This window comes from Nilaparvata lugens, chromosome 2 (genome assembly GCF_014356525.2).
Source record: "Nilaparvata lugens isolate BPH chromosome 2, ASM1435652v1, whole genome shotgun sequence".
Lineage (NCBI taxonomy): Eukaryota > Metazoa > Arthropoda > Insecta > Hemiptera > Delphacidae > Nilaparvata > Nilaparvata lugens.
In genome coordinates, this window is record NC_052505.1 from 67,765,077 (window position 1) to 67,837,165 (window position 72,089).

The 72,089-nt window shown below is 35.0% G+C and overlaps 3 protein-coding genes across 4 annotated transcripts; 1 reads left to right on the top strand and 2 right to left on the bottom strand.

The window, feature by feature from the left end:
- Positions 1-794: 794 nt before the first annotated feature.
- On the bottom strand, positions 795-23,228 carry LOC111063158 (insulin-like growth factor-binding protein complex acid labile subunit). 2 transcript variants are annotated; one of them, XM_039422543.1, is made up of 5 exons: positions 22,805-23,228; positions 18,480-18,632; positions 8,935-9,219; positions 4,451-4,707; positions 795-3,764 (listed from the first exon to the last, which is right to left on the bottom strand). In XM_039422543.1, the coding sequence occupies exons 1-5, from the start codon at positions 22,808-22,810 to the stop codon at positions 2,267-2,269; spliced, it is 2,199 nt and encodes a 732-aa protein (XP_039278477.1). In that variant the 5' UTR covers positions 22,811-23,228; the 3' UTR covers positions 795-2,266. The 2 variants fall into 2 exon arrangements, with proteins under 2 accessions (XP_039278477.1, XP_039278478.1); XM_039422544.1 differs by having other exon boundaries at positions 22,800-23,188.
- A 2,268-nt stretch (positions 23,229-25,496) lies between these two features.
- On the top strand, positions 25,497-40,645 carry LOC111063178 (neurogenic locus notch homolog protein 1). Its single transcript, XM_039422545.1, has 7 exons — positions 25,497-25,655; positions 30,900-31,002; positions 33,356-33,437; positions 35,404-35,508; positions 37,712-37,846; positions 39,189-39,302; positions 40,468-40,645. Exons 2-7 carry the CDS (start codon positions 30,904-30,906, stop codon positions 40,572-40,574), a joined length of 642 nt encoding a protein of 213 aa, XP_039278479.1. The 5' UTR covers positions 25,497-25,655; positions 30,900-30,903; the 3' UTR covers positions 40,575-40,645.
- Positions 40,646-49,379: 8,734 nt separating this feature from the next.
- LOC120349669 lies at positions 49,380-52,073 on the bottom strand. The gene is made up of 2 exons (XM_039420166.1): positions 51,412-52,073; positions 49,380-49,513 (listed from the first exon to the last, which is right to left on the bottom strand). The coding sequence occupies exon 1, from the start codon at positions 52,071-52,073 to the stop codon at positions 51,462-51,464; it is 612 nt and encodes a 203-aa protein (XP_039276100.1). The 3' UTR covers positions 49,380-49,513; positions 51,412-51,461.
- Positions 52,074-72,089: the final 20,016 nt, after the last annotated feature.

A 72,089-nucleotide genomic window follows, 5' to 3' on the forward strand; every position in this document is an offset into this window, starting at 1 on the left:
AAGAGAATTTGATGCTGTATTAGCTAATGATCAGAATGGATTTTTCCCATCGATATTCGAAAAGTTATAAGAGCGAAAATAGCAAAAAGTTGAAGGAGAATGTGTTTTTTTCAAAAATGTCACATCTTTTAGAGCGGATATATCAAAAATTGAAAGAGATATAGAAAAAAATGTTAGATCAATATTGTAGGAAAATTATGTAATCTTTAATTTCTTATGGAATAGTCTTGTCTGTAAAATGCATAATGTTCTAGTTATATGCGAGAAACCAAAAAATGGCACCTACCTTTGAACCACCCCAACCCCCTTAGCACAGGAAGAGGGGTGGGGACTTTTGATATGTTTATCTCCTCACGACGCTAACAGAACTGCGGAGTCAAAAATTGTCTTCCAAACTTCTCCCTATACCCTTTCTTGAGCATTGCCTGGACTATATATCTATTTTTTATTCAACACTTTACTCACTTTACTGATAGATATTACTACCAATTGATTGAGAAGAATATTTTTTCGGAATAATAAATGCAGCATGACTAAGCACATATGAAGTCCGTATTGAGATGTAAATGAAAATATTGATTGTCAGATAAATTTCATGATTCACCAAATAAAGTCAAGTATGACATGAGATACATTGACTTTTTGGCGGTACGAAGTTCGCCGGGCCAGCTAGTAGTTTATAATAAAAGAGTACAGTGTCTCTCCTCATCCTCCATGAGAGTTGAGTGGAGTAGCTTTTATTGTAACAATGGAATGAATCATTATTGACTGAGAAACTATCACATATATTTGAATCAAATCAACTAATTATTTATTTTATTTTCCTAAAATATCACAAGAAATCATTATCGTTACCGTACAGTCACAAAGGTTGAAATATTCAAATACTCTCTCAATATGATAGAAATATTGACTGGTCCACATACTATTATCATCAGTCTACAATAGATCACATAATATATCTTATTACTGTACCAGAAACTCTCTCATTACAAGCGGATATTGATAAATTTCATGCAATCTGATCAATTACAAAATCGTCTAATTGAACAAGGTAATCTTTAATATTAGGCTAGTTCAGGAAAAATAGAAGACGTTACTAATTTTAAACAGAAGATCCTCCATTAAATCACAATCTATTAAAACAACAATTCCGGGTAGGCCTATCTTTCTTGGTTCAACTGGTTCATTCTGGTTATATCAAATAACAAATATACTATTGTATCAGTATTATGATTCACGACAAACAAAGATTACCGTAATTATTTTCATGATCACACTGAATAGATGCTGCGATTTCCAAAATCAATTATTCCTCCTACAGTATTTTCAAATTAAAGCTATCCACATTTATCAGGATTTCTCTCAATCTGGACTCTCTACAGTTTGTTGAGGTGTTACTGAAATAGACTCGAATTCAATTTTGACATAAAATTACAATGAAATTGACAAAATGCAGTAGAGCATAAATAAATGCTTGAACGTATTAATGCTTAATCATAATTTCTTAGTATAATGTTTAATATGAAATAATAATGTAGGCTACAACGATTTGCAAGATGTCAAATGTAAATAAAAGTATGGTCTATTCATTTTGGCTCGACTAGCATAATAAAAACTTCTGCGCAAGCCGCTTTACTGAACTGTCACTTAATAAAGTAGGCTACTGTGGCTACTGATGTTTAATTTCATTAATACATTTGAATGTAATAATTACGACGAACTAGTATATTATCATCTTGCTACTTCACATTTTTGCATTAAACAAGATGCTGAATTCATAATTCATTCAAACAACAACTCTCATCGTGATGAATGATTAAACTATTTTTGTGTCATCCCATCCATTTACAACATAACTTTTAGGCTGTATATGCAATAAACAGGAAGGCTCCTCTACAAGAATGAAGCATAAATTCATTTTATCATCTTAATAATTATTTAACAACCAATCCTGCTTTAAGAACTTATTTATAGGCTATTCCCATCTCAAACTAATAATTTTTTGGAAGGCAGATTTTTAAGAACTCATTTTCAGTCATCTTGAATATCCGTTTAGAAGAGAGAAATATCATCGTCTCACTGATATGATATACTGTACTACCTAATTATAAATATCATTGAACATAATGGTAATAGGCATTTTCTTATAGAGAGTTGATTCTGTGTGCTGGATTAAGTTTCAAAAAAATATCACTGATTCGCTGATATGATAACACTGATAACATAAATTATTGAACATGATAGTATGGTGATGATAATTTCCTTATAAAGAGGTTGTCGATACTGTGTGCTGATTCAAGTTCGGGCAATGATTCTCATTGCTAGGGTTTTGATCATCATCGTCGTCATCAAGACTATTTTCCTGTGATATCCAAGTGGCAGCCTCTCTTGTGCGGTTGGGTTCAACGCCGAAATCGTCAGGTATTGGTTTTGGTAGGAGTATGGCCTCCTCATAGGTGGGCAGTTGAAGTATGTCAGCGATTGGCGAACGCACCGGTCTCACTGTTAGAGGAGCATCTTCACTGAGAGTAGCTGAGGCGACCATTGCCTCCTCCACATTATTGTTTGTAGCCTCTTCTCGAGCTCTTCTTCTCAGACGACTCTCCTCAACCAGGTTTTGACGCAAAACAAGGAGAACTATGAGAATCGACGAGACAACTGCGAATGTCACTATGAACGCCATCCACTGTCGCTCAGGGTTCCTTCGACGAGGCTTCTCTGTTGTTGATGATGATTGACTACATGCTTGCGACCACAATATCTCCACCTTAGAATTGAAAGGACGACACTTCAAATCCCTTTCAACTTCTATCAACTTGGAAGTGTTGAAATTTCCATTAATAAATTTCAGATTATTATCTTCAATCGTTTTGTCTTTATTGAAAAAATTTCCGTTTTCATTTCGATTTACATATTTATTATTATCTAAATCCGTTTTCAAACTGAGTTCAATAATAAATTTTAAGAAATGTTCTATTTTTGTTGTTCCCACAACAGTTTTATCACAAACACATTGCCAGGGATTATCAGCTACACTTAAAGCATTTAACAATTTTAATGATGCTAGAACTCCCATGTCAAAGGGCATGGTGAGACGATTTCCACGTAGATCCAGTTTTTTCAAAGACAAGAGCCCATAAAATGTTGATTCATTTATCGATGATATCCGACAGTAACTGAGGTCCAACTCCTGTATGTGGAAAGAGAACAGGCTATCTGGTAGTATAGAGATGGGGTTGCTGGAGACATCAAGCCGTAATGTATGAGGTAGATTACTTGGGAGCTCCTCAATCGAACAATGATTAAGGACAAGTCTAGTCAAGGCAGGTGCACTTATATTAGTCAATCGTCTGAGATGATTGTAACTCAGATCCAAGTACAACAAGTCATTCATTTGAAGGAGAGCGGCCGAGTCAATACTGCTGATGAAGTTATGTGAAAGATTGAGCATGGTCAGTGATTCAGCTCCCTGGAAAGTGGAGTCTTCAATCTGTGATAGCAGGTTTCTAGACAGGTCGATGGCTAGCAGATGTCTGGCGCGATGGAATATTCTGGATGGCAGTTCTCTCATCACATTGGCTCTGAGAGAAATTTGCTCCAAGTTGGGGAAAATCGTCACTGGAATATCAGCCATACCGCAATCTGATGCATCGAGGTGTACTAAGGATGTAGACATGTAATTGATGACGGTTGGAGCGTCATTCCCATTTTTCGAGGATGCTAACAGATTAGCTCTCGGGTTCCGTGAAATATCCATGTACCTGTAACCAATGAAAGTAAAATTATCATTGATGATGACCATAATTTGGATAAACAATGAATGTATTGTGTCAATTTGTATGTTGGCTATTGTGGAAAATCAGTATCTAATTGAATATTTTTGGCTCATCCAATAATAATTAATCATGATGTATAGTATAAATCTCGGTATGGTGGAGTCTAATGAGCAGTAAGCCAATAATCCAAGTTTAATTTATATAGATTTAGCTCCATTGTAAACAATAAAAATTTATTGATTATTGGCATCAATGCATGATAGCACCATCACCAAATCAATAAGCAACAACAACAACAACAACAATATTCTGTCTTGGTGAAATAACATTGAAAGTATAAAAGTACTACGGTACCATAGCTCATGTTGTCATTGGCAATACTTTCTTGAGGAGTGTACGTACTACTGTTGTAAAATTACCTATTATGGATTGAATATCTGTTCCCATTCGATTCACATTTTCAAAAATTAGCTGAGACTTATTTAAATGATATTTTACTGGATAAAATTCTCGCTCAGCCATACTGAGGGTGATAATAGTCTTATTAGAAGTCATGGGAATTATATTTTTACTTCACCGGTCACTCACTCCGCTTTAGTAGCGTTACATTTCTGTATTTCTATGGATATATTTTCATAGAGGTACCGTATGGTATTGAATGGGCATCTTACAACAAAGCAGGTGTGTGCAAGAAGGCGTCGCTAGCGACCAGGGTGAGGCGGCAGTTGGAGATGTCGAGTTGTCGCAGAGAGGGCGACACGAGGCCGGTGAAGTGCTCGAGCGGGTTGTCGGCGAGCGTCAGCCGCGTAAGGTTGGTGAGGCCGACGAACGCACATCGCTCGATGCGACTCAGACCGCAGTCGGCCACGTTCAGCTCTGACAGACTCTCACTGCGAAGCACCACGCCGCTGCTCGTCACAACCGATGCCTTCAAACATTCACCATAAAGTACATAAATTAATATAAATCAATAAATTCTTTTATCTATTGTTTCAATATTAAATTGGAAGAAATGCAGTATATGAATCATACGGAGTGGGTGAAAAGTCCGAGAACGGCTTAATATCTCATACACAAAAGTTATTTGACGGTGGGTGTGATTGGGGATCCTACTCAAATTGAAAATACTACTTTACTATGACTTCAAAAATTTGGTCCGCCATATTGAATGCAACTTTATTTTTTTAAATAGGAAGGTGGTCATGCGATACAACATGATTTCAATACGAAATTTCAAGAAAAAAAGAATGGCGGAAACCGCATATCGATATCTCAAACCGTTTAGAAAATATTCGCATTATTAATCAATAAGCCCACCTTTTACAAAACGGTTGATTTCCTAAAAACGGAAGCGTTCAATCGCACTCGACAGTCTGTGGAGGCCGAACGGAAACACCTATGACAAGTAACGGTTAACAGGTTAACGTTGATCAACTATCTAGGTAATTTAGTTGGAATTTCAAGTTACGTTTTGGTAAAGTTGTTGAGAATCAATGTTCAACGTTGATCAACGGTCAACTAGTCAACGTTGATCAACTATTAGAGTTGATTCTATCGGAATTCGAAGTTACTTTTGAGTTGAAGCTGGTTAACTGTTTGATGTTGATCAACCATCTGTAGTCTGTGAAAACTTTAGTTTGCCCGTGCTGCAAGGGACTAAATGGTTAAATTCTATTTCAATATGTCTGAAAATATAACAAAAGCTATTTCTATGTGTAACCTTATCTAAATTTGGGAGAGTAATAGCATAAGGTTATCTTATTTTTCTCTTCCTATCATTTTAATGATTTGATAAAGAATAAAGTATACTATTCAAAGCAGAAAGGAGAGAAAAAAGTCTGAGGACGGCTTAATATCTCATACACAAAGGTTATTTAACGGTGGGTGTGATTGGGGATCCTACTCAAATTGAAAATGCTACTTTACTATGACTTTAAAAATATGGTCCACCATCTTGGATACGCCATATTGAATGTAGCTTTATTTTTTTCGAATAGGAAGGTGGTCATGCGATACATGATTTCGGTACAAAATTTCAAGAAAAAATGAATGGCAAAAACCGCATGTCGATATCTCTAACCGTTCAGAAGATATTCACATTACTAATCAATATCATGCATACCAGAAATGATGAAATACATAATTGATTAATAATGTAAATATCTCCTGAACGGTTTGAGATATCGATTTGCGGTTTTCACCATTCATTTTTTCTTAAAATTTCGTATCAAAATCATGTATCGCATGACAACCTTCCTATTTAAAAAAATAAAGTTGCAATCAATATGGCGGACCAGATATTTGAAGTCATAGTAAAGTAGTGTTTTCAATTTGAGTAGGATCCCCAATCACACCCACCGTCAAATAACCTTTGTGCATGAGATATTAAGCCGTTCTCTGACTTTTTTCTCTCCTTTCTGCTTTGAATAGTATTGATCGCCCACTCTGTATATTATTATTACTAGTAGGTAACCCGTGCTTCGCAAGGGTCTATTTTAAAACTTTACTAAATGAAAACTTGACGTAATAAAAAAATCGAAAATTGAAAATAGGCCTATAATCATCCTCGGTTAATGAAGAATGTTTCTGCAAAATTTCAAATCAATCAGTCCAGTAGTTCAGACGTGATGATGTGTCACGTCAAACATAATTTTCCTACATCACGAACGTGTATGAGCCAGCTCTTTCCATTATTATAGTAAAGATGATGGATAGATGGATGATTTATCAGTATCTTTGAATGAGAATAACTTTTTAACGGTTTGAGAAATCGGTGCGGTTTTGATGCGACAGAAAATCAGTTATTTTTATTCGAATATGATCCCTAATCATACCTATCATCTAATGTCCATTTTAAAAGAAATGTTCAGCTGCTTCTATAATTGAAAACTTGACGTAATGAAATCTTGAAGAACTGAAAATAGGCATATAACCATCCTCGGTTAATTAAGAATCTATATGCAAAATTTCAAATTAATCAGTTGAGTATATTTCAGACGTGATGATGCGTCAAACATAATTCCCTATTCCTTACGTGTATAAGCCAGTCTTTTCCTTTATTATAGTATAGAAAACTGAAGAAGACATAATACTTGAAAACCTCACAGAATCATATTGATTTTTTTCAATACATCAATAAATTTTAGTATCGATTAGATTCTCCTCAATTTGAATCAGGCAGCCTTCTGTTCTCCCAATTCCAACAAAATACCTAAAATACTCGTTTCACTGCGAATTTGTGTCTGATAGTACATTATAACTCAAGAATATAAATTATTACTCATTTTATTGTGATCTATACATGTTTTTCTTATGAAATTCAATGATAGGCCTACAGCACGAAGACTATGTCCATTTCATTTGTACTTGTGGCAAAATTTTACATTAAAAATAATTGTTTGATAGAATCTAAGTTCAAGTGTAATGAAAACAAATTCCTTCAAAAAATAATTGATGATAATAATACTTTTCGAGGGAAAAAATTAAGAACAAAAAAATTGGGAAGCTTCAGGCTTTGAACCAAGGAACCATGGCTCTGTAAGCGAGCGTTTTACCGTTACACGACACGGCCGTTCGAAAATGCTAGTCTTGTAACAGCATTATAACCTTCTCATAAAAAACACACTTCTGGGCTACAACAATGTAGCCTATGGAACTTCATATGTATGGTAGCATAGATAAAATTTGAACATTAATTCTGAAAAATCTAGAAGGAAAATTGAGATTTGGGCCTAGTCCTTGATGGATGATGATGATGATGTATATATAGCATGGTGAATCATTTTAAAGGCCTTTTTTAAAAAAAGAAAGATGACATCAATAAGAATGTTCCATGATACTTTTATTCAAAATGGCGGCTGATTGAAATTTCAGTTTTCAAGAAAATGAGGGGTTGTAACTCAAATATTTTGAATGTTAGCACCCATTTTGTGGTACCGTACATAATTTTAAAGGCCTTTCTAAAACAAGAAAGATGACATCAATAAAAAATTGCATGGTTGCCTGTAAAGTCGGTATACGGGCGAAAGTTTTACGTGACAACGACTTTGAGTGGTAAAATAATTTTAATGTGAATATTCATTCGTATAGTAGGAAGAAGGATGAAATAATAACTCACAATGAGAGTGAGTGAGAGGCACGCGTCCCTTCCACTCGGGCATGGTTAGCCCGCGCCCACCTAAGAGCGAGAGAGACAACCATTGACTTGACATTTTGAATTAGAGGCGCAGTCGCAGCAGATTGCTTGCGGCGCCTGCGCAGGTTGACTGCTCCGTTTCACTCTCTCTCCAGGTGAATGCCTTCGGGTTGGTGCGGCATTGCTCGCCACTGCTCCTATTCGTGCTCTTTCCAGACGACCGTGAACCGAAACGAATGCTCTCACTCGCTCTCATTGTGAGCGCATAACGTGGGAATGTAACGCAGTTTCTTGAAGTGTCTCCCGGCAAACCAATTTATAAGACGTTGTCACGTCAAAATTTTCTATGATACTTTTATTCAAAATGGTGGCTGATTGAAGTTTTAGCTTTTAAAGAATTATTGATAAAGATCAATCAGCTGCCATTTTGGATAAAAATATCATAGAACATTTTTATTGATGTCATCTTTCTCGTTTTGGAAAGGCCTTTAAAATGATGTATCACAAAATGGGTGTTTACATCAAAAATATTTGAGTTACAACCCCCCATCTCCTTAAAGACTAAAACTTCAATCAGCCGCCATTTTGGATACAAGTATCATAGAGCATTTTAATCAATGCCATCTTTCTTGTTTTAAAAATTCCTTTAAAATGATGTACCACACAATGGGTGTTTACATTTAAAATATTCGAGTTACAACCCCTAAGTCACCTCTTTATGTGTGGGATTGAAATTCCGTTTGTACATCAAAAGGTAGAGTATTTTACCAATAACTTATTCTGAAAGTTACATTCCGTTATTATTTATCTACAGCAGTCTCCAACTTATTGAAGGGTTCCCATACATATGACTTATCACTCACTCTGTATATAAATCGTTCCCAGTAATAATTCAATTCTAATTATTACTGAATTGAATTCATAAGGTAAAGTAAGATTCGGGATTCTCCTATTTCAAGTGGAACGGGATTAGCAATTTCCAGCTCATAGATTTGATTTTTTGTTTGCTTAAATACGTACAGAATTGTGATGACAACGACCATCAATGCGTCCCAGAGGATTGGCACGTAAGTGCAGTGCAGCCAGACGGCGGAGTTTGTGGACAGTGGGTGCCAAGTCAGCTATTCTGTGCAATCTGTTCTCGGACAGATCGAGGCGTGTCAGCATCCAAAGGTCGCCAATCGCTTGCTCGGGCAACGTCTGCAGCAAGTTGCGTGACAAGTCCAGGTGTTGCAGCATTTGAGGCACGTACAACTGGTCGGGCAGCTGCTGCAGTCGGTTCTCTGACAGACTTAGCTCCTCTATCTACAAACAACACATTTCATTACTATTTTCAAATACAGCATTTCAATCAGCAACTATAATACGGTAGTGTTAAATTTATAATACAAAGTTTACGTAATATATAGAAGCCGAATCGATTAGTTTTTTTATTGTAAATAATTACAGTTGTTGATACTTTGCTTTTCAGCATGGTAGGCTACTATAAAACTAAATTCAATCAATCCATACTTTCAACAGATCCCAGTTTGAAGAACGTTGTTAAAACTCAATTTGCATCATCCTTGATCTTTGAACTTAGCGCGTTGCCAGTATAGCCAACGTTTGGCAGATTTAGTCTGCATTGTTTTCAATATTTGTATCTTTGTAATAATTTCAATTTGTTGTCTAGTATTATTTGATTAATTTCAAATTTGTCCTTTTTCACTTGCTTTTGAATAATATCTGTGTTTTGTATCTTTATTCTTGCATTTCTCACTTGCGGAAATCGTTGTAGGTAGGTTTTGCTCCACTCGGCTTGTGTGGTGCTGGTGTGCTGCTTCTTTGTTTCAACTCGATTCCGGAATGTGGGAATTGGCCAGCTCTTGTTTTCAATTTTCGAATTTGAATTTATTCCAGCTGAATATTCAGTACTTTCATGTTTCATTGGCATATTTGCGATAAATATTGGCCTAATTCAATCAAACAACTTGTATGTCTTCACGGATTGTGTTTGAATCTCAAACTTCTGGTAGGTGTAACCTCACTTTCCATTTGAACACGCTTTTCTGAACTCAATTTTTAGAATTTAGTTTAAAGCTCTTTCCAATTTTACATTGTTCATCTATTTCAATCTTTTTTAAAAAATGTCAATTTAGCATTTTGATTCCATTGCATTTCTGCAAAATTCCAAGATCATCAAGATTGCTTGATGTTTCTACAAATCTTTATTTCATATTCTTGTTTTCAAACTCTTTGTACTCTGAACTCTGTGTAGTTCAGAGCGCTGTTGCTACAGTCAACATATTTTCTTACCGTAGGGTATTTTCTTTTCCTCTGTCCACAGTTTGGATTTTGGGAAACTCAATCAATCTCTCTCCACATCTCTCGAATCAATCTGCTACCGAATCTGTTCTACAATTCTACCTATGATCGAATCTACCGATAAAGGTCTGCAGTCTCTATTGACAGTCAAAATTTCATCCACTTTGGGGTTCCATATACCCTCCCACTCACTTGGTCGACTGTGCAATTTAGCATTCCACTTTGGGGTTACATATACCCTCCCACTCTCTGGCCGGTATGGTGATGATGATTTCCATTGCCAGAGCATTTCTTACAAATGCCTACAATCTTCGACAGCTTTCGACATCCTCAAGATACTCAGGTTGAGTAATTGTATATTCATCACAAATTTGTAATATCATCCATTCTTATTCATTCATCTGTCTATTTTCATTCATTCATTATCATTCATACTGCTATTGTTCATTTACTTATATAGATTTATCTTACTTATGAGCTGTGCCTACAAAGGCAATCAAAGAGTTTGTCATTTCAGGACATTGAATAATATTCCAAATTTTGAATACAAAATCATTTTATTTTTTTTTCAATTTGTTTCTTCACAATTTGAAAGTCTTTACAATTGGCATCACATTCAACTTATGTATTTTGAAACTTACATCACAATTAATTCAACAATAATAATAACAATTATTCACTACTTGATTTTGCAATTATTCGCATTACCTATTGTTTTGGTAGGACGAGTTGTATTCAGGACTCAGCCTACCTGGTCCTCTATTAATTTTGCTACCAGAAAAGTTATTTTGATAGATATCAGGCGCATATTTATCATTATAAGTTTGGCCGTCTCTGGTCCGGATACTTCATATTGACATATGCTTAGAAAATACATTTATTCTTATTCATTATTTTACATCAATTGTGTAATGATTATTGTCTTATACTTTTATTCATAGTGTTTATTTCTGTATGTTCAAGGGTAATATTTGTATGGAGTTGCTCATACTGATACATTCAACCAAGCACTTATGTCATTATTCCCAACAATTGAATACAACACCAGTAGCCATCCAGTGTAAGAGGAGGTCGAACATTCTCAATTGAGGTATCGTTCCAATTTTCAATATGCCTCCTAAAGGCAAACGAAACAGCCTTCTCACTGTGAGAAGTGGCATCATTAAAAATCTATCTTGGCTTTATACTGAATATTTCAATTTTAAAATCAATGATGAAAATGATTTTCAAAAACTACTAGCAGTCAAAACTAAATTGCTCAACTTTGAGCAGCGTTATGATGAGATAAGACTGGAATTTGATTCAGATGACATTGATGACAATGAACATCAAATTGTCACAGAAAAATTTTTAATGTTAATTGCTAATGTAAATACAATTTTGAAAAATTATGATTCACAGCAGCAAGTTGCTACATTTCAAGCACCGGCAATGGAACATCAGTCACCAAACTCCTCTCCAGTTCCCAAATCACCGGGGTCTGTAGATCATAATAGTGTAATCAACACAAATCAATTGCCATCTGCTTCAGTGACTGCTAATAATGTCAATTCTCTGCCTTTGCAACCCACTATGCCTATTTATCAAGGTCTACAATTACCAATGGTACCGTTACCAGAATTTTCAGGTTCCTTTGATTCATGGCTTGAATTCTGTGATACCTTTTCCAATATGGTTATTGAAAACCAAACTTTGGCTCCAGCTACAAAGCTGTATTATTTGCGCAAAGCTCTCAGTGGTGAAGCCCTTGCACGCATTCAGAATATTCCTCCAGGGAATGGAAACTTTGAGCTTGCATGGAATCTGCTTACACAGAGGTACAATAACCCCAGATTAATTGCAAGTACCCACATTCAAGGTATTGAATCACCCCCAGCACTCAAGAAAAATTGTTCCAAATCTCTTAGAGCTTTCATTGATCACTGTAAATGTCACATTAATGCTTTAGAAGCACTCAAATTGGATGTTCAAATTAAAGATTTACTTTTCATGCAAAAAATCACTTCTCAACTTGACTCTAATATCTTGCGTGAATGGGAAAAACGCATTGAAATAAATGAAATCCCTACTATGGATAAACTGTGGGAATTTCTTGAAAATCAATGTAAGGTAATGGATGCTATTTCATCTCATAGCCCCTCAAATCCACCAACTAATCAAAAGGTTTTTACTCAAGCTACTTCAAATGCACCCAATGTTAAGCAAAATACTCGTCCTTTTGCTCAAAATAATACTCTGAATAATTTTCAGCCATCAGTATCCTGTCAATTTTGCAATGATCAATCTCATGGGATTTTCAAATGTGTCAATTTTTCAAAGATTCCCATCAATCAACGTTATGATGCAATCAAAAGGAAAGGGTTGTGTTTCAATTGCCTTAATCCTTACACTGACAATCACAACTGCTCTTCTAAGAGATGCCAAAAATGTGATAAGCGACATCACACTGTTCTACATGATTCCTTTACTAGCAATTCAGGAGGTAAGAATGTTGTTTCTAATGTGATTCAGTCTCAGAATGAGTGCACCGTTTCTAGTGCCCATTCATCTTCAGCATCAAATTCAGTTAGTTCACAATCTGATAATTCAGAAACAACAGTTGTTTCACATGCTGCTTCATCCATCATTTCTAATAATAAGTCATCAGTTCAAGTATTACCTACCGCAGAGGTTCTGGTTGTAAGTTCAAATGGTGAATTAATTGCATGTAATGCTTTAATGGACACAGGAAGTGATTGTTCACTCATCACTCAAGAGTTGGCTGATAGATTAGCTCTTCCTTCTCGTCATGTAACTAATCTGATTGATGGAGTGTCCAGTATGCAAGCCAAATCTACAGTTGTTCACTCAGTATTAATAAAATCATCTGATCATACTTTGTCAACGCAACAAGAATGTATTGTTGTTGAGAAATTTGCCTCATGTATTCCTCGTGTCACAATTGATCTTAACTATTACAAGATTCCAAGCAATATTCGACTTGCAGATCCAAATTTTCATAAATCTAAGAAAATTGATATCCTATTGGGTATTGACGTTTATGCCGCAATCATGACTGGCAATCAAATTATTGTGTCACCTGATGTTCCAATCCTACAAAATACAAAACTTGGCTGGATTGTTTTTGGCTCTTGTCAATTACCTAAATCAGTGTCACTCAAAAAATCATCTAATCAATTTGTTACCAATTTTGTCTCCACAGCTGAAGTCTCCAATCAGTTAGAAACCTTCTGGAAGCTGGAAGAAGTCTCTTCAGTTATTCCTGTCTCTCCTGAGTGTGCTAGGGTTGAAGCACACTACAAAGAAAATACCATCAGGCATGAAGATGGTCGTTTCCAAGTGTCCTTACCTCGCAAGGATTCATTTGCCACCCTTGGTCATTCAAGGACTCAAGCTATGAAATGTTTCCATTCATTGAAAAAAAGATTTCTTAAAGAACCTGAGCTCAAACCTCAATATGTTGAATTTATGCAGGAATATGAAGATTTAGGTCACATGCACCCTGTACCGCCACCAGCCCCTGAGGAACAAGTCTATTATATTCCACATCACGCTGTCTTCAAGCCCGACTCCACTACAACCAGGAGGTCATTCTCTTCTCATGTAGCTATTCTAGCTCCCAATACAGTTCTTGTAAATACTGCAGTTGTTTCACCTTTATCCATTATTTCTGAATGTGTTTCCAATAGTTTTAAAATTATTCGTGTCACTGCTTATGTTCTGCGTTTTTTGCATAACATTCGTCAGAAAGTTGCTGATCGCCGTACTGACGCCCTTTCAGTTGATGAAATTGAAGATGCTGAAATTCATCTATTGAAGGCCATTCAAGCTGAAGCATTCCACAAGGAGTTGGAAATTTTACGTGCAAATGATGAGTTGAATGCCTCCAGTAAGTTTCATTCTTTGTCTTTGTTCATTCACTCTGATGGCCTCATAAGAGTAGGAGGACGTTTAGCTAATGCTAATATTGATTTTGATTTCAAGCATCAGATATTGCTTCCTGCCAATCACAAATTCACCAAGGCACTGATTTTTTATCATCATAACAAATTGTGTCATGCTGGTGTGCAAGCAACCATGGCTGCAATCAGACAACGGTTCTGGATACCATCAACAAGGCGCACTGTTAAGAATGTTCTGCGAAAGTGTATCAAGTGTTTTCGTTCTACTCATACTCAAGCTGCACAATTGATGGGTCAATTGCCCTCTGTGCGTGTAAATATTGATTTTCCATTCATGAATGTTGGTCTAGACTATGCTGGACCTTTTAGTCTCCAAAGTTCATCTGTCTCCAAAGTGGTTGCGTTGGACCTTTTGGTGGTCCAAAGTCACGGACATTTGGTAAAGCCTATTTTGCATTTTTCATTTGCATGATAACTCGTGCTGTACATATAGAAGTAGTATCAGAGCTGTCCACTTCAGTCTTTCTGGCTGCTCTCACCTGTTTCATCTCAAGACGAGGTATTCCAAGGAATATATATTCAGACAATGCTACCACTTTTGTGGGTGCAAATAATGATCTTAAAGAGTTAGGTGACTTCCTCAACTTGCCTAGCAATCAACAAATACTTCGAAATTCAGCTGCATCCTTGCACATTCAGTGGAATTTCATTCCCCCAAGAGCTCCTCATCATGGTGGTCTGTGGGAGAGAGGAATAAGAAATTTCAAGAGTATATATAAAATTATTGCTTTCAAACATATTTGGAATTTTGAAGAAATGTGTACTCTTTCTGCACAAGTTGAAGCTATTTTGAATTCTTCACCTATTGTTCCATTGTCTGAGGACCCTCTTGATCTTCAATTTTTGTCACCTGGGCATTTTCTCATTGCGCACCCACTCAATGCTTTGCCTTCTCATAAGCAGAAATTCAAATATGTGAATTTTCTTGCACGTTGGAATAGACTTGCTGAAGTCACAAAGGAATTTTGGCAACAATGGTCTGAAGAATATTTAGTTACTCTTCAGAAAATACATAAATGGTCTTCTTCATCACCCAATCTTCAAGTTGGCACTCTTGTGCTATTGAAGGACCCTGGGACACCACCAACACTCTGGAAGCTTGGACGTATTACAGAGGTTTTCCCTGGCTCCGATGACAAGGTTAGAGTCATCCAGGTTCTAACTGATTCTGGTGTTTTCAAACGTTCTATTGCTAGTGTTGCACCTTTGCCATTAGATGATAGCGAATGATGCAAATCTCTTTAACATATTTTTTCTTTCTTCTTTGTTTTACAATTCTTCTTATTGCAAAACAGGGCCCAGTCTATGTTAAAACTCAATTTGCATCATCCTTGATCTTTGAACTTAGCGCGTTGCCAGTATAGCCAACGTTTGGCAGATTTAGTCTGCATTGTTTTCAATATTTGTATCTTTGTAATAATTTCAATTTGTTGTCTAGTATTATTTGATTAATTTCAAATTTGTCCTTTTTCACTTGCTTTTGAATAATATCTGTGTTTTGTATCTTTATTCTTGCATTTCTCACTTGCGGAAATCGTTGTAGGTAGGTTTTGCTCCACTCGGCTTGTGTGGCGCTGGTGTGCTGCTTCTTTGTTTCAACTCGATTCCGGAATGTGGGAATTGGCCAGCTCTTGTTTTCAATTTTCGAATTTGAATTTATTCCAGCTGAATATTCAGTACTTTCATGTTTCATTGGCATATTTGCGATAAATATTGGCCTAATTCAATCAAACAATTTGTATGTCTTCACGGATTGTGTTTGAATCTCAAACTTCTGGTAGGTGTAACCTCACTTTCCATTTGAACACGCTTTTCTGAATTCAATTTTTAGAATTTAGTTTAAAGCTCTTTCCAATTTTACATTGTTCATCTATTTCAATCTTTTTTAAAAAATGTCAATTTAGCATTTTGATTCCATTGCATTTCTGCAAAATTCCAAGATCATCAAGATTGCTTGATGTTTCTACAAATCTTTATTTCATATTCTTGTTTTCAAACTCTTTGTACTCTGAACTCTGTGTAGTTCAGAGCGCTGTTGCTACAGTCAACATATTTTCTTACCGTAGGGTATTTTCTTTTCCTCTGTCCACAGTTTGGATTTTGGGAAACTCAATCAATCTCTCTCCACATCTCTCGAATCAATCTGCTACCGAATCTGTTCTACAATTCTACCTACGATCGAATCTACCGATAAAGGTCTGCAGTCTCTATTGACAGTCGAAATTTCATCCACTTTGGGGTTCCATATACCCTCCCACTCTCTGGCCGGTATGGTGATGATGATTTCCATTGCCAGAGCATTTCTTACAAATGCCTACAATCTTCGACAGCTTTCGACATCCTCAAGATACTCAGGTTGAGTAATTGTATATTCATCACAAATTTGTAATATCATCCATTCTTATTCATTCATCTGTCTATTTTCATTCATTCATTATCATTCATACTGCTATTGTTCATTTACTTATATAGATTTATCTTACTTATGAGCTGTGCCTACAAAGGCAATCAAAGAGTTTGTCATTTCAGGACATTGAATAATATTCCAAATTTTGAATACAAAATCATTTTATTTTTTTTTCAATTTGTTTCTTCACAATTTGAAAGTCTTTACAATTGGCATCACATTCAACTTATGTATTTTGAAACTTACATCACAATTAATTCAACAATAAAAATAACAATTATTCACTACTTGATTTTGCAATTATTCGCATTACCTATTGTTTTGGTAGGACGAGTTGTATTCAGGACTCAGCCTACCTGGTCCTCTATTAATTTTGCTACCAGAAAAGTTATTTTGATAGATATCAGGCGCATATTTATCAAACGTGTTACACCTGCTCGTCTGATATGAAATGCATTATTAGCCTACACCGTACAGTATACCTTTGTACATCTTTAAAATTACCTATAATTAGTATGCCTCAAATATGGCATTACCCTATGGGGAAGATCTAAATTCTTCATCCAAGTATTTAGATCTCGGGAAAAATTATTAAGAACTTTTATTGTAAGCCCCCCAGATATCCCAGTCAAGAACTTTTCCTAGTAGCTAGATACTCACACTGCCGTCACTGTATATCTTGGAGGTAGGCTACAAGAATCTTTGAATCCACCAAACTTCACCCGCAATAATAAAATCCGCAGGTACAATACAAGGCACTCAGCCTCCCCTATCAGTGGCTGCTCATAGAACCACCATGTTTGAAAAATATTCGCAATATATTGGACCAAAAATATATAATAGGCTTCCTCAGGATATTAGAGACATAGCGGGCCTACGAAAATTCAGAATATTGTTGGAGAGGCTGTTGCTTGAAAGGCCATACTATATTCTGTGGATGAATTTCTGCAGGAGTAATATATATTGTTCCTTGTCTTTGATTCAACAGATAGGTATTTTTGACCGACTGCGTTTTTCAAAAAAATATATTTCATGTGAATATTGCATACAGTATTTTATAATATTGTTATTGTGATTATGTTGATAGCCTTTCCAGGGTTGCTCTTTTTTGACTCATCCTCTGTCTGATTAATTGATGTTTAGGAAGCAATATATTGAATTGATTAAAAAAATTGCTCACCAGCCTCCTTAGACCGCAGATTGTGACATCAAACAAAAATTAGCAACTGTTCAAGTCATCAACATTTTTTTGAACTTAGGCTACATTAATAGGGAAAATGAAGTTGAATAATAAAATGGAGAATACGGTATTGAATTTAGGAGTTATTAGTTTTTCTAAATTAAAAAAATGACAATGGTCAGACTAGCACGATGCAGAACAGACTAAAACTTATATCGATTCTGCACGAAGAGTCTACGATGAAAAGTTGGATTATCCGACAAACATAGCATAAAAACTGTTTAAAGCTAAAAACTAAACTTCCAAACTATAGTGGACATACAAAATTTGATCAATAATAGAATAATTTGTTATTGTCAGATATCTCCTGTAACATACAAAAGTTCGTCTCTATCAAGTAGCATATTCCTCATACTACACTAAAATTTTGTACCTATAGTGAGGTCCACGTTATAATGGCCGTTATAATATACCTATACACATTATATAAATTCACATTATTACTACCGTACTACTACATATTTATTGGTATAGGTCCAATAAATTGACACTTTAAAATCCGTTGAATTTATTTTATTGCTTTAATTTGTTGCACATTTAATTAGAACAGTATAGTTTATTGCTTTAATCAATTATAACTGTAATTAGCATTAATGTTATAGATTACGCAGTATATCGTTGTTCTAATGATTATTGCAAATTGTTTGCTTACATGAGCTGGTAGATAGGTGGGCATCTGGTGCAGAGCCAGCCGGCTGCAGTTGACTTTGCCATGGGCCGCACAGACACAGTGCTGAGGACACACCAGCCATCCTGAAGTGTACACAAGTAGGCTTGCCAGTACTGCTGTGATTATCAGACCTTGCTGTAAAACGTGCAGTGTTCAATCTACTATTCATTCAAGTACCTATATCCTATCATATTAAGCGAGCAATTTCTGTATATCTGTTTATATTTTTATATCTGGATATTTATGTTCAACGGATCTCGAAAACGGCTCCAACGATTTCCACGAAATTTGGAAAATAGTAGGTTTATGATATAAAAATTCGATTGCACCAATAAGTCTTATCCTTGGGAAAACTCGCTGTGCGACATTAAAAGGATAATTCATCCTTGGCTGAAACAGCTGAGACCTGAGACTTTCGTCGTCAGTGAGTAGTAAAAAGTGAACGAGTAAGTGCACAACGAATCTTTGAATTTTTTATTCTTTTGGAAAATCAAAATATCGCATCCCCGAAATTCATAAGCTGACGTATATAGCCAGCTGTAAAATATAAACAAGATAATTTTAGAGAATTGTGTTCTGTTTATCAATAAATAAAAATAACGAGCGAAGCTCGGTGCCCCGATATTCATCTTTCAACAAGTCTCACTTTCACCAAAGTTGTTTCAAGTCTGTGAACCAATGTATGGTCTCATTTATTATAATGTCGTTTCAATTTAGTCAGTTGATGATTTTAACTACCTACAGTAACTATATTACCCAAAAAATAGTTACTGTAGTTTGAGCTGGAATTTTAGTTCAACTTTTCTGGATAAAGCAATAGAAATCAATGAATATTCAATTGCAAAAAGTGAAGTTAAGTGAAAACTAAAAAGATGAAAATAACATCAATTTTTTAAAAAATATCAACACTTTTAAAAATGCACTAAAAAGAAGAAAATAACTTTTTTGATCACACTTGGTTGAAAAAATTTCACTTTATATCCCTGAAAAAAATTTCTAATTACAAGTCAAACGATAAAAAGTGTGGCTAAAAGCTCGGTACCCCGATATTGAAGCTTAATCAAGTTTGAGCCACACTTTTTATCGTTTGACTTGTAATTAGACATTTTTTTCAGGGATATAAAGTGAAATTTTTTTAACCAAGTGTGATCAAAAAAGTTATTTTCTTCTTTTTAGTGCATTTTTAAAAGTGTTGATATTTTTTAAAAAAATGATGTTATTTTCATCTTTTTAGTTTTCACTTAAAATTATTCACTATCTAAAAATGTGAATAAAAAACATCCATCACAATATTATTGCAAAAATAAATTTACCACTAGCCTACTTGTGCTGCAACAGCTGTATGATAGAATCATATGAATGATAGGGAAAAAATTATTATTAAAATTGTTTGCAAAAAAAGAGGAAAATGAGGGGAATCAAACCCATACTATCATCGTGCAAATCAGACTCTCTACCTCCTAGACCACATCGCTCTATGGAATTGTGATGGGATTTTTTTATATACAAGAGTCGAAACAGCAAAATCATGAACAACCCACACTCTTTCCTGTTTTTCGCCATTAAATCATTGAATCCTTCCAACATCAATCACATTTTACTTAAATTGTAAGTGTCAGATGGTACCAATCAGCTAGTGAAAACCTGGCTCTATGTGGCCTATGAGCCGAGATATAATCGAAAAACCATGGCACGTTAGAAGTTTGTCAGAGCAACTAGAATAAAAGTGTTCAAAAAGACAGTTGATGAAAATTTCAATTTTGAATGAATTTATTATTCCAATAAATGATATTCCCAAATTTATATCCATTTTTTGTATTTTTAATTGGTCATTTTAATATAATTATATTATAAATAAGTTACATGTAGATATTTGATATTTGTAGATATAGAATGAAACTTCTATTGCCAAAGAACAATTACAATCACATAGAAACAAATTGGAAGTTACATAAAGCAATTCTTGGTACCTAACTTGATTGTATTCAAATCGAAAAAGGTACTCAAAAAAAAAAAAAAAAAAAAAACTACCACAGATGGAGATGAATTGGGAATTGCATTTGTTTAAATGCTAATTAATGAATAATAATTATTAAACGAAAATCCCAAATAAATGTCAATATTTGCAGTAGCAGAAGTCCTCGGGGTGATTTACAACATTTAATTGGGATTTTCATTTAATAATAAAAAACCACCAGTAAAAGTTTTTAAAAGCGTGGGGCACAGCTTTGAAGATGGTTGTGAAGAAGTAATTTGTTTATATCTTAGATACATGTCATATAAACATACATATATATTCATATATCATAAGAAAAATGCAGATTGTGTTTCTACTTGTCAAATTTTACCCTCCTGGGGTAATTTTTGGGATTATAAGAATTGGTTGAAATAGTTATTCAAAAACTACTATAGTCACTTCATTTATGATATAAGTGCAAATTCTACCTTCTAGCATAAGCCTATTATTAATATTTTTATGTAATAATATTATTTGACTTGATAACTTATTAAAGATTAAAAAATACGAATTTATATTAGTACTTACTGTAGTTTTTATCAATATCTTGATAAACTAAAGACCTGATTTTCTAGGTCTAGGCTATATTAGATTGGTACGTGATATAACAAATACAGTACCAGTACCACTGGAATTAATAATATAGCTGAGTTTCTAGAATAATCATCTCCTGAAAGTTAGTAAATTACCTACTAAATAATTTTTTTATCTAGAGTGAAACTGTTGTCCGATTATTAGCAATTTCATATTCCAATTCTTAAACAATAATAGGATTTTTTCTTAAAAAATATCATTTTATTCTCCAATCTACTCAAGCTTTGATAGATCATGTTATTTACTGTAAATTTCATTTGAAAACGGTGCCAGAGTTTTTATGAAAATATTCTAATGTATGAATTTTCTAAAGCAGGGAGAATTAAAATTATTCTAGGGAGAAATTAAAATAGGAATAAATATGGATTTCAACACATTTCAGCATTGTAATACAATTATTGTTCTGCACAACTTACTCGAACTTCAATATGAAGAATGCCAATAATTCATATAGGAATGTATTCCAATAATTAAATTATTCCTTTTAATATTCTTGGTATAAATGAACAATATTCTACCGTATATTTGTTGAACGATAATTGAATAATTATTTTGTTTGCATATTATAGGTATTCAAGTATTTATAGATAATAAATTACTGTATTTTTCCTTGTTATTACATGTCAATGATATAATAATGATGAATGAGATTTCACAGGATTTAGTGCCATTATATCAGAATATAATCAATTTTCAATGTCAAATTCCAAATTAAAAATTTGGAGGTGTCATTTTTTATATACGTAACGGTGGTAGTATAGGTATTTAATTTACTCATATATTGTATTCATTTACTGTACTGTATTAGTCTTTATAGGCTTTTAAATATCTAGATTTTTTGTGATTTTCGGTAGGCCTACTATACATACATTTTACTTAATTGTCATATACTATAATCAGAGAAAACGTAGGCTATACGATTGTTTTATTCTATGCTATAATATAGGCCTAAGGTTTGTTTCTTTTATTTTGTCTAAAGAATCTCTTCCACTATCAAGCTTCTAATTAAATTTTTTTATGTACTATGCCATATAAATGCTTCACTGCTAACTCATTTTATTTTTGAGATCAAGTACCTGTCCATACGGTTTATTTATTGGTTCATCTTACACTTTAAAACTTGTCACAATATTGAAACATTAATAATATTATTGAGTTCTCTCAACTGAAAATGAATCTGAATGAGGTTATTGATTCCACAATCTAGGCTTAAATAATAGTAAAAAGTTGCAAATGATGAAATTTTGTAAATTGTTAAATGGTGTATAATTATAAGATATTAGAAAAATACAGGCTATACGGTATATGACGATAGTAAATAAATTCTGAACTGCATGCAGTTGCAAATTGTGAAACTGCAGTTTCACTTGGTAGAGGCTTCAACAAAATAATCTTGTTTTAAAAATGAAGAAATTATATTCTGAATAAAAAATCAAATAGGAATTATCAATCTATTCATTTTGTATTTTTGAAGATATTAAATATGCATTTCAAGTTACAAAAGCTTTTAAATTACCTTAATGATGAATACTATGACAGAATAACACTAGGTACTCATAATTTCAAAACAACTATAAAAAAGTATTCGATCGATAAAGCCATGAATTATTCATCTGAAATTGAATTGTAATTATTCATATTCTATAAATAAATTATTTTATATTTTCATACAAATCAAATTTAGAACCAACCTCACCTGCATGTCTTCTCCCAAGGCATAGATGGTGTATTTATATTCACCACGCCATTCACGAATAACTTGAGAACAATAATAAGGCTCTTCTAAAACACAACTTTTTCATTGTACTGCACAGAGTTATCATCCATAGTCGGACCATAGTCATGCATTCCGCGATACTATACTGAATAACGATATATTTGTGAGTCAGCAATGACTTTCCGGCCCCGGCCTGTGATCAAGTATAGCCTATAATGCGCTGTGCGTATAATCACATCCACTTCGCTCGCAGCCAACTCAATTCCAAGTATCTACCTGTTTTCAATATGTTGTTGTTTTTGTAGGCTAATCTTCACCACGGTTTCACAACTATTGAATGTGTGCCTGTGTGCGTGAGTGAATGAAGGAAAGAGAGTGAGGGCGACTTGAGAGAGAAGAAAAACATGTGAGTGGGCCTCAGCTAATGGGTGTGTACATTGAAACTGATAATAAGCTATTTTATCTTTTAAATGCGTTCCCAGTGTGTTCACCTCATAGTTCAAGAATAATTGTCACAAGAGCTCTAATAAATTCTACAGCAATAATTTCTGGTACTTTTTTGAAAATAGTTGTTGACAGTTTTACTTTAAACTCTCGGGGCTGGAGACAAAGACAATGAGTTGAGACAGTAAAAGCGCATAAAAACTCGATTGTCTTACAAAAGTACCTACTCAGCTGCAAAATAAATGAGACCCGAACTAATAATGAGGAAAAATACAACAAATAGCCTATATTTTATGTGCTGTGAGCTCAATATGTTCGAATAAAGTTTAAAAAAATTAATAACTCATCAACATAGCTCGAAGACTTTTTATTATTTTGATGTAATTTGGAAATTTTTATTCTAGATAATAATTGAAAGTGCTTGGTATTGATGGTTATTGTTGTGGATAATTTTATTCAGATTTCCTTCAACATTGTTTGTGTCAGATCAATTAATTCATTATAAAATATCTCAGTCTATAGCTTACTGTACGGTACCCGTGTATAATATAAACATATTATCCATCGTATCTGATCACACTTATTTCAAAATAGAATAGAATATCTTTATTAGCCTCAATAGAATATCACAATTTGACATATAGGCCAGTCAACAAAATCCAATTTTATACTTACATTGATTTCCAAACCACCAAAAAATGGGTACAATTTTTTGTTGAGAAAGTATAATAAAAACAGAAGACAGTAAAGTTAATAAAAATTGATAAGGGTCTATATTATTATCAGAGAACATTTCCATTTGGGTCTAATATCAACATGTCAATAGAAAAATTCAGCAGTTGACTCACTTTTAATACTGAAGTCGTCCGAAAATAAAATGTTATTTGTATTCATACGGTAATATAATATTTTATTATAAAAATCACAAATTATATTGCACCTTGATTTCTCCTATCTTATCTCATATGGGTGCTACGTTTTTTGCAATATCTTGGTACGGTACCTACGATTTGCAATACCGGTATCGTTATACCGTAAAGACCAAATAATAAGTTGAAGAGAGAGGTTCGAAATCCTCAGATTTGAAGTTCAGCCCGCTATATAGTAATTAGCAATTGGCTTCTTACAGAGCATGATTACTTTCAATATAACTTCCTATTATATCAGAGGGCTTTGAACTACAGTCAAACAACATACTATACATTGATCACACATAATATTTTTTTTCATTGATCTATAAATTCTCATGATAAATCTTCCATTGCACCTTATGATGATGAGCTTATCAAGCTTATATATACTCATATATTTGCATTATAAAAAGCTTTCTCGTTATGAATCTCATACTGAATCCTAACAAGATTGCATTATTTGTGTGATGTACAACAATGTATCTCAACTTTTTCTTGGCTATAAAAATATATGGTGAAGCATCTACTCCAAGTGTACAATACCAAGCCTAGTAAATAGAACCCAGAAATTAAAATTCAATATGACTTAAGACTTCTATTTTCTACAAACTTAATTCTTATATATGTTACTTTTTATGTAAGAGCTTCTCCCATCAACTTTCAGTTTTGGCTCTTATTCAGTTCAACGAGAAAACTAATTGAATATTTTACTGTATTTGTAAGACTTGTTTTCACAGGTGAAAATGGAAATAAATATATGTTGTGTTGCTAGTATAATATAGAGGTATTTCTTAAGGATCAAAGCACACAAGAGACTTCGTTAATCAACTTCCATCATAATCGAACATAAAACATGAGAACAAAAAACTTAATTTCAATTTACAACTCTAGGGTACACACTAATAATATTACAGTCCATGAATTCTTAAATATTATAGAATTCTTTTTTTTTTCAAGCATATTATTCATTACTGACTTTTAAATGATTTACACCTTTCACATACAAACTTATTAATCTTATAGGGCGTTTATAAGTTTATTGTAATTTGAAATGTGTATTTTTTAAGCTGATGTAGGAAATAGATATCCTACATATATTTTTCCCTGTGAAAATGTTCAGTTCTATTCCAAGATGCTCTTCTCATGTTAGCACATTAATGCATATCATAATGCAATCATGCGATCATAATGCATAGCGATCTTAATTACATTTAATGAAGACTTCGACCTTGACGGTGGGACCTCACACATTTCCACCTCTTTGGCAGAAATTAGCTCAATATTTTGTTGCTCTGATCAAGGTCGAAGCTGGCAGATTTTTGCCCTGTTCTTATCTGACTGAGCTGCAGGTTGTTAATGCCGCATCAGTGGCTCAATCTGATACCAGTGTTCAACCTGTGAGTTTATCCTGTTGAGAACGACACTCTTGTCCAAGACACATTCTGCGAAATCTCTTCTCAACTTCCTTGAAGTAGGTACGTGTGTACTAACAATTATTTGTTTCTTTTTAAACATTTTTGAACAGGAAAAAGCTTTTGTCTGTATAATGCATCTGCTGTATTGCTTTTTCCGAAATAGATAAATAAACAGTGAGTTTACAGCTCAGATATTAAAAATAATTCATATAAAATCGTTTTACAAAAATAGGCTATAATAGTTAATATTTTTTTTAAATACAGTACATAGTATTCAAAAATACCTAATTGGAAAATCCCAAATAGCAAATCGCTTGATCAATTTAGAAATTTGAAGAATTTTATTGTTCATCACTAGTAAAATTTAAATATGACGAATAACAAAAAATAACATCTATTTTATGAGAATCCTATTACTTATATTAAGCGTGCAATTTCTGTATTTATATATCTGGTTATTTTTATATTTGGATATTTATGCTTTACGGATCCTTGGGAAACATGATAATTTCGTCGTCTCTCGATATAACAGAAGATGCGTGTGCCTGTGTGTGGGAGAGAGACAGAATTATTTCCAGCTGTGTAATCATAATCAATCAGCGAGAAATTTTATCTTGCTAGACAATTTAATCGATTTGATCAACATAATCTGATTTGTTGACATTACATGATAATCCTCCTAAGCTAAAGTATATCATAATTTTCAAAGTTGATCATTAATTATTTGACAATTTCAAGTGATTAGTGAGTGTTATTTTGTTATTCAATTTGGTTTTTATATATATTTTTTTGTTTTCAAATGTTTGAACAGAAAATTAAATCTGAATTCAAATGTATGGAACATAACCTAATTTCTGGATTATTTATAGTGTATAAATCAAAATCCGGGAAAGAAACAGTTTTGGAGCTGTGCCTGTTAGTTATAGGTAGGCCTACTTCCTCAATCATTTAAAAAAAATTGTGTTTGGTTTATTAAAAGTCAATAAATAAATAACGAGTAAAGCTCGGTGCCCCGATATTTGAATCTAATTGACGTCATCGTTACTCACTTGGTCAACAGCAAATTTTTTTGTCAGTGGTGAATTTTGAAAATATGAAAAATGAAACCGTGATCTTATCTTTTTAAGATACCTTAAGAAAGATACTGTAGGACTAGACCGCCTACTAGAAGAAATTGTATTATTTTTTTAATTCTATCTACTGATGTTATATAATTATTATTTGTATATTGAATTAGATTCAATTTTTTCATAAAATCTGATACGTATGAAATTATGTCATCAGATTTATTATAAGTTCTGTCGGTTCACATTACCGTATGTTTCAGTAAATACAATTATGATTGATGAACCACCAACTTGACATGCATTTTGATCATAATGATACAATTGTAGTGAATTATTATGTTGTAGAGGATATTATATTTTTGTACATGTAGTGTATTATTGAAATACTCATACTTTTATAGTATGAAAGTACCGTACGGTATGACTTAAGTTACTGTAGGCTACCGTATGATGATGAGATTATATTGGTCTTATTCAACTTCACCCGTTGGCATGAGCCTTTGCTTGAACCGAATGATAATTGATTTATTGTTAGTACAAATTAATTATTAGTACAAAGTAATGCTTACAAAAAATCAACTCATACAGTCTAAAGATTCATGTGAGTTGTTAGATCAAAGATAAATTACCTATCAGTAATTTTGTATAATTAGACTCTCTGTATAATATAGAGTCAAATACATAGAACTAAATTTTCATGTCGTATTCATTACATCATCTTCACAATAAATTTCAGAAATTCATTTGAGAATTCACTTCCAATCAATGCTTGAATACTCTCAATGAATGCTTGAATGGATTCAAGCTTTTTTCCAAGATTTGCTGAAAATATTTGAACTGAAACTCTTAACGTGTTTTGTATTGTTGGTCAATTTGATGTTACCGTACCGTATTATAGCTGTTGATGTTAAAAATGTTAAATCACCAATTAGTGCACACTTATATTCTGTTATCGTTTCACTTGAAAGCCAAACACATTAGTTTTTTGATAAACCTTTGAAATATGGCTGAAGAAAGTTTCCTGTAAGGTACTATATTAATATACTAAGTATGTAACTTCAACCTCCTATCAGAATAATTTGTCATAATGCTGTAGATTCCGTAATTGATTGTAGCCTAATTTATAGTAATAATATATCACTTTTGGTTCATTTTGTATAGTAATTAAAATTTAATAATTTTTCAATTGTAATTCCAGTGGTCATTTTTTCTAGATCCATACTCATTTTTTCCAATAAGTAGCCTAATGAATTTATATATAGTTTTTATAAAACCTAGATATTTGATTTTATCATTATTTTTTCGAACTGGTGATCATTTCCTCAACAATTCTCTATCAATTCCTATTCTAATGGAAATATTCAATCTTAATATTGTTGGAGAGGTTGGAGTGAAACAAATTTCTCTATTGCGAAAAATGCATAAAAAGAGATGACACACTTATTTATAGCCTACTCTAGGAATCAAGTATGAAAAGAGGAAGTTCTACTAAAACAAATTTAATTCAATAATTTTTATAAAGTCTATACAAACAAAACATTACAATTTTATTTTGATGCCCTAAGGTCTTGAAAATACTCTTTGAATCTTCAACTTTGAAAAATTCCTTCAATTTTATACAATGATACCTACTATTAATGAACATATTGATAATTTTTAGAGAGAAACGGCTTTTTCCCAGACGCTTTCATCACAAATGTTCCTATTATTTCACCCCTCTATTAGTTTTAGTCGAAAATATTATTCTGATTATTTTAAATAATCTACATCAGTAATATATTGATAATTATATTCATATTATAATTATTAATTCATGATTTGAAATTTCAGAGGAAAGAATCATAATGAATTATTCCAAGTTCATATTGGTTCCAATCTTATCGTATTCATTTTGCTAATAATGTTGTGGAAGTTCAGCATTGTTGATTTTTATTTGCACTGAATAAAACTCTAAGACTGGATTACTGTTTCAGAATGGATATTTTTTTGTTATTTTTATTCTAAGTTTATGGCAATTTTATCTAGTAAATAGTAATTATAGCTACCAGGTTTACCACAATATCACCTTCGCAGCTACTCAGATTTTTTGTATTTGTAGTGGTAGTTTATTTGATTTTAATTCATTGTCGTGAATTTTATATTGTTGAAATTCCACTTAATAGGGAAGTGGAATAAATTACAGGAGTTATTAGGAGGAAACAGTTACAAATATTGCTAGAGATGGAATATTTTGGATGATGGCCCGCATGCGAATTTTTTATTATTTTTCGCTGGCGCATTTCTGACAGTTTTTTTTATCTAGAGGCCATTGACCGAAGCCGAAGACAAGCTACCGTATGTCTAGACAACATTAATTGATCAGGTCCTAAAACCTTTTGATGATGCATTGTACGGATTATAGATTATTATTAAGCCATTTCCATTACGGTATAATTACTCAGTTTAGAAGAAACTTGTTTTGCCAAAGTATAGTGTCTCAAGCCTTCCAATGTAAGTGTTTCAGTTTAGATTCAGTAAAGAATAAAAATCTAGTGTGTCGCACTCACACAACTTTACTTGCCGTTATGAGAAATTTCAGCAAAAACCGCCTCGTGTGTCTCCGGCGTAAGAGTCGAATTTTCGAAAATATAATAATTTAAAATTGATCAGCTGACGAGATCAATTCTGCTATCTCTTCCAGTGAATGATTCAATAGAATCAACAGTTGCCTCTCTCATTAAGTTTGCATTTGAATAATTACACTTTCTCGAATTTTGAGCTTATTTTCAATTTTGGGTGAAAATGGATAAATGGTACTGGTCATCAATTGTAGAGATCTTCATGCTTAATCTTTTCCATTCAAAATTTTTCGTTTCGATTATTTCTGAAGCCTGATAATTGGAAATCTGAAATCAAACTTTTCATAGATGGAGCTTCTGAAATTTTTACAGATATGGGACTTGTGGCCGTTGATAGAACTCATCAATGACTATTCTTGGTATGAATTTGATCGAAATCGTTGGAGCCGTTTCTGAGAAAATCGCGAAAAATCATTTTAGACGCCATCTTAAAATGCATTTGATCGAAATTGATCGTGTCGGGTCCTTATAGTGTAAGGACCTTAAGTTTCAAATTTCAAGTCATTTCGTTAATATTGGGAGATGAGATATCGTGTACACAGAGCACAGACATACATACACTCATACACAAACACACACACACACAACACACACACACACACACACACACACACACACACACACACACACACACACACACACACACACACACATCACACACATACAGACCAATACCCAAAAACCACTTTTTTGGACTCAGGGGACCTTGAAACGTATAGAAATTGGGGTACCTTAATTTTTTTTTGGAAAGCAATACTTTCCTTATCTAAGGTAATAGGGCAAGGAAAGTAAAAATTAAGGGATATATAGAGAGTGAATAGACTATACATTTTAGCCTATAAGGCTTGGTAGCATGCCTGCTGTTGACGAGTACCGTAGCATATATATATATATATATATATATAGCAGAAATAGTGGAGAAATCAGTTTATGAATAGGATCCATAAATTTATTATTTTGGCAGTTCATTGTTGAGCATTATTTTAAAAGACACGTGAGCTACAGCAACGAAGAAGACTTTTTTTGCTGGTTGAGAAGATTAAGAATACTATTATTGTAATTGGGTGAGGAAAACATTATCAAGGCAAATAAGTAGGCCTAAACCAAAAATTGTCTCATACAGAGTAGCGCAAAAGTAACTTGACAGTTGCTCAGAAATAAGAAGAAATAATAGCAAGACGTTAGTACAATATCGTTCGTCCGTAAAATTGGCAGTGATCCCAAACTATGCCGTAGAGTACCGGTACTGTATGTAACAGTATTCCAGACAGACTTCAAATAAGAATATGTAGGGTATCAGTGAAGGCTAGAAACGATTTGAACATAAAAATAATTGTAGCCTAAGTATTGTTTGTAATAAAAAATCTCGTATATATCTACAGTTTTCATTGGTGGAGTTTGAACAGATAACCATTCAATTTTCCAAAAATAATAATACTCATCATATATAATACCTTCCCATTTCCTATATTTATTTCAATACATTTTTCCAAAAATAAGATTTTTTAGAGTATGTCATGATAAATTTATTGAAAAAAATGTATTTTGTGACTTTTCAGAGAGATCCAAGCACATCAGTACTACACCTCAAGTGAAATAATTCTCTAATCTCATTTCAGAAAAATGGAAAGAAATTCGGAGCAGATATGTGTGACATTATTTGTGGTATTTCTCTGTATAACATCAATTTTTGCAAATCAATGCGTTGAGGTTGGGAGACCGGTAAGTTATATTTAACTATATATTAATGTTTTTCTTTTTTAGTTAATAATACATAGTAAATGAGAAACACTAAATAATGAGATGTTAACATTGCCCTATGAATATTGTTTATAGCTAGAATGAACTATAAACAAATGAAACTATGGTACAAAGTCAGCTTTCGGCTAAGTCAATGAAGAAAAAAAATCAGGGTTATGCGCAACAAATTAGGGGAAAGCAGTATTTGCAGGATGTTAGTATACAATGCAACATAGCCTGGAACCAAAGAGTCATCATCGTTACACCGCTTGCACCCCCTCCAGGACCAAACTGAAGTTCGAAACTGTAATAGTTTCTAGAACAAGTATATCTCGGCTCCAAATCAGGATATTGATCGATATGACTTTGATTTAATACTTTCAAGGATAAATGATGGATCTACAGTTATAATGTCATACTATAACGCTATATAACATTAACTGTAGATCTATTCCATCCTATACCTATTGTTCAGGAATTTATCCACAAACAAAGCGAGAAAAATAGGAAATTTCATGTTTTGTCCAATAAAAGTATACGCTTCCGTTTTTCGAGAGAAGTGTTTTGTATAATTATGATTTACAGCCCGTCTTTAGACCTTTGGAATGATGTATCTATTATAGTCAAACTTTTTCATTTATTATAATCTTAACTGTTCAGTTAATCTGCACAATGCACGTTTTTCGCGTTAGATGCCCATTTGAGTAATACTACTACCAACAGGAGTTTTTGGGAAAAGTATTATTAAATACTGTTCTCAATGCAATCCTTCTCGGAAGCCCCGCCTTGATTATAGAGAAATTGGATTTGGTTTGAACGGCTGGATTGAGTTTATAACTTATTATGATTGGGAGAACTATGTAAGAAGAGTACTAAACTGGATGAAGAATTTTGGTATTGATAGGTATTATAAAGAATATTCCTCATGTCACTCATTCCACACCACTCACCAGGATTTCTTTTGATTTGGGGTTTGTTGCTCTCTTCAGAATAATGTCAGAAACCGCAAGTCCAGGAACAAGTACCGTATAGATGTTTTTCATTCAAACTTGAAATTTTCCTATTTTTGATTACTTGATCAAATTGGCATGTACAGCGACGGGATGAGGATTATGTTGGACGAAGAGTGCAGGATTTGGTTTTGGATGGTGTGAGAGGACGAGGTAGACAGACATAGGATGATGAAGGGAAATAGAATAGCGGCTGACTTGCGGGAGAGTGGTTGGAGGAGAGAGGAAGCATTGGATAGGGCTTTGTGGAGAGGCAGACTAAGAGGAAGGAATGCCGATCCCATTTAAATGGGATAAGGCACAGCCAAAAAAGAAGAAGAAGAAGATCTGCAATTTTTTATAATACAATGGAATCAGTTATATAACATTTTGTAGCTGAAGTAGAAGTAGGAATGATTGAGATACGATATTTGACAAAATATGCTTTGATAATAGTTCAATTATGATTCTCTGATCTATGATTCTCCTTCTCTGAGCATTAATCATCTACAAAATTAATTAAAAACTTGATCACAGGAATTCAATTGATTAATTGAAATCTGTATCAATGTGTTGGTATTAGTGAACTATTATTCGCCAATAATAGAACTGGTATGATAAAGGATTAATTATTTTTGTGGACAAAATTCCTCGAAATTCAACACTTTTGAACCACAAAAATGTTGGGCTTTTAATAAGTAAAAACTGTCAAAAGAGTAATTTGAGAAGATACTGTGTTCCAAGTCAATTCAAATAGATATGAAATATGAGGTAGATTTTAAAATTACAAAGAAGGCAAGTACCTACGTATGTATTACTTGATTCATGTATTTAAATGCATCCCGACACATAGACTCTATCTTATAGTGGAATGCTGCATGATAGTTTATAAAAAATAATACAAGAATTTAGCAGACTTTTTCATATTGTAAATGTTTTTTAATGTTTAATAAATACTCCTGACATGGGTTACATGACAGGGAAAAAATCCGACAATTAATTCTATTACAAAATAATAATAATAATTTATAGAACCATAAATTGTTTTAAGCCTAGATAACTAACAGAGAAGGCTAGATACAACTGGCATTTATATATTAAGTTCATTTATTGTGATTTTGTCCGATAGCAACTTCTAAGGATAATAATTTTAGAAATTGTTCAAATCTTGATTTTAAGTTGAATTTAAAAGGTACAATAATAATATCACAGTAGGTAAAGAACTTTATTATTTGTGATAGGTTGAAATAGAGATCTGAACAGAGTATTATGTGATTGTCATAATATGGAAGAGTTGAGCGATTTAAAAAAAAACTGTAATTTCAAGTCTTTTTCATATTTTACAGTGCACATCACACGATAACTGCTGCAGTTCGTGTTGTGGTGGGCCTAGTACCAATGCTGATAATGGACTCTGCTTGAAAAGTTGTAAGTTACCGTAACTCACTTTTTTATTTTAAACTAAATCTGTTATATGCCAAGAAATTGGCAAATTTTTGGTAATCCCAGTCAAAATCCTAGTCAATAATGATGACAAAAATCTGGGATTTGCGCAGCAAATTGAGGGAGAGCTGATTTTTCAAGATGTTAGTACCGTAGGCCTATACATTACAGTAACATAGCCAGGAACAAAATTAGGGAGCAAAAAAAAATTGATATACCTTAGTCTATAATCTGGGTTAGTAACAGAGACTATTTGGAATATGAAAAACATTTTACAAAATCACCTTCTCTCATAAATGCTCAATCTATCAACTCCAAAAACTATAATTCAATCCAGCTCAATTTAAATTTATTGACTGACATTTTATAAAAATATCATGCAAGACACATTTTGTTCAGTGGATTCTTGAATCATAAATATAAAAACATATGAACAAGAATATTACTTGGAATGAATAAAATGAAATACAAACTACGGAGAATCTCCCTGAAATTAGAAATAAATTAGCTACCACTTTGAATTGAAAATCCAAAAAAGGACCCCCCAAAAGATTCGATTTTGAGACCCCAAGAATTTCAAGGACGCAGTCTGCGTCTAAACTCATCCTCTGTCGATACCCCTGGATAATCAGGACAATGTTCTATGACATCGCTCTAGCCTTCCAGTCGTGACCCTGGGTCCCAGGGTCAATTTTTTTCCTAGGTCATCCCAGGACCCGGGCAATTTTTGTTTTAGTTATAATTTTGCTTTCGATTGCCTTACTGTCTATTGTGACCCATGTAAATTCATGTCAATAGACACTTTTGAACTTTATGTAGATTGTTAGTGCTCTGTGACTTGTTGTTTTCGTGAAATGACGTTTCTGGGTCCCAGGGACCCAAGGTTCATGACTAACGTAACTTTTTTCGTTTTTTAAAATGCACATTTTTATGCAATAGTGATTGGATTCAAGTAGTCAATATGAACAGAGACTTTGAAGAATGTACAAATTGACTTCTAGATCTCTATTTCAATGACATTAGTGATCCCAAAAATAAATGATAGTGAAACCAATGAACTTCAGGTGATCCCAGGAATTCTAAACCTCCCCCATAAGTGAACTTTATATGAGACCTTATATATTTTTAATATTTCTAGTAGTGTTTCATGTAGGTTTTAGGATTTAAAATAGTATTCATCACTATAATTTCATAAGTCTTGCAGAGATTGTGCAACATGAAATTGAGGGTGGGGTAAAAACTAGTGAACTATGACCTTCCAATTTTTTTCCTATCTTTCTGGTGGTGTTGCATGTGAGATCCATCATAGTATTCATCACTACAATTTTTGTTCACTTTATATAAAATAATAACCAAACGTTACTTTTCACTACCGGGTAAGTACTAAGTACCCTAAAAATGCAAGGTTTCACAAATTTATTTTTATAATTATAATAAAGATCGATTTCTGCTTTACATAAGTGTTCAATGCGTTCATCAATAACCCTTGAACATATTAGAATCATAGAATAACATTATATCTCAAAATATATTGAAATATTCAATATGAAAGAAGCGGGTCCCTGATACCCAGGGTCACAATTAACGTCAGAAAAAAATAGGGTCACGACTAGAAGGTTAACATAGAAAATCATTAGTCTGTTCGCAAGCAATAAGTTGAGATTGTGTGAATAATTAAGCAGTCTGTATTAGACGCGAAATTTGTCTCAAATATGATCATATTTGAATGCATCAATTTTGATCATAATTCAATTCAGGAACTGTTCAAAAAACCAAATACGAAGATTTTTCAATTTGATAGCTAAAAAAAAAACTCTTTAATATTCTGTATGTTGTTGAACCTTAAATTTGAATTTGTGATGCTGACTTGCAGCTAGATTATTGTTGACTTGAATCTATTTTCCTCGTGATTAATGTACGATGATCGAGTAAGAGGTGCGTGAATTTTCAGGTGCTCCTCAAGACAATCCATGCAAGAGAAAGCACTGTGCGTTGGGAGAGTATTGCAAACTAGAGCAAGTCGATTGTATCAGAGCTCCCTGCGAACCTTTTCCAGTACACTAATCCTCAATATTCTCTAATGAAATCCCTCATTTCTTGCTATTAGATTTAATAATTCCATTTTAGATTAAGATTTCAATTGAGTTTTCAATATTTTGATGGATTGTTTAGAAAAAAACAATCACAATAATTTCTTAATTGCTTTTCTATAAATTTTTGTTCTTTTTATTAATTGTCATCTCTTATTTAATATATTTACATATAATCAACAGTTAAGCGCTGACGCCCCGCCGTCTATTAATAATGAAATCTTGAAAACTATATGAATATATTATAAAACTTTAAATACGGTATTGCTTCATATTTTCCATTCATTTTTTAGTGCTACTTAATACTTTTTTAATTTGAAAAACTAGTACCCTTTTGTTGTTCAAATACATATTCTTTGGCAATCATGCCATCTTCAAGTGCATGATATATGTTGGTAGTTATCCAAAATCTAATCAACATTTTTCAACGATTATTCTCTGATTTGGCCTACGTATAGCCTAGATCAAATTAAATCGTGATAAGCCTCTCATTGAAGATTTCTCATTGGTTCTCGTGACATTTATCCATTATGAAAGCACGATTAAATTTAATATACTTACTGTACGAGCAACTGGAGATTATATCTCCTCCAACATAAGAAATAAAATAATTATCAAGTTTTGAAAGAAATATTCAAGATGCAATATACTATACGGTATACTATTGTAACTTTAGTAATACTATGCATATTATCTAGTAATAGTATTTGAAGGAGCGAAGGAGGTTATTTATGATTAGAACCACAATAATATTGTGAAATAAATGATAGAAAATCACGTCTCTCGCTGATTGTGTTGATTTCAGGAGATCCTTGCTCCACAGTACACTGTGGGTTCGGATTTCACTGCGTAGCGAGAGAAGTTCTGTGTATTAGAGCTCCTTGCCCTCCTGTCGTTCAATGTGTACCGATTGGTAAGAATGCATGAACCCTGATTAGAGAGCGTTGTCTCCATTTTTGTTTTCAAATATCTAACTTGATGTTCTCTAATGGTAAGGATGCTTCTCCTTGACTAAAAAGGTGCTCTCCATTTTCGTTTTGAAATTTCTAACTCGATGTTCTCTAATGATAAGGATAATGCATGATCCACCATCTCCCTGATTAGAGAGGGTTGTCCTCATTTTTTGTTTTGAAATTTCTAACTTGGGTTTTCATTTTGGTAAGGATGATTCTCCTTGACTAAAAAGGTGGGCTAATCCCAATTTTTGTTTTGAAATTTCTAACTTGATGTTCTCTAATGGTGAGGAAGCGAGAAGCACTATCTCACTGACGTAAGAGGTATTCCCCATTATTATTTTGGAATTTCTAACTTGAGTTAGAAACCCTTGCTTGATTCAACTTCCTACTCCTACTCTCACTTCTCCTTGAGTTTTAATACGGCAAGGATGCATGAATCATCATCTCCCTGTCACAAGAGTTTTTCGTTTTCTCATTTGGAAATGTCAAACGGCGCTATGTGTTTCAATACTAATGAACAATTTTTGTAGACTAATACTAAAGTCTACACTGTAACGCTACAACATGGTACAGTTACACATGTCTTGTAACGTTTAATACATAGTATCTTACTACATCAAAATAATTCTATGGCCTAAAATATACTTTTTATTCATATAAATTAAGTATTCATAGGTCAATAGCAAATATTTCTACTGTGTCTGTTATTCAAATAGCTTGAAACAGAGATAAAATGTTCCTCAGGGAGATTGTTTTCTGTCTTAATAGATAGATATGGACCACTCACCATCCATATAGAAAAATCTATAGAAGGGAGACAAGATTTTTCTACTCTTCAGAAAGTGAAGCTGATCAAAACTCTTGTGTAGCCTTCCTCCAACTCCAGTGTTACCTATATACTGTCAAGAACAATATTCAATTACCAGTTTAGTTTTAAAGGCGACTTCGTAAACCATGTACACTGGCCTGCATCAGTGGTATAAAACAACATTTAAATAAATAAATTAATAAAATGTTTATTCTCAGTCAAAGAAAATACATAACATAAAACATCTTCATACAAATAAAAGCAAGTTCATTAAGAACATTTCATTATCAAGTTTGCTTAATATTTGAACATTATTCATTCACATCCCAAGTAATGAGTAATACAACCACAAAGAATGTACAATATGTTCAAAGATACATCCAAATTAAGTATCCAATTTAATATTTCAACGTGTGATGATTTTAGCAAACACCGACCCATGTGCCACAGTGCATTGCAGGGATGGATATCACTGTGAGGCAATTCAAGTTCAATGCTTTGCTGCTCCATGCAATCCTGTTGGTCGATGTGTTCCAAACGGTAAGAATGAGTCATAATAATTAAGTACTGTACTGCGATCGAATTGACAAATATTCAAAAGATTATAGTGGGCTATCATCTCCATTTGAAATTGGTTAAAAATGAATCAATGCAGAATTTTTAATCTACTCAAATATTTAGAGCGCTATTCAAATTACAGCACGACAAAGTATAGTTTTTGTGGTCCATCATCAAATTGCGATCTTGATAAATATTATTTAAAAAATCAAGAATAATTTACCTTTTTCGAAGGTCATCAATCATGAGGTTTGAGTTTCTATTATATAAAAGTAGATTTCTCAGGTTGAGCGAATAAGTCAACCAAACATCTCTTACAGTCTCACTCACTCATTACGAAAGCTAAACAGTATAAAGCACAGAAAATAAAAGACGATCGCGAAACTGAATAGTAATAGGTGTAGCAAGTTGAGGCAAAACATACTTCTTCACCAGATTAGGGAACTTATGGAGAGGAGAGACACCGTCCTGTCTCTTCGTTCCATAGAGACTTATAGTGAGGGTACGAACAGAACGGTTAGGTCAAGATGAAGATTTCAGCTCGATAGCGTTATTCTATATCCATATAGTCTATATTATATATATTTTATATTCTATATCCATATATATTATATATATTATATATATATATATTATATATATATATATATATATATATATCAGTGACTCCAAATGTTTTTATTATTGTACGGCTGCTTAATGGCATCTTCAATGCGACTTACTCATTATGTTTGCACCTCAAGGTGAGAGGATGCAGACCATTCTATACTCAATGGCGTATATCATGAGTAGTCAAAGCAATTACTTCCTGTGAGGAAGCCAGTTTTACTTTTGGGAAACACTTTTATATGCAGTTTAGTGGGTATACTTACCGTGTTGATAGTATGGCTATGCCGGGTATGCACGACAAAGTCGATTGCATCCTATACATGGCTGGGCTGTCCCACACAAGGTGAGCTCAGGTTGCTAGGCTCATATAATCGTAAATGCATTCTGCTGTCCCTTATGAGAGAAATTACTAGAAATAACATCAACATTATTAAGCTGAAAAGATCAGAGCAACAAAATGCTCATAAGTTGGGTACCTATAATATTATATTATCATAGACGAATAATACTGAATCTTTCCTCTTTGGTATAATTCAATGAGACTGAGGACTGAGCTGTTGTATTAGCAATGATAACGCAGGATATTATTCGATAAATTCATAGATGATATTCAGGAATTAAGAACCGACAGTAACTTGGAACCCAGTGGAAGATAATTGTGTGACCTGCATAATCCACTCAGTAAAGTTGATCAATGGTGTTGTGTTGTTTTCAGCTAACACTGATCCTTGTGCCACAGTGAAGTGCAGTGACGGATATCACTGCGAGCCAACACAAGTTCAATGCATCAGGGCTCCTTGTCCTCCCGTCGGTCAATGTGTACCAAATGGTAAAAGATTTTCCAAGTTTCTATCACTATAAGCTATTATCGTGTATCATATATTGAATTCTGTACTTTGTATGTGTCCAGGAAATTATACCATTTATATATTTTAATAGTTTTAGTGTGAACAAGATATAGTACTCATAGTTCGGTTGCGAATGCAATTTGGGAATCCATAATATTCAAACTCATGGTTTTCAATCGGTCAGCCATTTATGACAGACAAGTTCAATCTTCTTTTTTGTGGGGATTGTCATGGCCACCTCTTACAAACGCCATGCCCAATAACTGACAAGACTGAAGTAGCATAGTAATCTATGAAAATATATTGTTAGTAAAAATCAGTGTCAGTATCCCTTATAAATAAAGCCAACGCTTACCATTCTACCAATGATGCTGACAGTTTGAAGTGAGTGTCTCAATAGGAGCAATCAAAATCTGTTATCTGTCAGTTGGCGTGATTGCAATTCATGCAATGATGAATGCAATATTGATGGCTCATCGCAACTTGAACTATTTCTTTTGATTTTTCACTGCTTTCTACTCAGGCTGACCAGTTGACAGTACTTCTTAGCGACGTTGCCATTCTCCATGACATTCTGGTATGACACATATCTGAGGTGGCTTATCCTCGAGGGATGATAGAGATGTGGTCTGACAAGTTGATCTCCAGTTTTTCGGTCAAGGAGCAGGCGTGGATTGAATGGAACCAACTGTATTCCTAATTATTATAAAAATACGGTTTGCTAGGCTGGTTGCCATAAACAGCTGACAAGACCTAAACTGGTTGACGCATGGAAGGATCTTAAAGGAGAGGATAAATTGGGGAGGGCATCTTGAAGGAAGGGTCGGTCAACTATAGTTTCAGTAGATACTAATCGGATCATAAGAATAGGGAGACACTGAAAACAGCGATCACTGAATTGTTAATTATTAAATCAATAATCATAGAAAAAAAAAATTTATAGATTACTCCAACATGGATGGAACTTGATAATTTTCTATAATTTCATTCACTTTAACATTAGCATCATTATCTTGTAGAAATGAGAACATGATAGATGGTATGCTTGTCTACTGATGCTAGATTTCCTCTATCATTTTATGATTTATATCATACATGTTACTATTCATATTGTTATTTATGGTTGTTTGTGTTTGTTTATTACAGGGAATGCGTGTGATAGAGTGCGATGTCGGTCGGGAACCAAGTGTGTCATAAAGCCAGGCACCAATTCGCCTTCCTGTGTGCCGACACAGAACGAAGGTCAATGCTAATAAAAATACATTTTTCGTCTCATGATATTATTCTAACCATATTCGACTTTGCATTTGAATAAAGATTTCGAAATTACATTGTGGTTTTTTTTGAATCAATGTTTTATCCGCTACCATTTAAGTAGGCTAGGTACCATCTAGACTGTTCACAAATATACGAACAGGCGATTTTTTGGGAGTCGATGAAGGGTTTGGAATAAATCATTGTTGCTGATAATAATTGAATGTAGTTTTTGCGGTCTTTCTAATTTATTTTTTCAATTTATTCGTAACTCTATTAATATTCATTAATGCTATCACTGGTCTTCATGGAATACTATTTTATATTCCATATTATTCTTGATACCATACTCTCACTATAATTTATATTTGACAAGCGGAGGAGAAAAAAAACCTTTTGACCTCGATTCAACTGTACTTCTTTCTAAAAACCTTTCCCTTGTTTCATTTTGCTGTCCTGTTATAGGCTAGAATAGTAGGAAATAAGAAATAGAGAGAGTGAATACTGAAAAAGAATGATTGAATTCGAGTAAGTACCTAATTTTTACTGCTTCAACTGATAAACCTCACAATTTAGGACAAACGCACACAGCAACAGACTGACATATGCAGAAAGACGGAGGAACGCATTCGGACGTCCATCTAGCTGCATATCACGTCTGTTTACGTATGCATCTCCGTCTATCTGTTGCCGTGTGCGATGGTCTTTATGAAAAAATCTTGTACTCTACAGCTGCGATGGCTGCACTTAACTGCGATGGCTGCACTCAACCTTGACCTGCACTTAAATTCTGAATAAACCGTAATCTTATTCCATGATCCATCGGAATGCAATTTTATTTATCTTTCATCTACAGCTGAATTTTTTTTTCATTCATGTAGCCTGCACTTCGAAAGGTTATTGAGAAAAGAGCACTCTCTTAAGCTGCGTACAGACTTGAGCGCCACAAACAGGCGCTTCTCACTTTTCATCAGCTGATGCTAAGCTTAAAAAAGCTTAGGTATATCAGTGCAGATATGTCTGGCATTGAGTATCTTCTGTATCTACTCAAGTAAGGAAGATGAGCTGATGGATTATTACGGAGCCATTGGCATCTGTATTCAGGTTGGAGAGTTGGTAAGTTTTTAATTTATTTCCAATCAAGCTGATTATGAGTTGAATAGCAAAAATTTTTACAATATCAATGATCACTGATGGGAATGAGACACTAGTTCAGGGGTTCTCAAGTATACAAGGGTTTGCACCCCCTACCCTTATAAGCCGTATAAATCATAATATTTCAAATTCAGTACTAGCCGCCCCACAAATAATGCACCATTGCATAAAAGGTCGACAGTCGCTATTCTAGAACACTACTGATTACATGATTATACAACATTTTTCAAAGCATAATAGAAGATGACATATAAAGGTCCACAGTGCATCCCTCTTCAGGTTAAACCTGTCATGTAATTCATTATCGTATCATGCAAGAATCCTCGACGATTAATTGATGTTTCATATGTTTTTCAGTGTGAGTCAAACAAACAATGTTGCAGTTCAAGTTGTACTTGCGGACTCTGCTTGAGAAGCTTTAAGTAGAGAAACATACACACATGAGATATGATAAATAATATGAGAAACAATAGTAATGCTCGAGCCACACTTATCGTGCAGCGTTCCGATCCTACTCATGTCCGATATTTCTGTGTGGTAGAGGGGTAGTGGAGATACAGATCACATGTCAGACATGTGTGACATGCACCATTCTAGGCTATTGTCATCACTGAACACATGTGATCGGAGAATCGGAGTGGGATCGGAAAGCTACTTAATACGTGTGGCTCTGCCCTAAAACAAATGAAATCCATGTATTGTCCACGCCACCAACACAACTCAAAAGTTCAATGAGAATGGAATGGAATTCCCACAAACAGGAAAAATGAAAAAAATGAGTACCTACCTCACAAACTACACACAGTTCAACTTAAAAGCTTCACCCTAGTAGGCAAGATGCGCCACATATCAAATCATCATTTGAGGCTATGAATAATTTAGAAATGCATACAAATATGCAATTTTACAACAATATCAATAATATATGCATTATCAACAGAATCCAGTGTCAATATTAAAATCTTTCGAATTTCTCATTATATAAGTAGCGTACATTTTGTTAACCCGCTATAAGGATATAACTAATTGATTTTCTGGTGGGTTTATTGTGTTGGATGATTACAGGCATTAATTGTAGAAATTTCCATGCTCAATCTTTTCCACTTAAACTTTTTTGTTTAGATTGTATCTGAAGCAAGATAATTGGGAATCTAGAATCGAACTTTGCATAGATGGGGCGGAGCTCCTGAAATTTCTACAGATAATGAGACTTGTGCCAGTTGATAGAGCTTATCAATGACTTTTTCAAGTATAAATCTGATCAAAATCGTTGGAGCCGTTTTCGAGAAAATCGCGAAAAACCCTGTCTTTGACAAAATTTTTGCCATTTTAGCCGCCATCTTGAATTGCATTTGATCGAAATTGTTCGTGTCGGATCCTTATAGTGTGAGGACCTTGAGTTCCAAATTTCAAGTCATTCAGTTAATTGGGTGATGAGATATCGTGTACACAGACGCACATACACTCATACACTCATACACACACACACACACACACACACACACACACACACACACACACACACACACACACACACACACACACACACACACACACACACACACACACACACACACACACACACACACACACACACACACACACACACACACACACACACACATACATACCAATACCCAAAAACCACTTTTTTGGACTCAGGGGACGTATAGAAATTTGGGTACCTTAATTTTTTTTGGAAAGCAATACCGATCAATATAAAAATATCAATCAATTCTCATCTCTAATCAGCTGTGAACATCGTTGATCAACTCTTATTTGGCAACGTTGCTCTCATCTGTTTCGATTCCTATCGGGATATTCTCCGATTGACTATATTAATACTTGAAGTCCTTGCCAAGGATTGGAATTTCCAGATAGCCAGTGTAAAAATTTCTCCCACATACATTTAAAATAAACGGCATGGATTTTTATGTGAACTCAAGTTGTGGAGTTGCTAGATCCACAAAATAGAGGCTCCTCACTCAACTCTCTAGTGAGTAAAGTGACCTTTCACAGAGTTTGTTCTTCACTATTGTCTAGAACCTGGAGTTCTGTTTGCCTTGTATCTCATTGGGAAAGCTGTTATTTATAGCTGATTATTCTATAGCCTGTGTTGGGGAGCTATTGTAAGTTCCAGCTAGTCTGCTGAGAGATATCAACAATATTGCCGCATGTTTATGATGAGGCCCACGCGTCATGATGGCTTTGAAGGAAGATAGGAGAACGGTGTTGCCGTTCGAGAACGGTGTTGGTGTATAGTTGTAGCATAGGCGTGCTCGGTTCCGGATCCCCCCCTCCCATTAGATGTAATAAAGCACTACATGAAATGCTTTTTTCCTGAACTGGAAATAGAGATAGCCAGATAGGCTTACACAACTAGATGTCTTCTAATAATGTAGACAATAAAATAGATAAATAGTCAACATCTATGTAGTAATATGTTTGTCAAATGAAATCTTAGAAGGAATTAATTATTGCAATTGGCTTCTGTAAAGCAAACAAACAATTTCTTCAGTTACAGAGAAGTGAGCTTACAATTCCTTCCCATTTTATTCCACTTTGCCCTTCCATTTCGCATATATTGCACTGCTTTCCCATATTCCACTGACTCTGCCCTTTCTATTTTTCACAAAATATTTTATCATTGAACGAAAATCCAAATTAAATGCTGCAATTTACCCCGAAGACCTCTGCTACTGCAAATATTGACAACAGGGTAAACAGCTAGATGGAAACTCGATGAGCGCTACTATTCAAAAATTATTTGTCAGCCCGGGAATCGAACCCCAGTACCTCCAGAGTAAATGCTGCGAAAATTTGGATTTTCGTTAATAATAATAATTAATCCATTAGCATTTGAATAATTTCAATATCTCAGTAATTTCCATCTGTATATTTTATTATTCTATTCTTTCTTCAACCTGGAAAGCCCAGATCTCAGTAGCCTACTGTCGCTGTCGCTCAGTCTCTGACATCAATTGGTCGCGGGACCCGGTGAACTCATCGATATTTGAATCGTGATTGTTGTAATGTGTAGTTGAATTTATCGTGAATTGTAACGTTTTCGGCATTTGTGTATTGTGCCAATAATGTATTTCTTGCTATACTCCTAAACAGGTGTACTCTCCTGTGGCCTATATGAAAATACTAGTAGACTATATTCTCAATTTTCAATTAAACTCATGGTAAACTCATGGCAAATATAATTCTATCAATCAATGCATGTCGCAAATGTCGCATGTGTGGGTATTGATTAATTCAAGGAGGGGAGGGGTTCAAGAAGGGATTTAAAGTGTTTCAAATTACAACTGACGACATTTTTCGTGGGGATCCCCCAAGAATATTATGACGAGACGGGGGAGGCGTCATTGAACCTACGGGGGGAAGCAAGTCTCTTTCATGGACACCCCCTTGAGAGATTCCTGGTTACGCTAGTGAGTTGTAACATGGATGAAATAAAATGATGATATAGAAATAGATGATATAGAATGGTTGTAATTTGTATCACTAACTTTGACCTTTACCCTTCCAAGTAGGTAGAGTTATATCAAATTTCTGAGTGGTAATTTTTTTAAAATAGGGAGAGATATTTCATTGTTTATTGGATAAAAAATTTGTACTTATCGGTTTGAATAGAATATTTTTGAGGTGCGTGGAAATATAAGTCTTTTCATACGTTTGTAATATTTTTCGTGATAATTGCCTGGTGATATATTTATTATTATTGTTATTGTTGTTTATTTCAGAAACAGCACGGATCCTTGTGTTACTTTCTGTATTGCTGTGAACGTGATCACCTTATTTTTCCATTTTTTGTTGGAGTTAACAGATCAACAGAAGAGGAGAGAAATTGATCATCAGGCAATACGAATACATTTTGGACAGGATTTTGAATTAGTAGCGCTAGAGTTGATGAAACAATTACACCTTTTTCTAAATTTGCTAACTAGCTAGATTTTGACTATATTTTCCTCGAACTACAGCAGCACAGAACTTCAAACGCATAAGCATTTCAAGTTCTTCAATGATAATCCCTTGAACTTAATTACCGTATGTAGTGTGTCTCATTATACTCGTATTGATATTGGGTTTTTCTATTGATTTCAGATGATGATCCCTGTGCTGAATTTGAGTGTCCGACAGATACACTCTGTAGTGCTTCGTGGACCGTCACCTGTCACGAACACTGCTGATTGTGTACCGATTGTGTCACAGTGAACTACTGTGTTCAATCTTCAGCACTTCATTCATTTAAATTTATCAAATCATTGTTGTTATTGAGTTTATTAATTGATTGTAATCTTTGAAATCTTCCATTTATCCGTTAAGAAGAACTCTATTGATATTCATGTATCACAGGTCTCCATGAAATCCTGTTATTCTATATTCCACATATCTTGATACCATATTCTCATATTCAACAATTAGAGGAGAGAAAAATAGAAACTTTAGTGACCTAAATTCAATTGTGTTGTTCACTTCTATAAAACGTGCCATTTTTCCATTCTACAGTCCTGGAATAGATTGATTCATTGAATCAGTGCTTTATTTATGTAGATTACAATGTATAATGGCTTATAAACTTATAATATAATAGCGTACAATACAGTTTCAGATGAACTTACATCATATAAACTGAAATAATAATTATCGAACTGTACATGATAAAAGGAAAAAATGCAATTAAGAAATTCCTTCAAGATAATATTTTTTGTATCCACATAAATTAGCGGAGCTTTGAACATATCAATGTCCAATCTTTGGAAAGAATACTCAGAATATCCTTCCCAATCACCTCCCTTCTCTACCAGAATGTTGATTTGATTTATTCGAATGAAGATTTATTTACAAATGAATGAATAGGAAGTGATTGAGGAAATAGAAAGAGAGAGAACGAGGAAAAGAGAGAGATAGAGGAAAGAGAGAACAAATAGAAAGAGAGAAATAAGAGAAAAAAAAGTAGTTCTGCCATTCCATTTATACATGTGGCGCCACAATTATAACTTCAACAGACGTGCTCCCTGCTCCAATTGAAGAATAAATTTCTTTGATTGCAGAATAAGTTTCCTCCTCAATCCTCAATGACAGAAATTCCAGATATTCTTACCTTCGTCGGAAAGCAACAAGGAAAATGTTAGAGAAGTTTTCCTTGTTATAAACTATAAAGTAAGAAAGCGGTAGGCTGCAGAAAATCATTTCGTTATTGTGTTCAATCTGTGACTACTGGGATCCCTCAATCTGTTTGAAAATTATTTTTAGGTAAGAAGAAAATGTTGAGAATAAACTATAGTGCTCAAAATAATGTAATGATCCTCAGTAATATAATGATCCACTTCTTTTATCTTACTTCTACCATATATAGTATCATTCCATAACAGTTTCTTCCTGGAAAAGTATTCTCAAGAATACACATTCAATTCATCTCTCTTCAATCCATTTTCATTGTATCTTGGGCCCATATCTCATAACCCCATATATCCGATCTACCGAGTAGTAATTTCACATTCTATTTCATGTTTTATCTTGTCAGTTCATTTACTGGTTTTCTTAAGAATTTTTGCAAACTTACGAATGACGTAAATTGATAATTTTTAATGTTTCAGAGTTTCCGACCGTTGAAACTTGCAGTCTTGAGTGTGGAAGTACTCAATTGAATGGAAATGACTTATATATCGATGCAGATATGTCTGGCATTGAGTATCCTCTGCTGTATCTCATCAAGTAGGGCAGATGAGCCAACATATGATATCGGACCCATCGGTGACTGCAGCGATGTTGGAGAACTAGTGAGTTTATCATTTCTTTTTAATCGATTGATTGGAAGTTGAATAGCAAAAATATTACAGAAATAATAGAATGTAAAAACTAAAGATAAATATTCTAAGAACTTAGAATTAAATAGGTAATGAGATTACAATAAAATATTAATTATAATTAATACTAATTATAATGAAATGAAGAATATTAAACTACAATAAAAAACTAGAAAATAATTACTGCAGCATTAACAACAAGCAATAACAGATTCCATCACTCAATCAATACCAGCAGAATGAAAATTACAACAGAAAAACAAAGTAAATACATTTTCAGCAAATTAGTAGATAGAAAAGAGAATAAAACTTGCATTGATATTTCCTTGAAAAAAAAAAAATTTGAACTGTTATTAAACAGTGGAGAAAAAAAAAATGTATCTATATAATTATAGGCTATACTATCAAACCAAAAATAATCAAAGTAATACATGTTATAATGAAGTGTGTTAAATAATATAAACTATTTATAAATGGATGTAGAAGACAAATTTTTAATATTCATATGGTATGGATCAATGTAAAACAGATAATCGTTAAAGGACTAGTCACTCATCAATCATAAGCAAATGAGCGTGCAATCTTTTCTTAAACAGGGAGAGAGACGTGGAAAACACAATGTGAGTTGGAAGGGCGTTCCACTCTCTGCTTGCTGTTGTGATGAAAGACGAATTGAATATGGATGTACGGTGATGAGGAATTTGAAGAGTGAACTGATGTGACCTGGTTTGACGAGCAGTATGAACGGATGATAACAAAGTGAATGAGTTACGCAGATAGCATGGTCCTTCATTTTTCACAATTATTTTATATACCAGAATCAGGAGGAAATATTTCCTTCGATTCTTGAGTTTCAGCCATTCCAGTTGCATAAAGTAAGGCGTTATATGCTCATCCCGCCTGGCATCGTAGATGTATCTTATTGCATAATTGAGGGATCTCTGCATCCTACCATTCAATTCATCTGTCAGGTCAACGTATACGGTTGAGCAATAATCAAGAAAGGGTATTATTAATGATCTGACCAATAGGATACGTGTGCTTTGAGGCAGGAAATGTTTCAGACGTTTGAGCTGGTGCATGCCTGCAAACACTCTGTTACATACATGAGTGGTCTGCTCCTTCCAGCTAAGACTCTGGTCTAGATACAGTCCAAGAGTTCGCACACTCTTCAGGTAGGGAACAACATTTCCTGCAACAGTGATAGCCGGGAGTCTTTCCTGATCAAATCTGCTCAGAAGAGTTGGGAAGCCAAGAATGATGCTTTTCGTCTTTTGTGCATTGAGGATCAGCTGATGGGCATCAGTCCACTGCAGGAGTGACTCAATATTCTGGTTCATGGACTGAACTGCTTCTGAAATTCTTTCTTTTGAACAGTGAGCGTAGATCATAAGATCATCAGCAAATAGGTGATAAGAACAGTTTGAGAAAACAGAGGAAACATTATTGATGAAAACAGAGAAGAGAAGGGGTCCCAACACAGAGCCCTGAGGAACACCTCTCAAAACTGGTCTCCAATTAGAGGAATCACCACAGCTACCAAATACTGCCTGAAATCTGTTGGACAAATATGAGGAGAACCATGCTACTGCAGAATCGGAGAAGTGGCAATGATACTTCAGCTTATGAATTAGCAAGGCATGAGAAACATTATCAAATGCCTTGCTCAAGTCGAACTGAATAAGTAACGTGAGTAATCTTTTATCCATAGCTGCACGTATGTCATCTGTTATGCGCAAGAGAGCAGTACATGTGCTATGATTTGGGCGGAAGCCAGACTGGAAATTCGAAAAGAAGTCAAAACTTGAAAGATATTGACTTACCTGAGCATGCACAATTCTCTCCAGTGCCTTAGATATGGAACACAGAATATGGATGGGCCTGCAGTCTGCAGGAGCGATTGGATTAGTCGATTTAGGAATGGGTTTCACCATGGAGCATTTCCAGAGATCAGGAAATTTTCCTGTCTGAAGAGAGACATTGAATATGTGAGTGATAGAAGGTAAAATAACTGGTAACAATTTTTTATAAAATAAGCTTGGGATATTGTCAATTCCTTTAGAGTTTTTTGAGCAAGAACATATTATCTTTGACACCATAGATGGAGTAACATGTGAGAAATAGAATTTCTCTGCCGGCAAGTTATGATTGAACTGCATGATAAGATGGTCTGAAGCCAGTGGTGCGTTGGATGCATCTGGCTGATTTGAACTGAGAGTGAAGAAATCGTTCAGTTCATTAAGAGGTATATTGATTCTAGTATTAGATCTGGCTTTATGCGCTCCTAGTCTTCTGACATTATCCCACAGAGTAGATGTTGAATTATTTTGATTAAACTGCCTGTGATAGAAGCGAAGTTTTGCATTGCGACTCATAGATTTCACACGATTTCTCCAAGTTTTAAAGACCTCAAAGTCTATCTGGCTGCTGGTCCTTTTAAATACTCTTCTGGCTTTATCACGCTCACGTCTGGCAATCAGTATCTCTTCATTCATCCAGGGCACTGGTTTCCGCTTAGGATGCGCAGTACGCACAGGGGCATGCCTATCAAAAATGCTGTGAATCATATTATTGAATACTGCAACCTTATCATTGATGTCATCAATGAAACCTATAGTGTGCCATGGCATGTTGATAGCATCCTCAAGACATCTATCATCATTGAAATGTTTGAAGTCTCTATATAAATAGCTCACTGCAGACAACTCATCACATTTCAAGTTGTAGACTAAATAAATCATATCATGCATGGAGAAGCAAGGCATAGGTATCTGTCCAAAAGAAGAAACATAATCTTTATCACTCACCACCGCTAGATCTAGTAAAGTATGTGAATTGGGTAAGTGGTAAGTCGGGTCAACATTATTTACAATGTGGAAGTTGATAGAATCAAAGAGTGTCACGAGTTGCCTCCTTTCGAAGCTATCTCTCAATAGATTAGAGTTGAAATCACCAAGTAAGACAATATGTTGATAGCTATGCATTATCTGCAACAGAGAGTGCTCAAGGAGTGACAGTCGACCTGCTTTGGGTGGCCGGTATACAATCCCTACAAGAATTTTGTCTTCACAAGCTGTGATCTCTATGAAGATAAACTCCGGAGAGTTGGAGTAGGGTTGAGGAGAAGATAACACATGTTTGGGTGACAAAGAGGAGCGAACATACACGGCAACCCCACCTCTGTCCCTCCCGACTCTATCATTACGAAAAACGCAATACTCCGGAATGCTGAAAGAACAGGAATCCAGTGATGGTTTAAGCCAGGATTCACTAACACCTATTATATCAAAATTCAAAATAGTGGAAAATGTCTCGCTGAAATCATCGAAATGACCAGGTAAAGATTCAGCATTGATATGACAGAACCTGAGAGAAGACGAGTGACCATCCAGCAGTCGTGCTAACTCAGATACGCTCACATCCATTAGTATGAAATGTAATGTACTAGTAATGTATTAATATATTATTATAGGAAGATATATGAAATCACAGTGTACCCTGACAATGGTCTTAAGTAATCTTAAACAGAGCAAATTTATTAAAAATTACAGAATGCGTGAAATCAATCAAGTAAAGATCAATATTTATTTCAAATAGTTGGGAAGGTAAATTAAAAATTTAAACGATAATCTCAATTTAATCGTAGGCGACGTCGTAATTGAGCCCCCTTTGATGTGAGATAACTACTGAACAACAGTGGGCTTAAGTAATCTTAAACAGAGCAAATTTATTAAATATTACAGAATGCGTGAAATCAATCAAGTAATCCAATAAAAAAAAAAATATTCTTATAAAATAAAATAATCGTATAAAATATTAATCTCAATAAAATATTAAGAATAAATCATTTCCATGATGAACTCACCAAGTAATAATTATCAGTGCTTGGTAGGCAATGAAACTACGTACGGTACCTTACATATGACTATCACCGAGCTGATCCGAATTCGCATTATTATTAGGGCCATTAGAGAACTCAGAGAAGACTCTGTTGTTGTCTCTCCAAAAAACACGCCCATCACGACTCCAGACGTTCTTGAAACCCACTCTTCCACACATTTCCCGGAAAAACAAGTGACGCTTACGCGTGAGATCTTCTTGCACTGAGAAACCGGTACCACTCAACTGACGCCTATTCGATATTATAGAACTTCGCTTTTGATAACTGATAAACTTGACGAGAATCTGCCGAGGTCTCGGCTCTTGGTTGTCACGCGGTTGAGCGAGGCGACCGACGCGGTGGCATCTGTCGATGTCAGCCGGCTGGATCGGAACGCCCAGCTTGTCGCTGAGTAGTTGCACCGTGGTCGCTGTCACATCCTCGTCACTCGCCTCAGGAACACCAGTGATGCGGATATTATTTCGCCGGGAATATTGAGCCAAACCGTCCAGTCGCATGTCTGAGCTCTCCTTGAGTTGAGCAAGCTCGGCGCGAAGGGCGTCCATCTCGCCATTAAGATCGACCAGCCTGTTCTCAGCCACCTGCAGACGGCCCCCAAGATCCTCCAAAATTGACTTCACAGCCATTGATACAGCACAATGGACAGACTCTTCGATTTGCTGTCGAATAATTCGGAGGGTCTCTTCAGACAGTGATCCAGAAATAGCTGGCCCTGGCTTCGGAGCATTGACCTCATTCTTAGGCGTGCCTCTGTTCGGTCGAACCATCGTGTACCGTTAGGTGGATTTACACTTTTATAGGCTAGGCGAGAAGGTGAACTGAAGAATTAGGAATGTTTTTTCAAGATAAATAAAAAGAGTGTGAGTTAATCAAAAATATAATTACACTATTGAATTTAGCTCGAGAAACTGAATAACTTGATGTATAATATCTAGTGAATTGAACTGTATAACCCTACGAAATATCTGTTAGAAGACGGAGCCGAGCTGACACACGTTTACTCACTCGACATAGCCAAGAGAGAGTGGATGGAGACGAGTAGGGCAAGGGCAAGTTAATTCTCGATCATCAAGAGTCAAGTAAATGCAAAGATCGAAGTTAATAAAACTCTTACTCACAAGAAAATGCTTGCGAGTGGTACTTCCATGGCAAGAAGATACTCGTAAATTTACAAGGTACCCTGAGACCAAAAAAGTGGTTTTTGGGTATTGGTCTGTGTGTGTGTGTGTGTGTGGTGTGTGTGTGTGTGTGTGTGTGTGTGTGTGTGTGTGTGTGTGTGTGTGTGTGTGGTGTGTGTGTGTGTGTGTGTGTTGTGTGTGTGTGTGTGTGTGTGTGGTGTGGTGTGTGTGTGTGTGTGTGTGTGTGTGTGTGTGTGTGTGCGTGTGCGTGTGAACAATTTATGTTCAGTAACATTTTCACCTAAAATTGAAGATAAGCTCGAAATGCGAGAAAATAAGATTATTCAATTGCAAACTGTTGGCAACTGTTGATTCTATTAAATCATTCACTATGAAGAGATAGCAGACTTCGTGTGTCTGCAGTGCTATTGTTCTGTCACCAGCTGTCTCAGATCTTAGAATAGTAGATTTGATATGCGCGGGAACAATAACTTCAGTTGATCAATTTTCATAACGGCAAGGAAAGTTGTGTGAGTGCGCCACACCAGATTTTTCATACTTGTCTCTAGTGCATTAAACGAAATAACGAAAATTTCAACAAAAAATATTTTGTTTGGTGAAATTATCAGGTGGAACGACTCATGTTAAGAATCATGTGTTTGCTATTTCCATTTGAAGGGTGACCTCTTAAGCCAACTCTTCTGAATATGATTCATGAGTTGAAAAATCGCTTCCCGGTGGTTCAGAACCCACCAAATCTGTGTAGTTCCACTCATCTCTCATCATGATCATCATGATCATCCGCTTCATTACCCATGCACAAGCCTAAGGGGCATGTGGGTATCATGATTAGCAAAAAATACTTAAACAGAACGTTTTAGGTTGCGTTCATCTAATCTTATAGGTTAGGTTGAAATTTCAGGGTGGTTTCAAAATCAGAGAAAGTGAGACCCTCACGTTGGGATGAATACACTATGGTGCCGTAGTTGGTCGCACAATGACAATCACGAAAAAAGTTCTATATTTTTATCGATTTCAGATGATCCCTGTTCTACAGTCAAGTGCCCGTCTGATACACGATGCGTGATTGAACCGAACAGGAGCAAGGCAGTCGCGATCACCGCTTGTGAGCCCATTCTCACAGGATGCAAGTCACAATAGATGTTCAAAAATCATATTTCTACAAATTCACTTATTGGAGCAATCCCATTCCAATATTGGAACTTTGTCGATGTGTAGAAAAATAATAAAGAACATTAATATGGAATATCACAAAAACAAGGTTAATATTAGAGAACTTTATTTCCCAGTTTGAGTCTGGTTTGTTCAAAATGTGAAATGTCAAAGATTTTCAGTAATTTTCAGTAAATGTTAATTTCAGTAAGATTGAAAGTCAGTAATTGATGAATTATTATTGAAACTAAATCTATTTAGTATTATAATCTATTTTAACCCATTTTGCAATAAACTCTTCTTGTTGGCATCTTTGTATTAATTTTCTAACATATCAGAGGATACTCTCAATTTTTTATAATCTTATTATATCAAGCGAGCAATTTCTGTATTTATTTACATATTTGGTTATTTATATGGCTATATGTATATGTCCAACGGATCTCGAAAACGGCTCTAACGATTTTCACGAAATTTGAAACATAGTAGGTTTATGATATAAAAATTTGATTGCACTAGGTTTATCCCTGGGAAAACTCGCTGAAGGACATTTCATCCTTGGAAAAACAGATGATAATTTCGTCGTCTGTCTATAACAGAAGATGCGTGTGCTTGTGTGAGAGAGACATAATTATGTTCAGCTGTGAAATCAATTAGCTTAGGCTATCTCACGAGAAATATTATCTAGAAATTTTAATCGACTTGATCAAAATAATCTGATTTGTTGACATGACATGGTATCCTATTATATTGAGTGAGAAATTTCTGTGTATATTTTTATATTTATCTGGTTATTTTTATGTCTAGTTATTTATGTCCAACGGATCTCGAAAACGGATTTTAACGATTTTTACGAAATTTGGAGCATAGTAGGTTTATGATAAAAAAATTCGATTGCACTAGGTCTCATCCCTGGGAAACTGAAGGACATGAAAAGGATAATAATTATCCATCCTTGGATAGTTATCATCACTTTAGTGATCATCACTAAAGATGATGTTCAAAGTGGCTTCCCTTGTTCTGAATGCATATGTTCAGACGTCTTCTCATCAATTGTCGGACCCGTTCAAATATTCCAGGAGTCTGCTGATAATATACTGTTAATAGTCATAGTCAACTATACTGTTAATAGTCATAGTTGTATCTTTGGTGACAGAGTCGATTATCATTTCTATTCCGCTCAGTGGCGCTTCGTGGATTTTTGAACTTGTAGGAGTCAAAAAGTATAAGTAGGGCTACAACCCCCCTCCCCATTATAGTCGCAATGGAAAAGATCACATTGACGTTTTCTGCCATAGACAAATTCAAATGTATGGATGCTGGCATATAAAGGTGCATACAAATATACGTGCCGCGAACATGAGCAATTCACTTTTAATCAGCTGATTATATCTGTATTTTTACAGAAACTGTAAGATATAGTTATAAAAAGCTTGGCATCAGCTGATTAAAAGCTATTGCTCATGTTCGCGGCGCGTATATCTGTACGCACCTTTAGGCCTACATAAACACAACATGCAAGTTCACAACTCAAAATGATAAGTTACTCACATCATGGTCTACTTTTAATTTAATTCGATTCGTCGATCCTTCTTTGAAGCAAACATTTTGGTGACAGAGTCGTAGAATTTTGCTTCCGTCATCAATTTCTTGAAATACTGTTTTTCAATACACAGGGAAGCTAGTCCATTGAGTCGATTTTGATGGTTGAACTCCTAGTGTTTTTTTCATGCGTTTAAGAGCCGAAAAGGTACGTTCGGCAGAAGCACTTTGTAGCTGGGATAGTGAGCACTAGATGAATTAGTCTTCTTTTTCAATAAAAAAAAGGTAAATTCGTATGGCTTTTGTTGGTGGGGAGTTCCTTGCGGGAAGGTCCCACTGCCTGAATATATAATTTAAGCCGTCAATGGGCCTTACGACTGTCATACTTGAGCCGGGACCGACAGTTTAACGTGCCCATCCGATAACACGGGAGTGATCTGGTTAAAAAACTTTTGGTTATGAGAGGGATTGAACCCGGGATCTCTGTGCTGCTACGCAAGCACTCTATTCACTAGACCACGGATCACTCCTGCTTTTTCAATGAATTTCCCTGTTAAATAGTCATTCAATTTAGAAATGCAGTTAATGAAGGAAGAAGAGGAGTAAATCACGACAACTCAGCCTCCAAACTATTTACATTGAAATATTGTCCGTGTCCGTATGGAGACTTCATTAGGTCTTGCAGAAAGTAGAAACATTGTCAGCAAGTCAATCGATTGGATCAAATATCGATTATTTCGTTTCGATAATCCATGTGGTTGAGGAGCTACTTACGAAGGACTTAATTCAATCATTCATATACGAGTAGTTCCTTCCGCGTCCACTTAGCATGCAGCGCAGCGCTAGTGTCGAATTGTAGGAATAGATTAGACTTCCTACAACGCTACAAGCCTTCTTATGTTGCAAAACCTTACTGCTCTGTATCTTTCAATTCCGTATTTTCTATAATATCTTGATATGTATTCGCATGCTTCTATAACCTATAGATACACTATGAAGACATTATTATTATTCTGTATCAAAGTGTAGGAACTTCCTCACTTCCTACATGGAGGAATCGCCCTAGATTCCGCTCAAAATCCTTAACCCTATACTAAGGTTTTCAAGTGTCCTCAAAGATAAAAATCCAAAGGATTTAAGTCTGGTGACCCAGCTGGCCATGGTACTGGCCAGGGGCGCCCACAAGGGGGGGGGGCATGGAGCAATTTGCGCCATCAACATTTTTGGGGGGGCATGATTTTTTTTTATATTTTATGTCAACATTTTGAATCATGGCTAAAAAATCAAGGTATTAAATAGAGATATCCTAATGTAGTTAATTTTGATACTTTTTCCCACCTTTACAATGTTATATTTTGCAAAGTGTAACTCAATATAAAGCATAAAAAATACAATTGATAATATGTTGTATGGAGTAATTTTAGTAATTTTAAGCCTATGAGTTTGAAGGTAAATCTTTGACAAAAATAAATTATAACTTCAACATCCACTATTATTCTGATTTACTTTGCTTAATTTTAATTTTTAATGGTCCTGTGTTTGGGTTTCCTTGCTGTTGCAACCGAATTTTCTTAAAAGCAAAATGATAAGTTAAATTGTAATGTACATTTTAATCTAATAATTATTTCAATTTCGAAGGCGTTTCATGATGATATTAATGTCTTTGTAATGGGAATGCAATTATAAACAACATCGCAAACTCTAGTGAATTTGACAGAAGAAAAAACTTCTCTTGTCAAAAATTTGTGAAAAATATCAAATGAAGCCAATTTCAATCTTTAATTTACACCCTATTTACCACACAGTAATCAAGTAATTATTGTAATGCTTCATTACTTTTTTCTGTTTTGTATAATAGTCCAGTCAAATGGTCGTTTTTCAGGAAACAGCCCGAAAGAATTTTTCGCGGCGGTTCTATATGTATTTTAGGGCGTTGAATTCTAATCTGAAATTTGCTGACACGCCAGAGGGCGACACCCCCAAAACTCCTAAAAAACCCCAAAATTTCGGACTTTTTTCAAGTTTTCCATTTAATCTTGAGAACCTTTAACCTTTCGAGAAAAAACATTCTCTAAAATATTAAAGATAATAAAATTTCCAATAAATTGAGTGGTCGCGCAGGACTCTACGATTTTTGATTCTGGAGCTAAGAGTTTTCAAAAAAGGGGTATTTTTAAGGGGTTTTAAAAATTATGCAAACCTACCACTTCTACCCTATACAACTACGATCTTTCTCTAGTAATGATATAAAGCCACACATCACGTGAATTAACAATATTAATTCTGAACAGAATTCCTTAGGTACCTATTTTTGAATTTAGTAGTGGTGGGAGGGGGAATACACCCAAAAATAGAAAATCATGTCCTACAGCCAAAATTCAAATTTTCATTATAATACCTTTTCATGGCCTTCCTAACAAAAAAGAAACATATTTCGGCTGAAATCACCTTACGAGGGTTATGTTCTATGAGAATCACTTGTTAGATTTCAGTATTTCGTAGTGAGGGGCACACATAAGGATACGTCCAGGATCAAAACTTTAAACACTTATATCTTTTGACTGAATGATCACATCTCCTCGTACTACAGCTCGTTCATATCAGCTCGTCAAGGCGATTGAAAATCATGTATCATCTCACTAAAATTAAAAAAAAAAAAAACAGGAAATTCCTCCTCTAGCGTATTTTAGCCCATATTTCAATGCATGGAAAAATGACCGATTTCTATATTCAAAACTGTGTGTCTCGGTAACTCAAAATGATAGGTCTTGATTTGAAGAAAAGAATCTCCTCTTTTATGTGAGGTGAATGATTTTTGTAAAAATATAATCGTGAAGATAGGTTTGATTCAAAAAATCAAGAAATTTCCGATATTTTTCTCATTTTCACAGTCTCGACAGTTTTTCGATATAAACAGTGGTGCAAGATCAATTTAAGGCAACTCAGCTTATAGAGCATGAAATTTTCTCTCATTTAATAACAATCGCAAGTTTCTATCATGTATTGTACTTATTTTAGAGACTCTTTAATAACAGTAAAATCGAAAGAAAAATGAGAAAATAAAGATCATTATTCAATTGGCTGTAACTTTTGAACGGTATTGAAAAGAGAGGTATATTTCATGGGAGTGAAAAGAGGAGAAAATTCATCACAACCTCGACCACTTTTTGGATTTTTTATCTGAAGTGTTCCACAAGATACGCAACGTTGCATATGCGAGACTGTGAAAATGGGGGAAATATCACAAATTTCTCGCACATTCAAAGTTGTGTATCTTGTGGAACACTTCAGATAAAAAATCCAAAAAATAGTCCTGCGCGACCAGTCAATTCTTTGGAAATTTTATTATCTTCAATATTTTATAGAGAATGCTTTTTCTCGATAAATTCAAGGTTCTCGAGATTAAATGGAAAACATGGAAAAAGTCCAAAATTTTGGGGGTGAAGTCGCGCTCTGGCGTGTCAGCAATTAGAATTTAGTGCCCAAAATACACATAGAACCATCGAAAAAATTCTTTTGGGGCTGTTTCCTGAAAAACCACCATTTGACTGGACTATAAGTTGTTATCCTATTATATTAAGCGGGCAATTTCTGTATATCTGTTTATATTCTTCTATTTTTATATCTGGCCATCTGGCTATCTGGCTATCTGGTTATATGGTTATTTATGTTCAATGGATCTCGGAAACGGCTCTAACGATTTTCACGAAATTCGGAATATAGTAGGTTTATGATATCAAAATTCGATTGCACTAGGTCTCATCTCTGAGAAAACTCCCTGAAGGACATAAAAAAGGATAATTCATCCTTGGAAAAACAGATGATGATTTCGTCGTCTGTTGATAACAGAAGATGCGTGTGCCTGTGTGGGAGATCAGCTGTGTAATCAATTAGCTTATCGTATCTCGCGAGAAATCTAGAAATTTTAATTGACTCGATCGAAATACAGTAATCTGATTTGTTGACATGAGATGGTATAATATATCATAATATTCAAAGTTAATCATTATTTCAGTTCTAAGTGATGTTTTGTTATTCAATTTGGTATGTAAACAATCTAAATTAGAACTTTTATGATTTCAAATATTTGGACTGAAAATTTCACTTGAATTCAAGAGTATGAAACATAACCTACTTTTTGGAATATTAAATATTCCAACTATAAATTTTATAGTGTATAAATCAAAATTCGGGCAAGAAACAGTTTTGGGCTGTGCCTGTTAGTCCTTCCACAATAATTTCAAAGAATTGAGTTCTGTTTATCAATGAATAAATAACGAGTAAAGCTCGGTGCCCCGATATTTGGTATTAATAGATAGAATTTACAAAATGTACTTGTTCAGATGATATCTTTATTCCGAAAACCAAACCATTTGAAGATACATTTTGTTCGACTTGTGTTATTATTTACTCCTGTAATGTTAAAAAGTAAAATACTACCAACAACACAATATCAGTGACAACCTGTTCCAATTTATGATAAATATCGGGGCACCGAGCTCCGCTCTGCGTACCTACAAAAGCATATAAAAATTATTAAGAAAGAAGAAATTATAATAAATATTCATAGTTCATACAGAAAGGTTCTATCTAATCACAGTGGATTGAGTTTAATTCGCAGAGGAATGTAAAAAATTCTCTCACAAAAGCATGTTAAATTTTAATCCTGATTAATTTCACGTGAACCAAATCACAGAAGACCATCTCAAAAAGATAGCTTATTTGATTGGTTCTACTGGAATTAATCAGGATTAAAATTTAACCGGCTTTTGTACAACTGCCACTAAGTACCTGATTGAATTAAGTACAAAAGTTCAACAGCTGAGTCATAATTTTGTCTCAGTCCCACACACATGCACTCGCTCACTGACTTCCATCATCAACAGACGACGAAATTATCAGCTGTTTTCCAAAGGATGAATAAATTCTTTTAATGTCCTTCAGCGAGCTTCCCCAGGGATGAGAACCAGTGCAATAGAATTTTTATATTATAAACCTACTATGTTCTGAATTTCGTGAGAATCGTTGGAGCCGTTTTCGAGATCCGGTGAAATACAAACATATAAACATCTAAACATTCAAACATCAAAACATCTAAACACAAACTGCTCGTTTAATAGTATAGGATTTAGAATACTTAAACTATATATTATATTGTATTAATAAAATCGTTCCAAATTTGTATGAATGTTCACCAGAATTGCTATGCAATATTCTTTTGCAATAAAAGAATATCAATTATATTATTATTCAACTTCTTATATGTAACCTTTACATTTGAAAAGCAAAGCCTTTCTTACTTATCTTTTGATATCCTATTAAAATATTTGTCATGTAGTTTTTCCTGATGTAATATTAGTACTTTTTAGTCCTCCCGAACAAGAACGGGTGCACTGCTAGTCTCAAAAATAATATCAAAAAGATACTTTATTTCTATTTTAAAAGAGATAAGAAACGATGGTATATATTTTTACAATATTATGAAAACAGAAAGAATTCCTCACAAGAACAAAGATAGATTATGTCCTTTGGAAGATTAGAATGTAAGATGTGAGTTTTATTGTCATACACTGTGTTTTGTAGAGTGAGAGGACTGTATCTAAATTATTATTGTATTTAATGAAAATACTTGCCAAGCTGGAATTAAAAGAAATATTTACTGTGAGCAAAGCTTCTCAAATTAGTATAGATAATAGACTCACCAGTCGTAATTTTTATATGTGCCAAATTATCAATTAGTATAATGTATTGGAATCGAAATACAGGATGGAATATGGAAATGAGAAGGATAAATACCTTTGGAAAAAGAAATACCTTTCTGATACTCTGATACTGTGGCCTGGCGATGATTACAAGCTGCTTGGCAATATAAATTTCACTGCTCCTTGCTTCTCCCAAATATTCATGAAATTCATTAAACACTTCAATCAATTATTGACATATAATGTCCGGCCAGACAAATAACAAATAACAAATAAAGTGAGCCGGTACGGTCTGGCTTTGTACACTCTTGACCCAGTCTGTTTTTTCCCGACTGACAAGAAAGCCTGGGCTGACGGCAGTTTTCGACAATCCACCGCCAGGAGGCAGCACCACACAGAACAGCGCTACATCAACGAGCTCAATTCAAGAATGGCAACAACATTCCCCCCCACCTGAAAAGATATTTCCACCGCCAGGAGGCAGTACCGCACGGAACAGCACTACATCAATGCGCTCAATTCAAGAATGGCCACAACACACTGACTAATGTTAAAAACTGAAGGGTCGGGAATTGGGATACTTTGGGGGGGGGGAATTACACTTGGATTGGGGGGGGGGAATTATACTTAGATTGGGGGGGGCATGTGCCATTGCCCTTGGGGTGGCTGGGCACCCCTGGTACTGGCCCACCTCGGCCTATCCATTGATTTGGAAAGTTGTGATTCAGGTGTTCACAAACAGCAACACTGAAGTGTGCTAGAGCTCCATCATGCATAAACCAAGTGTTTTGGTGCAACTGAAGAGGTACATCTTCAAGTAAGATAAATAGCTCCTCACTCAAAAAATTTAAGTAGATTATGCCATTAAGCCTGGGAGGAAGCTCTAACAGAAGTAGATGATCTCCTATGATTCCTGCCCAAATTTTTACTGAAAACTGATGTTGTGGACGATTAGGATTGATGACATGAGTATTCTCATCTGCCCAAATATGTTGGTTGTGGACGTTAACGATAGCTGTTCTTGTAAAGTGTGCCTCGTCGGTAAATAAAACAGTTGTTAAAAAGTATGGGTTAACAAGTTTTCCTAAAAACCATCGGCAAATACCAGCACGGGGAATACAGTCTCGTGGCAATAGAGTATGAACTTTCTGGAGGTGGTATGGATTTAATAGTTGCTCTTTTAGTTTCCTCCAAATAATAGATTGATTGACATTAAACTGTACTGACAATTCTCTCGAGCTCTTCTCTGGATGTTCATAAATTTCATTAAGAACTTGTTCTTCTAACTCAACAGTCATAGTAGATCGGTGTCTGCCTGCATAGATGTGCCCTTTGGATATCAAAGAACATGTTTCAGACAGACGTTGATGAATAGTGGCAAAAAACCTTGAACTTGGACATACTCGGTTAGGAAAGTTCTCTTGATACAAACGTCTTGCTTCAGTGCTATTACAGTGTCCCATTCCATACATTAAATGCATGTGAGCTAATTCGGAGTATGAATAATGTCTAAAATTACCTGCCATTTTCTAAAAAGTTAACACTCAACACAAAAGCAAAGTGAAACTTAGTTTGTTGTTTTGTTAACAATGAACTAAAATATTTCTGAAAATAATTATCAGCTGATAATTCCTTTTAAATATATATTTTTTTGAAACAAAATACATCAGCTGTTTTGGAACAGCTGTTATTTAAATCCATGTTTTATTTGAAATCAGCTACAACCTATGAGTTATTAGTTCTCTCCTCATAAAACAGCAAATTTTTGCGGTGTAATGTACTACATAAGAATACATTTTATTCAACTTTTATTCAAATTTAGTTCACACAGCTCACATAATTCTTTTCAGAATTAAATTCTCTACAATTTTTGTTGCAAAAAGTTATTTGTTTACTGGTCATTAAAGAAAGTTATTGGGCATCAAACGTAGAAGTCTGTGTTTATCTACATAAATAGTTCAACTTTTTTCTCAAAAACTACTCACACTACAGCTTCCAGGCTAGTTTTATTCAATTTTTCACATATTTTTTCCATATGAATCCTGCATAAGTTCCTCAAAAACCAGTCCCCAAACAATTCAGCATCGGTGTATTTCACCAGAGGAACTGAATTCCGGGCGAAATCTTTCAATCTGTATAGCTCGCTAATGAAGCGTTTATAAGAACTTTTTTCTTATTTTCACCTCTACTATCACGTATTAAATTATTCTACCATAATTAAGAATCAATCTGTATAAATCTAGAAATTTTAATCGACTTGATCAAAATAATCTGATTTGTTGACATGACATGGTATATCATTCTGAATTAGAGTATATAATAATATTCAAAGTTAATCATTATTTCACAGTTTTAAGTGATTAGTAAGTGCTATTTTGTTATTCAATTTGGTTTGTAAAAAATCTAAATTAGAACTTTCTGTTTTCAAATGTTTGGACTGAAAATTGTATCTGAATTCAAGTGTATGAAACATAACCTACTTTTTGGACTATTCATAGTGTATAAATCAAAATTCGGGGAAGAAACATTTTTGGGCTGTGTCTGTTAGTCTTTCCCCAATCATTTTAAAGAATTGCTTTCTGTTTATCAATAAATAAACAACAAACAAAGCTCGGCGCCCCGATATTTATTATTTCGTAATAGAATTGACTATCATTTCCATATTTATGAATAACAAGGGCTACTACTTTTAGTAAAACATGGAATGATAATGTATTCAATTGATTTTCAATTGTTTTATTTGAAAATTTTATTGTTATACAATAGAAGTGAAAGGTGTTTTCTGAAAAAAGTACTATTTCCATTTTATTTCTATTAGTCTCAGTTCCTATTTTTCTATGATAATAATCAGTAGCCCAATCGAGCCTCTCGAATTTAGGCAATGTACATCTAGGTACCTTGAGTGAACTTTGACTGTTCAGTATTGTGTTTCATACTCACCATCTGATGCCTATTTCCTGAGAAAAAACACTAATAATATAAGTAGTCAGCTAGTTATTAGAATAGGGAATTAGAAACTAGCTGGCCCGGCGAACTTTGTACCGCCAAATAGTTAATGCATCTCATGACAAACTTTAGATGGATGCACACCTGAGGAGGCGCGATGCGGCATTTTGGATCCAGAAGCTTCTTGCTTTGAATGGAAGCACTCACACACCAATTTTCCCGTGTATATTCTAAATTTACAGAGTTTCGAGTTCTGCGACCCAAGCTTGGACGTCGTTCGTACCACGGCATTATTAAGAATCAACATTTTGTAAATCAGAGAAAATTGGAAAACAGATCCATTAATAATAAGTTTGAATGAGTAACTGAATATATGTGAATAATAACTTAGATATGTAATAACTGTAACTGAATAACTGAACTGATATTTCAATAAGTAACTGGCTTCGGGGGATGTTAACTTCTGCCAACCAAATTATTTATTTTTTAGTAAAATTTTTATGATAGATTCAATATTAATATAATAAGTATATTTCTACTTTGTACTCTGCTATCATGTCATGTACTGTATTCTATTGTTTTCTGGTTTTTTGAAATGAATTGAATTGAATTACTTTTACACATTCACAACTTTCATACTTTACACTTTTGCAACTTTCACAACGTTCGAGAAGCACTGTCAAATATTTTCCATACCATTATCTAGGCCTAATAAACTAAATACATGCTATCAAAAAGAAACAAATGCTTTTATTCACTCCAATCAATTATTATTGTATTATTATGCATATGATGGCGATACTAATGTTCACACATTGCTGGATGGTTTATTTATTGTTTATTGTTTTGGAAGGGACGGATTCAAGGATCCGAAGGTTCAAAGAACCCCACACGTCAACCGAAGCTTATTGTGTTCCCAAGAAGTATGTTAGTTAGGCAAACCAATACGGTACCTATGTCCTTTACAGGAACCAGGAGTTTTTCCCTATACTAACATCTCATTGATCACCTGGTTCCAATCGTTGTCGCAATCCAGTGTGATATGCTTGGCAGTCTCTTCAGACTGATTAGTCCTCGTGACCTACGTGAGTTCCACTCCTGGCCTTCTTTGTAGGTCCTTCCGCTGAGGAAGGGGCGGCCAAGTTGTCTCTAGGGCGCCCGGCCACCCCTGTCTCAGCCTCTTGACCCACATTTGTGCCTGGTTTTTCACCATCACTGATGTCTTGATTTTTTCTCTTTGCCCCTCCGAAACTTCGCAGGGTCAAAAGCCTCACCTCTCCCAAGAAGTTTTGCCTAAATGGCCATCCATCTTTGAGCAGTGGTAAGTTTTGGCCTCTCCACCAACAAACTCGTGACCTACATGAGTTCCACTCCTGGCCTTTCTGTAGGTCCTTCCGCTGAGAGAGGGAACGTCAAACTGGCTCTAGGGCGTCCGGTGCCCGGCCACCCTCGACTCAGCCTCTAGACCCCATTCGTGCCTGGAGTTTCGCCCATCTCTGGTCTCTTGGGTTTTTGGCATCTCCGAAACCGCCCTGATGGAGCAGATCCCGTGAATTTGAAGGCAAGGCAACTTCTGGAGTTGCCTTGAGGTCCATTTTAGTCTCCTCCTACGACAAGCAAGGATACCGTGGGTGAATTCTGGTTTTCAACACATTCTTGAGTACGATGATCGACTCAAAGCTCCCCCAAACCACAGGGGCTTGCTGGATGGTTACACACAGAACAGTCGTTTTGTTTTTAGTCGATTTAGATAATACATGGGCGGTTATGGAACAGCATAATATACTCTTATTTACTATCTACCGACGGTTGTTGGATGACGCAATGATTATAACAGCTGATTCCTGTGTGTGGCCCAAAGCCTTAAAGAGATATAGACCCAAAATGCCTAGCTCTTACTTCAATGACTTCCCAATGATAGCTCTTACTTGAAATTGAAGGCCGCCATTGGAGTATTTTAGCACGAGATAATATTATATCTATATATTTGTGATATTATAGATTACAAAGGCATTGGTATGTGAAATAATCTTATAGGTTGCCCCCTCAATGGCCGATTTCAATTCCAAGTACGACACTAGCGCTGCATGTGAGTCTATGCATCTTTAGGTCTTTGGTGTGGCCAGCTCACAATTCTTCTCCCATAAGTATTACATGTAAACTTTGAAGGACCGTAGGAAAGAGTCCTGAAGTCGGATTATAAATTTGATAGGTCATAAACCTGGTCCTGAACATAACAAACACAACTAAAAAAATAATCAAATTCGGTGAACACATAAAAAAAGTTATTGAATGTCAAATTTGAGGCTCGATTTTTATTTATATAGATGTATTAGCTTGTATTTTCTTATACAACAAGGTCAGATAGGGTCATGCAACAGGGAAAAAGGGGTTGAGAGAGAGAGAGTGAGTGAGTTTGCGTGATGGACAAACAGGTAGATAGAAAAGAGAGGAGACTGGAGTGAGTATGAGGTGGGTCAAATATTCTATGAACATAATTATCTCTACATTCTGACCTCCCATCTACATTTCAGTAGGCCTACTTTGTGTCATTCGTACGAAAGGTTTTTGCTTTCAATTATCCAGTCTGCATGATTATTTGGAGTTATCAATTCATAAACATTGTGCACACTATCCACCATCTTCGAGGAACCAGTCTGAAGCCAGAATATCCTTTTTGTGAGTGTAGTCATATCAAGGTTTAAGGTGGAACACCTAGAAAAGGATTATTCCTGGTGAAAATGATAGCTGATGAAACCTTCCTTTTCAATGTGTCAATAGTAGATGTAGTCGTCGGAATTTTTTTTTTTTGTTATTTCTTAGTTTTCTTGTAAACTTGGAAACTATCAAATTAATTCTGTTATTGTAGGTGCATCCCAATAAACATAATCAGATATTTTCAAAATTCAATTGAAAATCTATGGGAAGACAAACTAAATTCTCTCGCGAATCACAAGCGTTATAATTTTGATCGAATTATAGATTTTGAACAACTTTAGAATTTATGACCAAGTATACAATTTGAATACGTTTTTTGTTTACTTCATCTTCACTCGACTTCAATACTATACTGTTACTGTATGACAAAGACGTATATTCCCTACTGTCTAATCGAAAATTAGGGTAATGCCAGATCATAGAATAATACAATCTAAGATTTTAGTGTAATATATTTCTCTGGCTAGATTTAGATCAAATAAGAATTCCCTGACATAGATGAGGAAATTTTATGGAATTCTTCTTATGAGTATGTTGAACTTCAGCCAAAAGGTGAATTCCAGACGATGGCACCTCAAAAACGATCGACGCTTCCACCTGAGGTGGAAACAATGGAACCAATTTCCACTGACAGTGACAATGTCAAAAGCAACAATCCATGCAGCCCACCAATGAGAAGACGTGTAAATATGCGGCGTCGCAGTGTTTCCTCTCCGTTATACAGCATGTGAGGAGGAGACACAAAAGTGTTTCGTTGCCGTGAGGGGGAGTCCAGGAGCTCTGAAAGGAAACTGTTGCCACAGAGATGATGGGGATCCCCTCCAAGCGGGTGAGACGCTGGCATCGCATTGGCTGATGATGCGGGGTGCCGAATTGTTGCGCCCTTTGATACAGTTGCCACGTAGCCACGCCTTGTCTGTTCAAATCACGGCTTGTTTATTATTATCCAAGTGCTTTGAGCTGAGAAAGTTGCTTCGTTGAATTTTCATCCTAAACAGCTTTTCCACGTTGGGAATACGTTAAAGGATATTCAGAACTTCTGAATTCTACATTTTTGGTTTGTAATTTCAATACTCAAAATTTGACACAAATTAATAATGTGTAAAGATAGTCCTTATAACCTACGTTTTGTAAGTATTTCTATTATGCATATGATGGCGATACTAATGTTCACACATTGCTGGATGGTTTATTTATTGTTTATTGTTTTGGAAGGGACGGATTCAAGGATCCGAAGGTTCAAAGAACCCCACACGTCAACCGAAGCTTATTGTGTTCCCAAGAAGTATGTTAGTTAGGCAAACCAATACGGTACCTATGTCCTTTACAGGAACCAGGAGTTTTTCCCTATACTAACATCTCATTGATCACCTGGTTCCAATCGTTGTCGCAATCCAGTGTGATATGCTTGGCAGTCTCTTCAGACTGATTAGTCCTCGTGACCTACGTGAGTTCCACTCCTGGCCTTCTTTGTAGGTCCTTCCGCTGAGGAAGGGGCGGCCAAGTTGTCTCTAGGGCGCCCGGCCACCCCTGTCTCAGCCTCTTGACCCACATTTGTGCCTGGTTTTTCACCATCACTGATGTCTTGATTTTTTCTCTTTGCCCCTCCGAAACTTCGCAGGGTCAAAAGCCTCACCTCTCCCAAGAAGTTTTGCCTAAATGGCCATCCATCTTTGAGCAGTGGTAAGTTTTGGCCTCTCCACCAACAAACTCGTGACCTACATGAGTTCCACTCCTGGCCTTTCTGTAGGTCCTTCCGCTGAGAGAGGGAACGTCAAACTGGCTCTAGGGCGTCCGGTGCCCGGCCACCCTCGACTCAGCCTCTAGACCCACATTCGTGCCTGGAGTTTCGCCCATCTCTGGTCTCTTGGGTTTTTGGCATCTCCGAAACCGCCCTGATGGAGCAGATCCCGTGAATTTGAAGGCAAGGCAACTTCTGGAGTTGCCTTGAGGTCCATTTTAGTCTCCTCCTACGACAAGCAAGGATACCGTGGGTGAATTCTGGTTTTCAACACATTCTTGAGTACGATGATCGACTCAAAGCTCCCCCAAACCACAGGGGCTTGCTGGATGGTTACACACAGAACAGTCGTTTTGTTTTTAGTCGATTTAGATAATACATGGGCGGTTATGGAACAGCATAATATACTCTTATTTACTATCTACCGACGGTTGTTGGATGACGCAATGATTATAACAGCTGATTCCTGTGTGTGGCCCAAAGCCTTAAAGAGATATAGACCCAAAATGCCTAGCTCTTACTTCAATGACTTCCCAATGATAGCTCTTACTTGAAATTGAAGGCCGCCATTGGAGTATTTTAGCACGAGATAATATTATATCTATATATTTGTGATATTATAGATTACAAAGGCATTGGTATGTGAAATAATCTTATAGGTTGCCCCCTCAATGGCCGATTTCAATTCCAAGTACGACACTAGCGCTGCATGTGAGTCTATGCATCTTTTAGGTCTTTGGTGTGGCCAGCTCACAATTCTTCTCCCATAAGTATTACATGTAAACTTTGAAGGACCGTAGGAAAGAGTCCTGAAGTCGGATTATAAATTTGATAGGTCATAAACCTGGTCCTGAACATAACAAACACAACTAAAAAAAATAATCAAATTCGGTGAACACATAAAAAAAGTTATTGAATGTCAAATTTGAGGCTCGATTTTTATTTATATAGATGTATTAGCTTGTATTTTCTTATACAACAAGGTCAGATAGGGTCATGCAACAGGGAAAAAGGGGTTGAGAGAGAGAGAGTGAGTGAGTTTGCGTGATGGACAAACAGGTAGATAGAAAAGAGAGGAGACTGGAGTGAGTATGAGGTGGGTCAAATATTCTATGAACATAATTATCTCTACATTCTGACCTCCCATCTACATTTCAGTAGGCCTACTTTGTGTCATTCGTACGAAAGGTTTTTGCTTTCAATTATCCAGTCTGCATGATTATTTGGAGTTATCAATTCATAAACATTGTGCACACTATCCACCATCTTCGAGGAACCAGTCTGAAGCCAGAATATCCTTTTTGTGAGTGTAGTCATATCAAGGTTTAAGGTGGAACACCTAGAAAAGGATTATTCCTGGTGAAAATGATAGCTGATGAAACCTTCCTTTTCAATGTGTCAATAGTAGATGTAGTCGTCGGAATTTTTTTTTTTTGTTATTTCTTAGTTTTCTTGTAAACTTGGAAACTATCAAATTAATTCTGTTATTGTAGGTGCATCCCAATAAACATAATCAGATATTTTCAAAATTCAATTGAAAATCTATGGGAAGACAAACTAAATTCTCTCGCGAATCACAAGCGTTATAATTTTGATCGAATTATAGATTTTGAACAACTTTAGAATTTATGACCAAGTATACAATTTGAATACGTTTTTTGTTTACTTCATCTTCACTCGACTTCAATACTATACTGTTACTGTATGACAAAGACGTATATTCCCTACTGTCTAATCGAAAATTAGGGTAATGCCAGATCATAGAATAATACAATCTAAGATTTTAGTGTAATATATTTCTCTGGCTAGATTTAGATCAAATAAGAATTCCCTGACATAGATGAGGAAATTTTATGGAATTCTTCTTATGAGTATGTTGAACTTCAGCCAAAAGGTGAATTCCAGACGATGGCACCTCAAAAACGATCGACGCTTCCACCTGAGGTGGAAACAATGGAACCAATTTCCACTGACAGTGACAATGTCAAAAGCAACAATCCATGCAGCCCACCAATGAGAAGACGTGTAAATATGCGGCGTCGCAGTGTTTCCTCTCCGTTATACAGCATGTGAGGAGGAGACACAAAAGTGTTTCGTTGCCGTGAGGGGGAGTCCAGGAGCTCTGAAAGGAAACTGTTGCCACAGAGATGATGGGGATCCCCTCCAAGCGGGTGAGACGCTGGCATCGCATTGGCTGATGATGCGGGGTGCCGAATTGTTGCGCCCTTTGATACAGTTGCCACGTAGCCACGCCTTGTCTGTTCAAATCACGGCTTGTTTATTATTATCCAAGTGCTTTGAGCTGAGAAAGTTGCTTCGTTGAATTTTCATCCTAAACAGCTTTTCCACGTTGGGAATACGTTAAAGGATATTCAGAACTTCTGAATTCTACATTTTTGGTTTGTAATTTCAATACTCAAAATTTGACACAAATTAATAATGTGTAAAGATAGTCCTTATAACCTACGTTTTGTAAGTATTTCTATTAACATTTGGGAAATGGATTATTCTTGGCTGATGCTCTTTCCTCAATCATTCATAATTATGATTTGTTGTATAACTAAATAGATAGAACTCTCAACAACAAAAAATGTTATTTATCACTCGAGTGATTACAAAAGTGTTTCGTTGCCGTTAGCTGAATAATAGAGTAATGACTTGAATGAATCAAGGGAGAAATTGTTGAATCAAATTCTATCTGGTTGAAATAGTAATGAGAAATATGATGGATAGTAAAAATATAATGTGTGTCAATGGAAGTGTCATAAAATTATATCAAGAAGAGTTTATCGGTAATCAATCTAATCATTGATGTTATCATTCAACAACTAAGCCTTCATTCAACAAACCTCTCCCCTCAAAAAATGTCTTATTATGCTTCGAAAAATCTTGAATCACTCGTATATTAGGGAAGAAGATAAATGGAATTTATCTTAGTTGAATAGTGAACTAGGTCCAATTATTATTAGACATTACGAATTAGTGATTTGTTCGAAGTGAATAGTGGAATTGTCATATTTTACTGTGAAATTATATACTGTAAATTATACTAGTTAACTACAGTCTGTGATATCAAATGCAATCGAAGCTTGGCCCAGTACGGACGCTGAAGAAATGAATGTAAGAAAGAGGATGGAAATAAGATGGAAGAGACACTCGATATGCACGTCGACTTGTGACGGAATAGTGGACTAGGCTTCGAAAAATGGAGAGGAAAGATGGAAAAAATTCGCAGGGCCACAAATATTGGCTGAAGCGTGAAAGGAGCAGCGAGAATAAGAATCCTTTGTGTGAGAGAGTGTGTTGGGAAGGGGGTTATCGCAGTGTTATCGCTTCTTTCGGCACCTCCCGGCCAGGAATCCGACGCCTTCCCGGTCAGCTATATAGAAGGCAGTGCAACGAATTGAATTATAGAAAAATTCTGAAATCTGTTTACCGTCGTCCTTTGAACGGTAACCCTCTGCCCTCAGCAACAAAACGTTTCGGCCTATTCTTCGGGCTCGGCTCTATCTGAGGAATATGGAGGGTGTCGACGATGGAGCGCGAATATCATTAGAGAACGAATTCCGGTAGACGGAATTTCCTTGTTCGACCTCACCCCGCCAAGCTCTCCTATGAACTTTAATACAATAAATTCTAATATCGGTTGGAAGTCTTCGGCTTCTCTGCCTCCGCCCTCCATCCCTCAAATCGAACAAAAGC

Bases quoted from the DNA above. Each gene is read 5' to 3' on its own strand.
- LOC111063158 (XM_039422543.1), bottom strand. The intron at 4,708-8,934 runs GTACGTATTTAA...GAATGTTTGAAG, and splicing joins GTCGTTGTCATCACAATTCT to GCATCGGTTGTGACGAGCAG. The intron at 3,765-4,450 runs GTAAGATGCCCA...CATTGGTTACAG, and splicing joins TTGCACACACCTGCTTTGTT to GTACATGGATATTTCACGGA.
- LOC120349669 (XM_039420166.1), bottom strand. From the start codon at position 52,073: ATGGCTGTGAAGTCAATTTTGGAGGATCTTGGGGGCCGTCTGCAGGTG.
- LOC111063178 (XM_039422545.1), top strand. From the start codon at position 30,904: ATGGAAAGAAATTCGGAGCAGATATGTGTGACATTATTTGTGGTATTT. The intron at 31,003-33,355 runs GTAAGTTATATT...CATATTTTACAG, and splicing joins GCGTTGAGGTTGGGAGACCG to TGCACATCACACGATAACTG. The intron at 33,438-35,403 runs GTAAGTTACCGT...GTGAATTTTCAG, and splicing joins TGGACTCTGCTTGAAAAGTT to GTGCTCCTCAAGACAATCCA.